This window comes from Thermobia domestica, chromosome 6 (genome assembly GCF_964235325.1).
Source record: "Thermobia domestica chromosome 6, izTheDome1.hap1.1, whole genome shotgun sequence".
Lineage (NCBI taxonomy): Eukaryota > Metazoa > Arthropoda > Insecta > Zygentoma > Lepismatidae > Thermobia > Thermobia domestica.
In genome coordinates this window covers 68,575,219-68,647,307 of record NC_137459.1, presented here as the reverse complement: position 1 = coordinate 68,647,307, position 72,089 = coordinate 68,575,219, and positions in this window count along the sequence as shown.

Genomic DNA, 72,089 nt, shown 5'->3' with positions numbered 1-72,089 from the left:
AACGTAATTAAATGGAAACGCGTTTAGATTAGAGCTCCTTCGTGGCCAAGCGGTTAGCGTACGCGCCTTTGGCGTGGGAGAACCGGGTTCGGTTCCCGGTGGGAGCTCATGTGGTTCGGATTCCACGTTAATCAGTAGGTCCACGTCTCATATAGCCTCGCTGCTGAACGGGACGTTAAACTAAAACTCAACTCAAGCGTCTAGATTACTACTTTTGACTAAAAACTGTACTCTTAGAGATACTTAAAACCTCAAAATGACACCCGAATTCCTGGACATGCTTCTTCGTATCCGGTTCCACCACAACTTCGGAGACTGTTCTCAACGCAAAAATAGTCAAAGAAGTAAATATTTTGTGGTAAAGTAAATCGAAGGGAGCACATGTTTCAATGATGCATGGGAATTAGCGTCCCATATTTATTAAGATTCTGCCCACACATTGCAGGCGTCAGAGTATCGCTTGGCTATACGATAGTACATTTTATCCATCTATGAAAGGTAAAAGGTAATTGGAGTTTCAAAGAAACACAAATTTCACTGACTATTTAAACATATAATTAATCCAAGAAACAACAATACAACACATCAGTACAACTTAGTGTACATACAATTCATGACAAAGTTCAATGGTTGTGAACTCAAAGTCTCCAACCCCTGGGAGTTTTCACTTGACTAATGATACTGCGTCGCTGTGCACTCTTTATCTTCTTTGACTTCTGATCACACTTCAACATATGTGGTTCCTTCAAAGGTCCCAATGCATCCCCAATCATAGATGGCACTGAAATACAAGAAAAACAAATGTCAGAACATTCATCCATAAATTAACGAAAATAAGAACAATAATTATAGTAATGATCCAAAGATAATGCATCAAAAGATTGCGATCTTAGCCAATAATTAGCTTTGGGCCACAAAATGTTTGAACGGCTCCTAAATCGGGTTTTTGTATATATTACTGAATAAGCACATCATATCAAATTAAGTGGTAGCTTAGGTTCTCTTCCACTATATGTAGTTCTCCAGACATAAGGCCTATAAAAACATTTGACTGAAATATATTGAATCGTTTGAGCCAAAAATAATTAAAACACTCACTAGCAAATGTGAGTCGTTAGTATAAAGTGTACTGTCAAGAATATGTACGCAATGACGTCATTATATAAAGGTAGATGGAGAAAGACGTTGAGAAGGGAAATAAATACTGACAAAATACTCACCATCAGCAGGTCGCTTTTTTGCTTGTAGCTGTTTGTTCCGGCATATAAAAGGCTTGAAAGAATTCCTTATGAATGAGATGCCCGTCGAAATTGGGTTGGACCTTTGTTCCCTCTGTCTCCTTATCTCCCTTCTTACTCGTCTCTTCAACTGACGATCAGAATCACACAGCATTGACCAATAGTGGCATACTAACGAGGCTGCCAGCAGCGAACGGTCATCCAGAAACCTGGAAAACAATAACGCCATTAAATTAAGAAAACGCAATCAAGAAAGCAACGAAAATACTTTATATAAAACATATAGCACGAATTATTTTATCGAGAAATCTACTAGCGTTGAATTTTGATCAAATCAAATTAGAACTGATGCTTTATTGTTAAGAATAATAATAAAAGTTACATTCATTCAAAATTTCGAAGCAAACTTCGTATTACTTCAATTCACATCAATCTCAAATTAAAAATAACACAACTCTTATTGAAAGGAAATGACAATGCTTAGAACTTCAAACGCTAAATACGAAAATGTTAAGTTATTTGAGATCTAGATTACAAATTTGAAAATAAGGCGGAAACAAATATTTAAAGATCAAACAAACGTTGCGTACTTACCTCAGTATCATTAGTGATAACTCAGGTGGAAGTCTTCTCAAGAAATTTATCCCATCAACAGCGTAATCACTACCATGCCCGAAAGTGTGAAACAGAGTGTAAAAGTTGTCCATCCTAAGTAATAAAGTGGATGATCTGTATGAAACTTACTAAAGACCACTAGAGAACTACACCAATCTGAGCTCCAAACAAATCTGACGATTAAGTGTTACGTGTGGTAATATATATAGGATAATGTCAATCGCTGATTGGTTCCCGGTCGCGAACCTTTCCCTTTTCGAAAACGAAACTTTTAATTGGGGACCAGGTGTACCTGCACGTGTGAAATTGAAAACTTTTAATTGGCTAGCGAAGTGGAACTTTCACTTTTCAACAAGAAAGTTTAATTATGAGCTGGTGTAGATTTTGTTGTGAATTATGAAACCTTAACATTCTAACTAACTGATTATAAACCTTTATCAACTATTTTAGAAATAAGATCTTTCATTTTATTTAGAAGTTAATCAATTGAAATTGAAATATGTTTACATTTAAGATGACATCGAACTTACATAGTTCTATACAATTGTACGTTTCATATTTTCTACTAGTAAATTTATTTTGCTCATGAAATGATACGGAAGCTTCAGAAGGGTACTTGCATTCTGAATAGTTCTGCCTACAAGACGAGAAATCATAACTTTCGTCTGGCCAAAAAATTTTGTGTTTGATTGCATCGCTCTGTAAATTTATGTCTGAATTTGTGTTAGCGTTGCTCACAAGACGCTAGAAATTTGTCGTGTTCTCTCGGAAACTTGACGATAATTCTCATGTTCCACGTCGCGTCTTGAATTAGAAAATGCACAACTCGCTTCGACTCAGCTTCCAGACAAAACAACAACTGTAACGTCTCATGGGCAACACTACCTCTCATTCTTCCCTGCTACTTGTATATCATTGAACCAAAAAGTACCACCCGATCTCTATTCACTAGTATTGATGGACGGACTATTGTTTCGTGTCCTCTAACGAAGCTAGACTCTATGGGACGTGCATATACAGCTTAACCATGAATCTGAAACACCTAGAAACTTATCCATGATTCTCGCGTTTACTTCAACATTTAGCCACTAGACTTAGTGTACAATGCTATTCAACATACTCCCTCATGTGGTGCGGATTCCACAGTAATCAATAGGTGCACGACTCATATAGCCTTGCTGCTGAAAGAAACGTTAAACTCAAAATCAACTTAATATACTCACTGCAGATTTCTATAGTGATGAAACGTGTCATCTCTTCTGTGGTTCAGAAGGAGTTATTTAGAGTAAAGTAACGATAGAGAATTTCTCGAGATTCATGCTGTGAGCTCAGGGGTAGAGCGCTTATCTTTGGTGTGTGGTGTCCCTGGTTCATTTACAGGCAAGCAAGTTTGTGGTGGACAACATCGTCGGGGCCAACTGAGAAAGAACATATTACTCTTTTCTAATAACGATTATCTGACGCCACATCCTGGAAATGTGAAACGTAATTAAATGGAAACGCGTTTAGATTAGAGCTCCTTCGTGGCCAAGCGGTTAGCGTACGCGCCTTTGGCGTGGGAGACCCGGGTTCGGTTCCCGGTGGGAGCTCATGTGGTTCGGATTCCACGTTAATCAGTAGGTCCACGTCTCATATAGCCTCGCTGCTGAACGGGACGTTAAACTAAAACTCAACTCAATCGTCTAGATTACTACTTTTGACTAAAAACTGTACTCTTAGAGATACTTAAAACCTCAAAATGACACCCGAATTCCTGGACATGCTTCTTCGTATCCGGTTCCACCACAACTTCGGAGACTGTTCTCAACGCAAAAATAGTCAAAGAAGTAAATATTTTGTGGTAAAGTAAATCGAAGGGAGCACATGTTTCAATGATGCATGGGAATTAGCGTCCCATATTTATTAAGATTCTGCCCACACATTGCAGGCGTCAGAGTATCGCTTGGCTATACGATAGTACATTTTATCCATCTATGAAAGGTAAAAGGTAATTGGAGTTTCAAAGAAACACAAATTTCACTGACTATTTAAACATATAATTAATCCAAGAAACAACAATACAACACATCAGTACAACTTAGTGTACATACAATTCATGACAAAGTTCAATGGTTGTGAACTCAAAGTCTCCAACCCCTGGGAGTTTTCACTTGACTAATGATACTGCGTCGCTGTGCACTCTTTATCTTCTTTGACTTCTGATCACACTTCAACATATGTGGTTCCTTCAAAGGTCCCAATGCATCCCCAATCATAGATGGCACTGAAATACAAGAAAAACAAATGTCAGAACATTCATCCATAAATTAACGAAAATAAGAACAATAATTATAGTAATGATCCAAAGATAATGCATCAAAAGATTGCGATCTTAGCCAATAATTAGCTTTGGGCCACAAAATGTTTGAACGGCTCCTAAATCGGGTTTTTGTATATATTACTGAATAAGCACATCATATCAAATTAAGTGGTAGCTTAGGTTCTCTTCCACTATATGTAGTTCTCCAGACATAAGGCCTATAAAAACATTTGACTGAAATATATTGAATCGTTTGAGCCAAAAATAATTAAAACACTCACTAGCAAATGTGAGTCGTTAGTATAAAGTGTACTGTCAAGAATATGTACGCAATGACGTCATTATATAAAGGTAGATGGAGAAAGACGTTGAGAAGGAAAATAAATACTGACAAAATACTCACCATCAGCAGGTCGCTTTTTTGCTTGTAGCTGTTTGTTCCGGCATATAAAAGGCTTGAAAGAATTCCTTATGAATGAGATGCCCGTCGAAATTGGGTTGGACCTTTGTTCCCTCTGTCTCCTTATCTCCCTTCTTACTCGTCTCTTCAACTGACGATCAGAATGACACAGCATTGACCAATAGTGGCATACTAACGAGGCTGCCAGCAGCGAACGGTCATCCAGAAACCTGGAAAACAATAACGCCATTAAATTAAGAAAACGCAATCAAGAAAGCAACGAAAATACTTTATATAAAACATATAGCACGAATTATTTTATCGAGAAATCTACTAGCGTTGAATTTTGATCAAATCAAATTAGAACTGATGCTTTATTGTTAAGAATAATAATAAAAGTTACATTCATTCAAAATTTCGAAGCAAACTTCGTATTACTTCAATTCACATCAATCTCAAATTAAAAATAACACAACTCTTATTGAAAGGAAATGACAATGCTTAGAACTTCAAACGCTAAATACGAAAATGTTAAGTTATTTGAGATCTAGATTACAAATTTGAAAATAAGGCGGAAACAAATATTTAAAGATCAAACAAACGTTGCGTACTTACCTCAGTATCATTAGTGATAACTCAGGTGGAAGTCTTCTCAAGAAATTTATCCCATCAACAGCGTAATCACTACCATGCCCGAAAGTGTGAAACAGAGTGTAAAAGTTGTCCATCCTAAGTAATAAAGTGGATGATCTGTATGAAACTTACTAAAGACCACTAGAGAACTACACCAATCTGAGCTCCAAACAAATCTGACGATTAAGTGTTACGTGTGGTAATATATATAGGATAATGTCAATCGCTGATTGGTTCCCGGTCGCGAACCTTTCCCTTTTCGAAAACGAAACTTTTAATTGGGGACCAGGTGTACCTGCACGTGTGAAATTGAAAACTTTTAATTGGCTAGCGAAGTGGAACTTTCACTTTTCAACAAGAAAGTTTAATTATGAGCTGGTGTAGATTTTGTTGTGAATTATGAAACCTTAACATTCTAACTAACTGATTATAAACCTTTATCAACTATTTTAGAAATAAGATCTTTCATTTTATTTAGAAGTTAATCAATTGAAATTGAAATATGTTTACATTTAAGATGACATCCAACTTACATAGTTCTATACAATTGTACGTTTCATATTTTCTACTAGTAAATTTATTTTGCTCATGAAATGATACGGAAGCTTCAGAAGGGTACTTGCATTCTGAATAGTTCTGCCTACAAGACGAGAAATCATAACTTTCGTCTGGCCAAAAAATTTTGTGTTTGATTGCATCGCTCTGTAAATTTATGTCTGAATTTGTGTTAGCGTTGCTCACAAGACGCTAGAAATTTGTCGTGTTCTCTCGGAAACTTGACGATAATTCTCATGTTCCACGTCGCGTCTTGAATTAGAAAATGCACAACTCGCTTCGACTCAGCTTCCAGACAAAACAACAACTGTAACGTCTCATGGGCAACACTACCTCTCATTCTTCCCTGCTACTTGTATATCATTGAACCAAAAAGTACCACCCGATCTCTATTCACTAGTATTGATGGACGGACTATTGTTTCGTGTCCTCTAACGAAGCTAGACTCTATGGGACGTGCATATACAGCTTAACCATGAATCTGAAACACCTAGAAACTTATCCATGATTCTCGCGTTTACTTCAACATTTAGCCACTAGACTTAGTGTACAATGCTATTCAACATACTCCCTCATGTGGTGCGGATTCCACGTTAATCAATAGGTGCACGACTCATATAGCCTTGCTGCTGAAAGAAACGTTAAACTCAAAATCAACTTAATATACTCACTGCAGATTTCTATAGTGATGAAACGTGTCATCTCTTCTGTGGTTCAGAAGGAGTTATTTATGTAGTAGAGTAAAGTAACGATAGAGAATTTCTCGAGATTCATGCTGTGAGCTCAGGGGTAGAGCGCTTATCTTTGGTGTGTGGTGTCCCTGGTTCATTTCCAGGCAAGCAAGTTTGTGGTGGACAACATCGTCGGGGCCAACTGAGAAAGAACATATTACTCTTTTCTAATAACGATTATCTGACGCCACATCCTGGAAATGTGAAACGTAATTAAATGGAAACGCGTTTAGATTAGAGCTCCTTCGTGGCCAAGCGGTTAGCGTACGCGCCTTTGGCGTGGGAGAACCGGGTTCGGTTCCCGGTGGGAGCTCATGTGGTTCGGATTCCACGTTAATCAGTAGGTCCACGTCTCATATAGCCTCGCTGCTGAACGGGACGTTAAACTAAAACTCAACTCAAGCGTCTAGATTACTACTTTTGACTAAAAACTGTACTCTTAGAGATACTTAAAACCTCAAAATGACACCCGAATTCCTGGACATGCTTCTTCGTATCCGGTTCCACCACAACTTCGGAGACTGTTCTCAACGCAAAAATAGTCAAAGAAGTAAATATTTTGTGGTAAAGTAAATCGAAGGGAGCACATGTTTCAATGATGCATGGGAATTAGCGTCCCATATTTATTAAGATTCTGCCCACACATTGCAGGCGTCAGAGTATCGCTTGGCTATACGATAGTACATTTTATCCATCTATGAAAGGTAAAAGGTAATTGGAGTTTCAAAGAAACACAAATTTCACTGACTATTTAAACATATAATTAATCCAAGAAACAACAATACAACACATCAGTACAACTTAGTGTACATACAATTCATGACAAAGTTCAATGGTTGTGAACTCAAAGTCTCCAACCCCTGGGAGTTTTCACTTGACTAATGATACTGCGTCGCTGTGCACTCTTTATCTTCTTTGACTTCTGATCACACTTCAACATATGTGGTTCCTTCAAAGGTCCCAATGCATCCCCAATCATAGATGGCACTGAAATACAAGAAAAACAAATGTCAGAACATTCATCCATAAATTAACGAAAATAAGAACAATAATTATAGTAATGATCCAAAGATAATGCATCAAAAGATTGCGATCTTAGCCAATAATTAGCTTTGGGCCACAAAATGTTTGAACGGCTCCTAAATCGGGTTTTTGTATATATTACTGAATAAGCACATCATATCAAATTAAGTGGTAGCTTAGGTTCTCTTCCACTATATGTAGTTCTCCAGACATAAGGCCTATAAAAACATTTGACTGAAATATATTGAATCGTTTGAGCCAAAAATAATGAAAACACTCACTAGCAAATGTGAGTCGTTAGTATAAAGTGTACTGTCAAGAATATGTACGCAATGACGTCATTATATAAAGGTAGATGGAGAAAGACGTTGAGAAGGGAAATAAATACTGACAAAATACTCACCATCAGCAGGTCGCTTTTTTGCTTGTAGCTGTTTGTTCCGGCATATAAAAGGCTTGAAAGAATTCCTTATGAATGAGATGCCCGTCGAAATTGGGTTGGACCTTTGTTCCCTCTGTCTCCTTATCTCCCTTCTTACTCGTCTCTTCAACTGACGATCAGAATCACACAGCATTGACCAATAGTGGCATACTAACGAGGCTGCCAGCAGCGAACGGTCATCCAGAAACCTGGAAAACAATAACGCCATTAAATTAAGAAAACGCAATCAAGAAAGCAACGAAAATACTTTATATAAAACATATAGCACGAATTATTTTATCGAGAAATCTACTAGCGTTGAATTTTGATCAAATCAAATTAGAACTGATGCTTTATTGTTAAGAATAATAATAAAAGTTACATTCATTCAAAATTTCGAAGCAAACTTCGTATTACTTCAATTCACATCAATCTCAAATTAAAAATAACACAACTCTTATTGAAAGGAAATGACAATGCTTAGAACTTCAAACGCTAAATACGAAAATGTTAAGTTATTTGAGATCTAGATTACAAATTTGAAAATAAGGCGGAAACAAATATTTAAAGATCAAACAAACGTTGCGTACTTACCTCAGTATCATTAGTGATAACTCAGGTGGAAGTCTTCTCAAGAAATTTATCCCATCAACAGCGTAATCACTACCATGCCCGAAAGTGTGAAACAGAGTGTAAAAGTTGTCCATCCTAAGTAATAAAGTGGATGATCTGTATGAAACTTACTAAAGACCACTAGAGAACTACACCAATCTGAGCTCCAAACAAATCTGACGATTAAGTGTTACGTGTGGTAATATATATAGGATAATGTCAATCGCTGATTGGTTCCCGGTCGCGAACCTTTCCCTTTTCGAAAACGAAACTTTTAATTGGGGACCAGGTGTACCTGCACGTGTGAAATTGAAAACTTTTAATTGGCTAGCGAAGTGGAACTTTCACTTTTCAACAAGAAAGTTTAATTATGAGCTGGTGTAGATTTTGTTGTGAATTATGAAACCTTAACATTCTAACTAACTGATTATAAACCTTTATCAACTATTTTAGAAATAAGATCTTTCATTTTATTTAGAAGTTAATCAATTGAAATTGAAATATGTTTACATTTAAGATGACATCGAACTTACATAGTTCTATACAATTGTACGTTTCATATTTTCTACTAGTAAATTTATTTTGCTCATGAAATGATACGGAAGCTTCAGAAGGGTACTTGCATTCTGAATAGTTCTGCCTACAAGACGAGAAATCATAACTTTCGTCTGGCCAAAAAATTTTGTGTTTGATTGCATCGCTCTGTAAATTTATGTCTGAATTTGTGTTAGCGTTGCTCACAAGACGCTAGAAATTTGTCGTGTTCTCTCGGAAACTTGACGATAATTCTCATGTTCCACGTCGCGTCTTGAATTAGAAAATGCACAACTCGCTTCGACTCAGCTTCCAGACAAAACAACAACTGTAACGTCTCATGGGCAACACTACCTCTCATTCTTCCCTGCTACTTGTATATCATTGAACCAAAAAGTACCACCCGATCTCTATTCACTAGTATTGATGGACGGACTATTGTTTCGTGTCCTCTAACGAAGCTAGACTCTATGGGACGTGCATATACAGCTTAACCATGAATCTGAAACACCTAGAAACTTATCCATGATTCTCGCGTTTACTTCAACATTTAGCCACTAGACTTAGTGTACAATGCTATTCAACATACTCCCTCATGTGGTGCGGATTCCACAGTAATCAATAGGTGCACGACTCATATAGCCTTGCTGCTGAAAGAAACGTTAAACTCAAAATCAACTTAATATACTCACTGCAGATTTCTATAGTGATGAAACGTGTCATCTCTTCTGTGGTTCAGAAGGAGTTATTTAGAGTAAAGTAACGATAGAGAATTTCTCGAGATTCATGCTGTGAGCTCAGGGGTAGAGCGCTTATCTTTGGTGTGTGGTGTCCCTGGTTCATTTACAGGCAAGCAAGTTTGTGGTGGACAACATCGTCGGGGCCAACTGAGAAAGAACATATTACTCTTTTCTAATAACGATTATCTGACGCCACATCCTGGAAATGTGAAACGTAATTAAATGGAAACGCGTTTAGATTAGAGCTCCTTCGTGGCCAAGCGGTTAGCGTACGCGCCTTTGGCGTGGGAGAACCGGGTTCGGTTCCCGGTGGGAGCTCATGTGGTTCGGATTCCACGTTAATCAGTAGGTCCACGTCTCATATAGCCTCGCTGCTGAACGGGACGTTAAACTAAAACTCAACTCAAGCGTCTAGATTACTACTTTTGACTAAAAACTGTACTCTTAGAGATACTTAAAACCTCAAAATGACACCCGAATTCCTGGACATGCTTCTTCGTATCCGGTTCCACCACAACTTCGGAGACTGTTCTCAACGCAAAAATAGTCAAAGAAGTAAATATTTTGTGGTAAAGTAAATCGAAGGGAGCACATGTTTCAATGATGCATGGGAATTAGCGTCCCATATTTATTAAGATTCTGCCCACACATTGCAGGCGTCAGAGTATCGCTTGGCTATACGATAGTACATTTTATCCATCTATGAAAGGTAAAAGGTAATTGGAGTTTCAAAGAAACACAAATTTCACTGACTATTTAAACATATAATTAATCCAAGAAACAACAATACAACACATCAGTACAACTTAGTGTACATACAATTCATGACAAAGTTCAATGGTTGTGAACTCAAAGTCTCCAACCCCTGGGAGTTTTCACTTGACTAATGATACTGCGTCGCTGTGCACTCTTTATCTTCTTTGACTTCTGATCACACTTCAACATATGTGGTTCCTTCAAAGGTCCCAATGCATCCCCAATCATAGATGGCACTGAAATACAAGAAAAACAAATGTCAGAACATTCATCCATAAATTAACGAAAATAAGAACAATAATTATAGTAATGATCCAAAGATAATGCATCAAAAGATTGCGATCTTAGCCAATAATTAGCTTTGGGCCACAAAATGTTTGAACGGCTCCTAAATCGGGTTTTTGTATATATTACTGAATAAGCACATCATATCAAATTAAGTGGTAGCTTAGGTTCTCTTCCACTATATGTAGTTCTCCAGACATAAGGCCTATAAAAACATTTGACTGAAATATATTGAATCGTTTGAGCCAAAAATAATTAAAACACTCACTAGCAAATGTGAGTCGTTAGTATAAAGTGTACTGTCAAGAATATGTACGCAATGACGTCATTATATAAAGGTAGATGGAGAAAGACGTTGAGAAGGAAAATAAATACTGACAAAATACTCACCATCAGCAGGTCGCTTTTTTGCTTGTAGCTGTTTGTTCCGGCATATAAAAGGCTTGAAAGAATTCCTTATGAATGAGATGCCCGTCGAAATTGGGTTGGACCTTTGTTCCCTCTGTCTCCTTATCTCCCTTCTTACTCGTCTCTTCAACTGACGATCAGAATGACACAGCATTGACCAATAGTGGCATACTAACGAGGCTGCCAGCAGCGAACGGTCATCCAGAAACCTGGAAAACAATAACGCCATTAAATTAAGAAAACGCAATCAAGAAAGCAACGAAAATACTTTATATAAAACATATAGCACGAATTATTTTATCGAGAAATCTACTAGCGTTGAATTTTGATCAAATCAAATTAGAACTGATGCTTTATTATTAAGAATAATAATAAAAGTTACATTCATTCAAAATTTGGAAGCAAACTTCGTATTACTTCAATTCACATCAATCTCAAATTAAAAATAACACAACTCTTATTGAAAGGAAATGACAATGCTTAGAACTTCAAACGCTAAATACGAAAATGTTAAGTTATTTGAGATCTAGATTACAAATTTGAAAATAAGGCGGAAACAAATATTTAAAGATCAAACAAACGTTGCGTACTTACCTCAGTATCATTAGTGATAACTCAGGTGGAAGTCTTCTCAAGAAATTTATCCCATCAACAGCGTAATCACTACCATGCCCGAAAGTGTGAAACAGAGTGTAAAAGTTGTCCATCCTAAGTAATAAAGTGGATGATCTGTATGAAACTTACTAAAGACCACTAGAGAACTACACCAATCTGAGCTCCAAACAAATCTGACGATTAAGTGTTACGTGTGGTAATATATATAGGATAATGTCAATCGCTGATTGGTTCCCGGTCGCGAACCTTTCCCTTTTCGAAAACGAAACTTTTAATTGGGGACCAGGTGTACCTGCACGTGTGAAATTGAAAACTTTTAATTGGCTAGCGAAGTGGAACTTTCACTTTTCAACAAGAAAGTTTAATTATGAGCTGGTGTAGATTTTGTTGTGAATTATGAAACCTTAACATTCTAACTAACTGATTATAAACCTTTATCAACTATTTTAGAAATAAGATCTTTCATTTTATTTAGAAGTTAATCAATTGAAATTGAAATATGTTTACATTTAAGATGACATCCAACTTACATAGTTCTATACAATTGTACGTTTCATATTTTCTACTAGTAAATTTATTTTGCTCATGAAATGATACGGAAGCTTCAGAAGGGTACTTGCATTCTGAATAGTTCTGCCTACAAGACGAGAAATCATAACTTTCGTCTGGCCAAAAAATTTTGTGTTTGATTGCATCGCTCTGTAAATTTATGTCTGAATTTGTGTTAGCGTTGCTCACAAGACGCTAGAAATTTGTCGTGTTCTCTCGGAAACTTGACGATAATTCTCATGTTCCACGTCGCGTCTTGAATTAGAAAATGCACAACTCGCTTCGACTCAGCTTCCAGACAAAACAACAACTGTAACGTCTCATGGGCAACACTACCTCTCATTCTTCCCTGCTACTTGTATATCATTGAACCAAAAAGTACCACCCGATCTCTATTCACTAGTATTGATGGACGGACTATTGTTTCGTGTCCTCTAACGAAGCTAGACTCTATGGGACGTGCATATACAGCTTAACCATGAATCTGAAACACCTAGAAACTTATCCATGATTCTCGCGTTTACTTCAACATTTAGCCACTAGACTTAGTGTACAATGCTATTCAACATACTCCCTCATGTGGTGCGGATTCCACGTTAATCAATAGGTGCACGACTCATATAGCCTTGCTGCTGAAAGAAACGTTAAACTCAAAATCAACTTAATATACTCACTGCAGATTTCTATAGTGATGAAACGTGTCATCTCTTCTGTGGTTCAGAAGGAGTTATTTATGTAGTAGAGTAAAGTAACGATAGAGAATTTCTCGAGATTCATGCTGTGAGCTCAGGGGTAGAGCGCTTATCTTTGGTGTGTGGTGTCCCTGGTTCATTTCCAGGCAAGCAAGTTTGTGGTGGACAACATCGTCGGGGCCAACTGAGAAAGAACATATTACTCTTTTCTAATAACGATTATCTGACGCCACATCCTGGAAATGTGAAACGTAATTAAATGGAAACGCGTTTAGATTAGAGCTCCTTCGTGGCCAAGCGGTTAGCGTACGCGCCTTTGGCGTGGGAGAACCGGGTTCGGTTCCCGGTGGGAGCTCATGTGGTTCGGATTCCACGTTAATCAGTAGGTCCACGTCTCATATAGCCTCGCTGCTGAACGGGACGTTAAACTAAAACTCAACTCAAGCGTCTAGATTACTACTTTTGACTAAAAACTGTACTCTTAGAGATACTTAAAACCTCAAAATGACACCCGAATTCCTGGACATGCTTCTTCGTATCCGGTTCCACCACAACTTCGGAGACTGTTCTCAACGCAAAAATAGTCAAAGAAGTAAATATTTTGTGGTAAAGTAAATCGAAGGGAGCACATGTTTCAATGATGCATGGGAATTAGCGTCCCATATTTATTAAGATTCTGCCCACACATTGCAGGCGTCAGAGTATCGCTTGGCTATACGATAGTACATTTTATCCATCTATGAAAGGTAAAAGGTAATTGGAGTTTCAAAGAAACACAAATTTCACTGACTATTTAAACATATAATTAATCCAAGAAACAACAATACAACACATCAGTACAACTTAGTGTACATACAATTCATGACAAAGTTCAATGGTTGTGAACTCAAAGTCTCCAACCCCTGGGAGTTTTCACTTGACTAATGATACTGCGTCGCTGTGCACTCTTTATCTTCTTTGACTTCTGATCACACTTCAACATATGTGGTTCCTTCAAAGGTCCCAATGCATCCCCAATCATAGATGGCACTGAAATACAAGAAAAACAAATGTCAGAACATTCATCCATAAATTAACGAAAATAAGAACAATAATTATAGTAATGATCCAAAGATAATGCATCAAAAGATTGCGATCTTAGCCAATAATTAGCTTTGGGCCACAAAATGTTTGAACGGCTCCTAAATCGGGTTTTTGTATATATTACTGAATAAGCACATCATATCAAATTAAGTGGTAGCTTAGGTTCTCTTCCACTATATGTAGTTCTCCAGACATAAGGCCTATAAAAACATTTGACTGAAATATATTGAATCGTTTGAGCCAAAAATAATTAAAACACTCACTAGCAAATGTGAGTCGTTAGTATAAAGTGTACTGTCAAGAATATGTACGCAATGACGTCATTATATAAAGGTAGATGGAGAAAGACGTTGAGAAGGAAAATAAATACTGACAAAATACTCACCATCAGCAGGTCGCTTTTTTGCTTGTAGCTGTTTGTTCCGGCATATAAAAGGCTTGAAAGAATTCCTTATGAATGAGATGCCCGTCGAAATTGGGTTGGACCTTTGTTCCCTCTGTCTCCTTATCTCCCTTCTTACTCGTCTCTTCAACTGACGATCAGAATGACACAGCATTGACCAATAGTGGCATACTAACGAGGCTGCCAGCAGCGAACGGTCATCCAGAAACCTGGAAAACAATAACGCCATTAAATTAAGAAAACGCAATCAAGAAAGCAACGAAAATACTTTATATAAAACATATAGCACGAATTATTTTATCGAGAAATCTACTAGCGTTGAATTTTGATCAAATCAAATTAGAACTGATGCTTTATTGTTAAGAATAATAATAAAAGTTACATTCATTCAAAATTTCGAAGCAAACTTCGTATTACTTCAATTCACATCAATCTCAAATTAAAAATAACACAACTCTTATTGAAAGGAAATGACAATGCTTAGAACTTCAAACGCTAAATACGAAAATGTTAAGTTATTTGAGATCTAGATTACAAATTTGAAAATAAGGCGGAAACAAATATTTAAAGATCAAACAAACGTTGCGTACTTACCTCAGTATCATTAGTGATAACTCAGGTGGAAGTCTTCTCAAGAAATTTATCCCATCAACAGCGTAATCACTACCATGCCCGAAAGTGTGAAACAGAGTGTAAAAGTTGTCCATCCTAAGTAATAAAGTGGATGATCTGTATGAAACTTACTAAAGACCACTAGAGAACTACACCAATCTGAGCTCCAAACAAATCTGACGATTAAGTGTTACGTGTGGTAATATATATAGGATAATGTCAATCGCTGATTGGTTCCCGGTCGCGAACCTTTCCCTTTTCGAAAACGAAACTTTTAATTGGGGACCAGGTGTACCTGCACGTGTGAAATTGAAAACTTTTAATTGGCTAGCGAAGTGGAACTTTCACTTTTCAACAAGAAAGTTTAATTATGAGCTGGTGTAGATTTTGTTGTGAATTATGAAACCTTAACATTCTAACTAACTGATTATAAACCTTTATCAACTATTTTAGAAATAAGATCTTTCATTTTATTTAGAAGTTAATCAATTGAAATTGAAATATGTTTACATTTAAGATGACATCCAACTTACATAGTTCTATACAATTGTACGTTTCATATTTTCTACTAGTAAATTTATTTTGCTCATGAAATGATACGGAAGCTTCAGAAGGGTACTTGCATTCTGAATAGTTCTGCCTACAAGACGAGAAATCATAACTTTCGTCTGGCCAAAAAATTTTGTGTTTGATTGCATCGCTCTGTAAATTTATGTCTGAATTTGTGTTAGCGTTGCTCACAAGACGCTAGAAATTTGTCGTGTTCTCTCGGAAACTTGACGATAATTCTCATGTTCCACGTCGCGTCTTGAATTAGAAAATGCACAACTCGCTTCGACTCAGCTTCCAGACAAAACAACAACTGTAACGTCTCATGGGCAACACTACCTCTCATTCTTCCCTGCTACTTGTATATCATTGAACCAAAAAGTACCACCCGATCTCTATTCACTAGTATTGATGGACGGACTATTGTTTCGTGTCCTCTAACGAAGCTAGACTCTATGGGACGTGCATATACAGCTTAACCATGAATCTGAAACACCTAGAAACTTATCCATGATTCTCGCGTTTACTTCAACATTTAGCCACTAGACTTAGTGTACAATGCTATTCAACATACTCCCTCATGTGGTGCGGATTCCACGTTAATCAATAGGTGCACGACTCATATAGCCTTGCTGCTGAAAGAAACGTTAAACTCAAAATCAACTTAATATACTCACTGCAGATTTCTATAGTGATGAAACGTGTCATCTCTTCTGTGGTTCAGAAGGAGTTATTTATGTAGTAGAGTAAAGTAACGATAGAGAATTTCTCGAGATTCATGCTGTGAGCTCAGGGGTAGAGCGCTTATCTTTGGTGTGTGGTGTCCCTGGTTCATTTCCAGGCAAGCAAGTTTGTGGTGGACAACATCGTCGGGGCCAACTGAGAAAGAACATATTACTCTTTTCTAATAACGATTATCTGACGCCACATCCTGGAAATGTGAAACGTAATTAAATGGAAACGCGTTTAGATTAGAGCTCCTTCGTGGCCAAGCGGTTAGCGTACGCGCCTTTGGCGTGGGAGAACCGGGTTCGGTTCCCGGTGGGAGCTCATGTGGTTCGGATTCCACGTTAATCAGTAGGTCCACGTCTCATATAGCCTCGCTGCTGAACGGGACGTTAAACTAAAACTCAACTCAAGCGTCTAGATTACTACTTTTGACTAAAAACTGTACTCTTAGAGATACTTAAAACCTCAAAATGACACCCGAATTCCTGGACATGCTTCTTCGTATCCGGTTCCACCACAACTTCGGAGACTGTTCTCAACGCAAAAATAGTCAAAGAAGTAAATATTTTGTGGTAAAGTAAATCGAAGGGAGCACATGTTTCAATGATGCATGGGAATTAGCGTCCCATATTTATTAAGATTCTGCCCACACATTGCAGGCGTCAGAGTATCGCTTGGCTATACGATAGTACATTTTATCCATCTATGAAAGGTAAAAGGTAATTGGAGTTTCAAAGAAACACAAATTTCACTGACTATTTAAACATATAATTAATCCAAGAAACAACAATACAACACATCAGTACAACTTAGTGTACATACAATTCATGACAAAGTTCAATGGTTGTGAACTCAAAGTCTCCAACCCCTGGGAGTTTTCACTTGACTAATGATACTGCGTCGCTGTGCACTCTTTATCTTCTTTGACTTCTGATCACACTTCAACATATGTGGTTCCTTCAAAGGTCCCAATGCATCCCCAATCATAGATGGCACTGAAATACAAGAAAAACAAATGTCAGAACATTCATCCATAAATTAACGAAAATAAGAACAATAATTATAGTAATGATCCAAAGATAATGCATCAAAAGATTGCGATCTTAGCCAATAATTAGCTTTGGGCCACAAAATGTTTGAACGGCTCCTAAATCGGGTTTTTGTATATATTACTGAATAAGCACATCATATCAAATTAAGTGGTAGCTTAGGTTCTCTTCCACTATATGTAGTTCTCCAGACATAAGGCCTATAAAAACATTTGACTGAAATATATTGAATCGTTTGAGCCAAAAATAATTAAAACACTCACTAGCAAATGTGAGTCGTTAGTATAAAGTGTACTGTCAAGAATATGTACGCAATGACGTCATTATATAAAGGTAGATGGAGAAAGACGTTGAGAAGGAAAATAAATACTGACAAAATACTCACCATCAGCAGGTCGCTTTTTTGCTTGTAGCTGTTTGTTCCGGCATATAAAAGGCTTGAAAGAATTCCTTATGAATGAGATGCCCGTCGAAATTGGGTTGGACCTTTGTTCCCTCTGTCTCCTTATCTCCCTTCTTACTCGTCTCTTCAACTGACGATCAGAATGACACAGCATTGACCAATAGTGGCATACTAACGAGGCTGCCAGCAGCGAACGGTCATCCAGAAACCTGGAAAACAATAACGCCATTAAATTAAGAAAACGCAATCAAGAAAGCAACGAAAATACTTTATATAAAACATATAGCACGAATTATTTTATCGAGAAATCTACTAGCGTTGAATTTTGATCAAATCAAATTAGAACTGATGCTTTATTGTTAAGAATAATAATAAAAGTTACATTCATTCAAAATTTCGAAGCAAACTTCGTATTACTTCAATTCACATCAATCTCAAATTAAAAATAACACAACTCTTATTGAAAGGAAATGACAATGCTTAGAACTTCAAACGCTAAATACGAAAATGTTAAGTTATTTGAGATCTAGATTACAAATTTGAAAATAAGGCGGAAACAAATATTTAAAGATCAAACAAACGTTGCGTACTTACCTCAGTATCATTAGTGATAACTCAGGTGGAAGTCTTCTCAAGAAATTTATCCCATCAACAGCGTAATCACTACCATGCCCGAAAGTGTGAAACAGAGTGTAAAAGTTGTCCATCCTAAGTAATAAAGTGGATGATCTGTATGAAACTTACTAAAGACCACTAGAGAACTACACCAATCTGAGCTCCAAACAAATCTGACGATTAAGTGTTACGTGTGGTAATATATATAGGATAATGTCAATCGCTGATTGGTTCCCGGTCGCGAACCTTTCCCTTTTCGAAAACGAAACTTTTAATTGGGGACCAGGTGTACCTGCACGTGTGAAATTGAAAACTTTTAATTGGCTAGCGAAGTGGAACTTTCACTTTTCAACAAGAAAGTTTAATTATGAGCTGGTGTAGATTTTGTTGTGAATTATGAAACCTTAACATTCTAACTAACTGATTATAAACCTTTATCAACTATTTTAGAAATAAGATCTTTCATTTTATTTAGAAGTTAATCAATTGAAATTGAAATATGTTTACATTTAAGATGACATCCAACTTACATAGTTCTATACAATTGTACGTTTCATATTTTCTACTAGTAACTTTATTTTGCTCATGAAATGATACGGAAGCTTCAGAAGGGTACTTGCATTCTGAATAGTTCTGCCTACAAGACGAGAAATCATAACTTTCGTCTGGCCAAAAAATTTTGTGTTTGATTGCATCGCTCTGTAAATTTATGTCTGAATTTGTGTTAGCGTTGCTCACAAGACGCTAGAAATTTGTCGTGTTCTCTCGGAAACTTGACGATAATTCTCATGTTCCACGTCGCGTCTTGAATTAGAAAATGCACAACTCGCTTCGACTCAGCTTCCAGACAAAACAAGAACTGTAACGTCTCATGGGCAACACTACCTCTCATTCTTCCCTGCTACTTGTATATCATTGAACCAAAAAGTACCACCCGATTTCTATTCACTAGTATTGATGGACGGACTATTGTTTCGTGTCCTCTAACGAAGCTAGACTCTATGGGACGTGCATATACAGCTTAACCATGAATTTGAAACACCTAGAAACTTATCCATGATTCTCGCGTTTACTTCAACATTTAGCCACTAGACTTAGTGTACAATGCTATTCAACATACTCCCTCATGTGCTGCGGATTCCACGTTAATCAATAGGTGCACGACTCATATAGCCTTGCTGCTGAAAGAAACGTTAAACTCAAAATCAACTTAATATACTCACTGCAGATTTCTATAGTGATGAAACGTGTCATCTCTTCTGTGGTTCAGAAGGAGTTATTTATGTAGTAGAGTAAAGTAACGATAGAGAATTTCTCGAGATTCATGCTGTGAGCTCAGGGGTAGAGCGCTTATCTTTGGTGTGTGGTGTCCCTGGTTCATTTCCAGGCAAGCAAGTTTGTGGTGGACAACATCGTCGGGGCCAACTGAGAAAGAACATATTACTCTTTTCTAATAACGATTATCTGACGCCACATCCTGGAAATGTGAAACGTAATTAAATGGAAACGCGTTTAGATTAGAGCTCCTTCGTGGCCAAGCGGTTAGCGTACGCGCCTTTGGCGTGGGAGACCCGGGTTCGGTTCCCGGTGGGAGCTCATGTGGTTCGGATTCCACGTTAATCAGTAGGTCCACGTCTCATATAGCCTCGCTGCTGAACGGGACGTTAAACTAAAACTCAACTCAAGCGTCTAGATTACTACTTTTGACTAAAAACTGTACTCTTAGAGATACTTAAAACCTCAAAATGACACCCGAATTCCTGGACATGCTTCTTCGTATCCGGTTCCACCACAACTTCGGAGACTGTTCTCAACGCAAAAATAGTCAAAGAAGTAAATATTTTGTGGTAAAGTAAATCGAAGGGAGCACATGTTTCAATGATGCATGGGAATTAGCGTCCCATATTTATTAAGATTCTGCCCACACATTGCAGGCGTCAGAGTATCGCTTGGCTATACGATAGTACATTTTATCCATCTATGAAAGGTAAAAGGTAATTGGAGTTTCAAAGAAACACAAATTTCACTGACTATTTAAACATATAATTAATCCAAGAAACAACAATACAACACATCAGTACAACTTAGTGTACATACAATTCATGACAAAGTTCAATGGTTGTGAACTCAAAGTCTCCAACCCCTGGGAGTTTTCACTTGACTAATGATACTGCGTCGCTGTGCACTCTTTATCTTCTTTGACTTCTGATCACACTTCAACATATGTGGTTCCTTCAAAGGTCCCAATGCATCCCCAATCATAGATGGCACTTAAATACAAGAAAAACAAATGTCAGAACATTCATCCATAAATTAACGAAAATAAGAACAATAATTATAGTAATGATCCAAAGATAATGCATCAAAAGATTGCGATCTTAGCCAATAATTAGCTTTGGGCCACAAAATGTTTGAACGGCTCCTAAATCGGGTTTTTGTATATATTACTGAATAAGCACATCATATCAAATTAAGTGGTAGCTTAGGTTCTCTTCCACTATATGTAGTTCTCCAGACATAAGGCCTATAAAAACATTTGACTGAAATATATTGAATCGTTTGAGCCAAAAATAATTAAAACACTCACTAGCAAATGTGAGTCGTTAGTATAAAGTGTACTGTCAAGAATATGTACGCAATGACGTCATTATATAAAGGTAGATGGAGAAAGACGTTGAGAAGGAAAATAAATACTGACAAAATACTCACCATCAGCAGGTCGCTTTTTTGCTTGTAGCTGTTTGTTCCGGCATATAAAAGGCTTGAAAGAATTCCTTATGAATGAGATGCCCGTCGAAATTGGGTTGGACCTTTGTTCCCTCTGTCTCCTTATCTCCCTTCTTACTCGTCTCTTCAACTGACGATCAGAATCACACAGCATTGACCAATAGTGGCATACTAACGAGGCTGCCAGCAGCGAACGGTCATCCAGAAACCTGGAAAACAATAACGCCATTAAATTAAGAAAACGCAATCAAGAAAGCAACGAAAATACTTTATATAAAACATATAGCACGAATTATTTTATCGAGAAATCTACTAGCGTTGAATTTTGATCAAATCAAATTAGAACTGATGCTTTATTGTTAAGAATAATAATAAAAGTTACATTCATTCAAAATTTCGAAGCAAACTTCGTATTACTTCAATTCACATCAATCTCAAATTAAAAATAACACAACTCTTATTGAAAGGAAATGACAATGCTTAGAACTTCAAACGCTAAATACGAAAATGTTAAGTTATTTGAGATCTAGATTACAAATTTGAAAATAAGGCGGAAACAAATATTTAAAGATCAAACAAACGTTGCGTACTTACCTCAGTATCATTAGTGATAACTCAGGTGGAAGTCTTCTCAAGAAATTTATCCCATCAACAGCGTAATCACTACCATGCCCGAAAGTGTGAAACAGAGTGTAAAAGTTGTCCATCCTAAGTAATAAAGTGGATGATCTGTATGAAACTTACTAAAGACCACTAGAGAACTACACCAATCTGAGCTCCAAACAAATCTGACGATTAAGTGTTACGTGTGGTAATATATATAGGATAATGTCAATCGCTGATTGGTTCCCGGTCGCGAACCTTTCCCTTTTCGAAAACGAAACTTTTAATTGGGGACCAGGTGTACCTGCACGTGTGAAATTGAAAACTTTTAATTGGCTAGCGAAGTGGAACTTTCACTTTTCAACAAGAAAGTTTAATTATGAGCTGGTGTAGATTTTGTTGTGAATTATGAAACCTTAACATTCTAACTAACTGATTATAAACCTTTATCAACTATTTTAGAAATAAGATCTTTCATTTTATTTAGAAGTTAATCAATTGAAATTGAAATATGTTTACATTTAAGATGACATCCAACTTACATAGTTCTATACAATTGTACGTTTCATATTTTCTACTAGTAACTTTATTTTGCTCATGAAATGATACGGAAGCTTCAGAAGGGTACTTGCATTCTGAATAGTTCTGCCTACAAGACGAGAAATCATAACTTTCGTCTGGCCAAAAAATTTTGTGTTTGATTGCATCGCTCTGTAAATTTATGTCTGAATTTGTGTTAGCGTTGCTCACAAGACGCTAGAAATTTGTCGTGTTCTCTCGGAAACTTGACGATAATTCTCATGTTCCACGTCGCGTCTTGAATTAGAAAATGCACAACTCGCTTCGACTCAGCTTCCAGACAAAACAAGAACTGTAACGTCTCATGGGCAACACTACCTCTCATTCTTCCCTGCTACTTGTATATCATTGAACCAAAAAGTACCACCCGATTTCTATTCACTAGTATTGATGGACGGACTATTGTTTCGTGTCCTCTAACGAAGCTAGACTCTATGGGACGTGCATATACAGCTTAACCATGAATTTGAAACACCTAGAAACTTATCCATGATTCTCGCGTTTACTTCAACATTTAGCCACTAGACTTAGTGTACAATGCTATTCAACATACTCCCTCATGTGCTGCGGATTCCACGTTAATCAATAGGTGCACGACTCATATAGCCTTGCTGCTGAAAGAAACGTTAAACTCAAAATCAACTTAATATACTCACTGCAGATTTCTATAGTGATGAAACGTGTCATCTCTTCTGTGGTTCAGAAGGAGTTATTTATGTAGTAGAGTAAAGTAACGATAGAGAATTTCTCGAGATTCATGCTGTGAGCTCAGGGGTAGAGCGCTTATCTTTGGTGTGTGGTGTCCCTGGTTCATTTCCAGGCAAGCAAGTTTGTGGTGGACAACATCGTCGGGGCCAACTGAGAAAGAACATATTACTCTTTTCTAATAACGATTATCTGACGCCACATCCTGGAAATGTGAAACGTAATTAAATGGAAACGCGTTTAGATTAGAGCTCCTTCGTGGCCAAGCGGTTAGCTTACGCGCCTTTGGCGTGGGAGACCCGGGTTCGGTTCCCGGTGGGAGCTCATGTGGTTCGGATTCCACGTTAATCAGTAGGTCCACGTCTCATATAGCCTCGCTGCTGAACGGGACGTTAAACTAAAACTCAACTCAAGCGTCTAGATTACTACTTTTGACTAAAAACTGTACTCTTAGAGATACTTAAAACCTCAAAATGACACCCGAATTCCTGGACATGCTTCTTCGTATCCGGTTCCACCACAACTTCGGAGACTGTTCTCAACGCAAAAATAGTCAAAGAAGTAAATATTTTGTGGTAAAGTAAATCGAAGGGAGCACATGTTTCAATGATGCATGGGAATTAGCGTCCCATATTTATTAAGATTCTGCCCACACATTGCAGGCGTCAGAGTATCGCTTGGCTATACGATAGTACATTTTATCCATCTATGAAAGGTAAAAGGTAATTGGAGTTTCAAAGAAACACAAATTTCACTGACTATTTAAACATATAATTAATCCAAGAAACAACAATACAACACATCAGTACAACTTAGTGTACATACAATTCATGACAAAGTTCAATGGTTGTGAACTCAAAGTCTCCAACCCCTGGGAGTTTTCACTTGACTAATGATACTGCGTCGCTGTGCACTCTTTATCTTCTTTGACTTCTGATCACACTTCAACATATGTGGTTCCTTCAAAGGTCCCAATGCATCCCCAATCATAGATGGCACTTAAATACAAGAAAAACAAATGTCAGAACATTCATCCATAAATTAACGAAAATAAGAACAATAATTATAGTAATGATCCAAAGATAATGCATCAAAAGATTGCGATCTTAGCCAATAATTAGCTTTGGGCCACAAAATGTTTGAACGGCTCCTAAATCGGGTTTTTGTATATATTACTGAATAAGCACATCATATCAAATTAAGTGGTAGCTTAGGTTCTCTTCCACTATATGTAGTTCTCCAGACATAAGGCCTATAAAAACATTTGACTGAAATATATTGAATCGTTTGAGCCAAAAATAATTAAAACACTCACTAGCAAATGTGAGTCGTTAGTATAAAGTGTACTGTCAAGAATATGTACGCAATGACGTCATTATATAAAGGTAGATGGAGAAAGACGTTGAGAAGGAAAATAAATACTGACAAAATACTCACCATCAGCAGGTCGCTTTTTTGCTTGTAGCTGTTTGTTCCGGCATATAAAAGGCTTGAAAGAATTCCTTATGAATGAGATGCCCGTCGAAATTGGGTTGGACCTTTGTTCCCTCTGTCTCCTTATCTCCCTTCTTACTCGTCTCTTCAACTGACGATCAGAATCACACAGCATTGACCAATAGTGGCATACTAACGAGGCTGCCAGCAGCGAACGGTCATCCAGAAACCTGGAAAACAATAACGCCATTAAATTAAGAAAACGCAATCAAGAAAGCAACGAAAATACTTTATATAAAACATATAGCACGAATTATTTTATCGAGAAATCTACTAGCGTTGAATTTTGATCAAATCAAATTAGAACTGATGCTTTATTGTTAAGAATAATAATAAAAGTTACATTCATTCAAAATTTCGAAGCAAACTTCGTATTACTTCAATTCACATCAATCTCAAATTAAAAATAACACAACTCTTATTGAAAGGAAATGACAATGCTTAGAACTTCAAACGCTAAATACGAAAATGTTAAGTTATTTGAGATCTAGATTACAAATTTGAAAATAAGGCGGAAACAAATATTTAAAGATCAAACAAACGTTGCGTACTTACCTCAGTATCATTAGTGATAACTCAGGTGGAAGTCTTCTCAAGAAATTTATCCCATCAACAGCGTAATCACTACCATGCCCGAAAGTGTGAAACAGAGTGTAAAAGTTGTCCATCCTAAGTAATAAAGTGGATGATCTGTATGAAACTTACTAAAGACCACTAGAGAACTACACCAATCTGAGCTCCAAACAAATCTGACGATTAAGTGTTACGTGTGGTAATATATATAGGATAATGTCAATCGCTGATTGGTTCCCGGTCGCGAACCTTTCCCTTTTCGAAAACGAAACTTTTAATTGGGGACCAGGTGTACCTGCACGTGTGAAATTGAAAACTTTTAATTGGCTAGCGAAGTGGAACTTTCACTTTTCAACAAGAAAGTTTAATTATGAGCTGGTGTAGATTTTGTTGTGAATTATGAAACCTTAACATTCTAACTAACTGATTATAAACCTTTATCAACTATTTTAGAAATAAGATCTTTCATTTTATTTAGAAGTTAATCAATTGAAATTGAAATATGTTTACATTTAAGATGACATCCAACTTACATAGTTCTATACAATTGTACGTTTCATATTTTCTACTAGTAAATTTATTTTGCTCATGAAATGATACGGAAGCTTCAGAAGGGTACTTGCATTCTGAATAGTTCTGCCTACAAGACGAGAAATCATAACTTTCGTCTGGCCAAAAAATTTTGTGTTTGATTGCATCGCTCTGTAAATTTATGTCTGAATTTGTGTTAGCGTTGCTCACAAGACGCTAGAAATTTGTCGTGTTCTCTCGGAAACTTGACGATAATTCTCATGTTCCACGTCGCGTCTTGAATTAGAAAATGCACAACTCGCTTCGACTCAGCTTCCAGACAAAACAAGAACTGTAACGTCTCATGGGCAACACTACCTCTCATTCTTCCCTGCTACTTGTATATCATTGAACCAAAAAGTACCACCCGATTTCTATTCACTAGTATTGATGGACGGACTATTGTTTCGTGTCCTCTAACGAAGCTAGACTCTATGGGACGTGCATATACAGCTTAACCATGAATTTGAAACACCTAGAAACTTATCCATGATTCTCGCGTTTACTTCAACATTTAGCCACTAGACTTAGTGTACAATGCTATTCAACATACTCCCTCATGTGCTGCGGATTCCACGTTAATCAATAGGTGCACGACTCATATAGCCTTGCTGCTGAAAGAAACGTTAAACTCAAAATCAACTTAATATACTCACTGCAGATTTCTATAGTGATGAAACGTGTCATCTCTTCTGTGGTTCAGAAGGAGTTATTTATGTAGTAGAGTAAAGTAACGATAGAGAATTTCTCGAGATTCATGCTGTGAGCTCAGGGGTAGAGCGCTTATCTTTGGTGTGTGGTGTCCCTGGTTCATTTCCAGGCAAGCAAGTTTGTGGTGGACAACATCGTCGGGGCCAACTGAGAAAGAACATATTACCCTTTTCTAATAACGATTATCTGACGCCACATCCTGGAAATGTGAAACGTAATTAAATGGAAACGCGTTTAGATTAGAGCTCCTTCGTGGCCAAGCGGTTAGCGTACGCGCCTTTGGCGTGGGAGACCCGGGTTCGGTTCCCGGTGGGAGCTCATGTGGTTCGGATTCCACGTTAATCAGTAGGTCCACGTCTCATATAGCCTCGCTGCTGAACGGGACGTTAAACTAAAACTCAACTCAAGCGTCTAGATTACTACTTTTGACTAAAAACTGTACTCTTAGAGATACTTAAAACCTCAAAATGACACCCGAATTCCTGGACATGCTTCTTCGTATCCGGTTCCACCACAACTTCGGAGACTGTTCTCAACGCAAAAATAGTCAAAGAAGTAAATATTTTGTGGTAAAGTAAATCGAAGGGAGCACATGTTTCAATGATGCATGGGAATTAGCGTCCCATATTTATTAAGATTCTGCCCACACATTGCAGGCGTCAGAGTATCGCTTGGCTATACGATAGTACATTTTATCCATCTATGAAAGGTAAAAGGTAATTGGAGTTTCAAAGAAACACAAATTTCACTGACTATTTAAACATATAATTAATCCAAGAAACAACAATACAACTTAGTGTACATACAATTCATGACAAAGTTCAATGGTTGTGAACTCAAAGTCTCCAACCCCTGGGAGTTTTCACTTGACTAATGATACTGCGTCGCTGTGCACTCTTTATCTTCTTTGACTTCTGATCACACTTCAACATATGTGGTTCCTTCAAAGGTCCCAATGCATCCCCAATCATAGATGGCACTGAAATACAAGAAAAACAAATGTCAGAACATTCATCCATAAATTAACGAAAATAAGAACAATAATTATAGTAATGATCCAAAGATAATGCATCAAAAGATTGCGATCTTAGCCAATAATTAGCTTTGGGCCACAAAATGTTTGAACGGCTCCTAAATCGGGTTTTTGTATATATTACTGAATAAGCACATCATATCAAATTAAGTGGTAGCTTAGGTTCTCTTCCACTATATGTAGTTCTCCAGACATAAGGCCTATAAAAACATTTGACTGAAATATATTGAATCGTTTGAGCCAAAAATAATTAAAACACTCACTAGCAAATGTGAGTCGTTAGTATAAAGTGTACTGTCAAGAATATGTACGCAATGACGTCATTATATAAAGGTAGATGGAGAAAGACGTTGAGAAGGAAAATAAATACTGACAAAATACTCACCATCAGCAGGTCGCTTTTTTGCTTGTAGCTGTTTGTTCCGGCATATAAAAGGCTTGAAAGAATTCCTTATGAATGAGATGCCCGTCGAAATTGGGTTGGACCTTTGTTCCCTCTGTCTCCTTATCTCCCTTCTTACTCGTCTCTTCAACTGACGATCAGAATCACACAGCATTGACCAACAGTGGCATACTAACGAGGCTGCCAGCAGCGAACGGTCATCCAGAAACCTGGAAAACAATAACGCCATTAAATTAAGAAAACGCAATCAAGAAAGCAACGAAAATACTTTATATAAAACATATAGCACGAATTATTTTATCGAGAAATCTACTAGCGTTGAATTTTGATCAAATCAAATTAGAACTGATGCTTTATTATTAAGAATAATAATAAAAGTTACATTCATTCAAAATTTCGAAGCAAACTTCGTATTACTTCAATTCACATCAATCTCAAATTAAAAATAACACAACTCTTATTGAAAGGAAATGACAATGCTTAGAACTTCAAACGCTAAATACGAAAATGTTAAGTTATTTGAGATCTAGATTACAAATTTGAAAATAAGGCGGAAACAAATATTTAAAGATCAAACAAACGTTGCGTACTTACCTCAGTATCATTAGTGATAACTCAGGGGGAAGTCTTCTCAAGAAATTTATCCCATCAACAGCGTAATCACTACCATGCCCGAAAGTGTGAAACAGAGTGTAAAAGTTGTCCATCCTAAGTAATAAAGTGGATGATCTGTATGAAACTTACTAAAGACCACTAGAGAACTACACCAATCTGAGCTCCAAACAAATCTGACGATTAAGTGTTACGTGTGGTAATATATATAGGATAATGTCAATCGCTGATTGGTTCCCGGTCGCGAACCTTTCCCTTTTCGAAAACGAAACTTTTAATTGGGGACCAGGTGTACCTGCACGTGTGAAATTGAAAACTTTTAATTGGCTAGCGAAGTGGAACTTTCACTTTTCAACAAGAAAGTTTAATTATGAGCTGGTGTAGATTTTGTTGTGAATTATGAAACCTTAACATTCTAACTAACTGATTATAAACCTTTATCAACTATTTTAGAAATAAGATCTTTCATTTTATTTAGAAGTTAATCAATTGAAATTGAAATATGTTTACATTTAAGATGACATCCAACTTACATAGTTCTATACAATTGTACGTTTCATATTTTCTACTAGTAAATTTATTTTGCTCATGAAATGATACGGAAGCTTCAGAAGGGTACTTGCATTCTGAATAGTTCTGCCTACAAGACGAGAAATCATAACTTTCGTCTGGCCAAAAAATTTTGTGTTTGATTGCATCGCTCTGTAAATTTATGTCTGAATTTGTGTTAGCGTTGCTCACAAGACGCTAGAAATTTGTCGTGTTCTCTCGGAAACTTGATAATTCTCATGTTCCACGTCGCGTCTTGAATTAGAAAATGCACAACTCGCTTCGACTCAGCTTCCAGACAAAACAACAACTGTAACGTCTCATGGGCAACACTACCTCTCATTCTTCCCTGCTACTTGTATATCATTGAACCAAAAAGTACCACCCGATCTCTATTCACTAGTATTGATGGACGGACTATTGTTTCGTGTCCTCTAACGAAGCTAGACTCTATGGGACGTGCATATACAGCTTAACCATGAATCTGAAACACCTAGAAACTTATCCATGATTCTCGCGTTTACTTCAACATTTAGCCACTAGACTTAGTGTACAATGCTATTCAACATACTCCCTCATGTGGTGCGGATTCCACGTTAATCAATAGGTGCACGACTCATATAGCCTTGCTGCTGAAAGAAACGTTAAACTCAAAATCAACTTAATATACTCACTGCAGATTTCTATAGTGATGAAACGTGTCATCTCTTCTGTGGTTCAGAAGGAGTTATTTATGTAGTAGAGTAAAGTAACGATAGAGAATTTCTCGAGATTCATGCTGTGAGCTCAGGGGTAGAGCGCTTATCTTTGGTGTGTGGTGTCCCTGGTTCATTTCCAGGCAAGCAAGTTTGTGGTGGACAACATCGTCGGGGCCAACTGAGAAAGAACATATTACTCTTTTCTAATAACGATTATCTGACGCCACATCCTGGAAATGTGAAACGTAATTAAATGGAAACGCGTTTAGATTAGAGCTCCTTCGTGGCCAAGCGGTTAGCGTACGCGCCTTTGGCGTGGGAGAACCGGGTTCGGTTCCCGGTGGGAGCTCATGTGGTTCGGATTCCACGTTAATCAGTAGGTCGACGTCTCATATAGCCTCGCTGCTGAACGGGACGTTAAACTAAAACTCAACTCAAGCGTCTAGATTACTACTTTTGACTAAAAACTGTACTCTTAGAGATACTTAAAACCTCAAAATGACACCCGAATTCCTGGACATGCTTCTTCGTATCCGGTTCCACCACAACTTCGGAGACTGTTCTCAACGCAAAAATAGTCAAAGAAGTAAATATTTTGTGGTAAAGTAAATCGAAGGGAGCACATGTTTCAATGATGCATGGGAATTAGCGTCCCATATTTATTAAGATTCTGCCCACACATTGCAGGCGTCAGAGTATCGCTTGGCTATACGATAGTACATTTTATCCATCTATGAAAGGTAAAAGGTAATTGGAGTTTCAAAGAAACACAAATTTCACTGACTATTTAAACATATAATTAATCCAAGAAACAACAATACAACACATCAGTACAACTTAGTGTACATACAATTCATGACAAAGTTCAATGGTTGTGAACTCAAAGTCTCCAACCCCTGGGAGTTTTCACTTGACTAATGATACTGCGTCGCTGTGCACTCTTTATCTTCTTTGACTTCTGATCACACTTCAACATATGTGGTTCCTTCAAAGGTCCCAATGCATCCCCAATCATAGATGGCACTGAAATACAAGAAAAACAAATGTCAGAACATTCATCCATAAATTAACGAAAATAAGAACAATAATTATAGTAATGATCCAAAGATAATGCATCAAAAGATTGCGATCTTAGCCAATAATTAGCTTTGGGCCACAAAATGTTTGAACGGCTCCTAAATCGGGTTTTTGTATATATTACTGAATAAGCACATCATATCAAATTAAGTGGTAGCTTAGGTTCTCTTCCACTATATGTAGTTCTCCAGACATAAGGCCTATAAAAACATTTGACTGAAATATATTGAATCGTTTGAGCCAAAAATAATTAAAACACTCACTAGCAAATGTGAGTCGTTAGTATAAAGTGTACTGTCAAGAATATGTACGCAATGACGTCATTATATAAAGGTAGATGGAGAAAGACGTTGAGAAGGAAAATAAATACTGACAAAATACTCACCATCAGCAGGTCGCTTTTTTGCTTGTAGCTGTTTGTTCCGGCATATAAAAGGCTTGAAAGAATTCCTTATGAATGAGATGCCCGTCGAAATTGGGTTGGACCTTTGTTCCCTCTGTCTCCTTATCTCCCTTCTTACTCGTCTCTTCAACTGACGATCAGAATGACACAGCATTGACCAATAGTGGCATACTAACGAGGCTGCCAGCAGCGAACGGTCATCCAGAAACCTGGAAAACAATAACGCCATTAAATTAAGAAAACGCAATCAAGAAAGCAACGAAAATACTTTATATAAAACATATAGCACGAATTATTTTATCGAGAAATCTACTAGCGTTGAATTTTGATCAAATCAAATTAGAACTGATGCTTTATTGTTAAGAATAATAATAAAAGTTCCATTCATTCAAAATTTCGAAGCAAACTTGTATTACTTCAATTCACATCAATCTCAAATTAAAAATAACACAACTCTTATTGAAAGGAAATGACAATGCTTAGAACTTCAAACGCTAAATACGAAAATGTTAAGTTATTTGAGATCTAGATTACAAATTTGAAAATAAGGCGGAAACAAATATTTAAAGATCAAACAAACGTTGCGTACTTACCTCAGTATCATTAGTGATAACTCAGGTGGAAGTCTTCTCAAGAAATTTATCCCATCAACAGCGTAATCACTACCATGCCCGAAAGTGTGAAACAGAGTGTAAAAGTTGTCCATCCTAAGTAATAAAGTGGATGATCTGTATGAAACTTACTAAAGACCACTAGAGAACTACACCAATCTGAGCTCCAAACAAATCTGACGATTAAGTGTTACGTGTGGTAATATATATAGGATAATGTCAATCGCTGATTGGTTCCCGGTCGCGAACCTTTCCCTTTTCGAAAACGAAACTTTTAATTGGGGACCAGGTGTACCTGCACGTGTGAAATTGAAAACTTTTAATTGGCTAGCGAAGTGGAACTTTCACTTTTCAACAAGAAAGTTTAATTATGAGCTGGTGTAGATTTTGTTGTGAATTATGAAACCTTAACATTCTAACTAACTGATTATAAACCTTTATCAACTATTTTAGAAATAAGATCTTTCATTTTATTTAGAAGTTAATCAATTGAAATTGAAATATGTTTACATTTAAGATGACATCCAACTTACATAGTTCTATACAATTGTACGTTTCATATTTTCTACTAGTAAATTTATTTTGCTCATGAAATGATACGGAAGCTTCAGAAGGGTACTTGCATTCTGAATAGTTCTGCCTACAAGACGAGAAATCATAACTTTCGTCTGGCCAAAAAATTTTGTGTTTGATTGCATCCCTCTGTAAATTTATGTCTGAATTTGTGTTAGCGTTGCTCACAAGACGCTAGAAATTTGTCGTGTTCTCTCGGAAACTTGACGATAATTCTCATGTTCCACGTCGCGTCTTGAATTAGAAAATGCACAACTCGCTTCGACTCAGCTTCCAGACAAAACAAGAACTGTAACGTCTCATGGGCAACACTACCTCTCATTCTTCCCTGCTACTTGTATATCATTGAACCAAAAAGTACCACCCGATTTCTATTCACTAGTATTGATGGACGGACTATTGTTTCGTGTCCTCTAACGAAGCTAGACTCTATGGGACGTGCATATACAGCTTAACCATGAATTTGAAACACCTAGAAACTTATCCATGATTCTCGCGTTTACTTCAACATTTAGCCACTAGACTTAGTGTACAATGCTATTCAACATACTCCCTCATGTGCTGCGGATTCCACGTTAATCAATAGGTGCACGACTCATATAGCCTTGCTGCTGAAAGAAACGTTAAACTCAAAATCAACTTAATATACTCACTGCAGATTTCTATAGTGATGAAACGTGTCATCTCTTCTGTGGTTCAGAAGGAGTTATTTATGTAGTAGAGTAAAGTAACGATAGAGAATTTCTCGAGATTCATGCTGTGAGCTCAGGGGTAGAGCGCTTATCTTTGGTGTGTGGTGTCCCTGGTTCATTTCCAGGCAAGCAAGTTTGTGGTGGACAACATCGTCGAGGCCAACTGAGAAAGAACATATTACTCTTTTCTAATAACGATTATCTGACGCCACATCCTGGAAATGTGAAACGTAATTAAATGGAAACGCGTTTAGATTAGAGCTCCTTCGTGGCCAAGCGGTTAGCGTACGCGCCTTTGGCGTGGGAGAACCGGGTTCGGTTCCCGGTGGGAGCTCATGTGGTTCGGATTCCACGTTAATCAGTAGGTCCACGTCTCATATAGCCTCGCTGCTGAACGGGACGTTAAACTAAAACTCAACTCAAGCGTCTAGATTACTACTTTTGACTAAAAACTGTACTCTTAGAGATACTTAAAACCTCAAAATGACACCCGAATTCCTGGACATGCTTCTTCGTATCCGGTTCCACCACAACTTCGGAGACTGTTCTCAACGCAAAAATAGTCAAAGAAGTAAATATTTTGTGGTAAAGTAAATCGAAGGGAGCACATGTTTCAATGATGCATGGGAATTAGCGTCCCATATTTATTAAGATTCTGCCCACACATTGCAGGCGTCAGAGTATCGCTTGGCTATACGATAGTACATTTTATCCATCTATGAAAGGTAAAAGGTAATTGGAGTTTCAAAGAAACACAAATTTCACTGACTATTTAAACATATAATTAATCCAAGAAACAACAATACAACACATCAGTACAACTTAGTGTACATACAATTCATGACAAAGTTCAATGGTTGTGAACTCAAAGTCTCCAACCCCTGGGAGTTTTCACTTGACTAATGATACTGCGTCGCTGTGCACTCTTTATCTTCTTTGACTTCTGATCACACTTCAACATATGTGGTTCCTTCAAAGGTCCCAATGCATCCCCAATCATAGATGGCACTGAAATACAAGAAAAACAAATGTCAGAACATTCATCCATAAATTAACGAAAATAAGAACAATAATTATAGTAATGATCCAAAGATAATGCATCAAAAGATTGCGATCTTAGCCAATAATTAGCTTTGGGCCACAAAATGTTTGAACGGCTCCTAAATCGGGTTTTTGTATATATTACTGAATAAGCACATCATATCAAATTAAGTGGTAGCTTAGGTTCTCTTCCACTATATGTAGTTCTCCAGACATAAGGCCTATAAAAACATTTGACTGAAATATATTGAATCGTTTGAGCCAAAAATAATTAAAACACTCACTAGCAAATGTGAGTCGTTAGTATAAAGTGTACTGTCAAGAATATGTACGCAATGACGTCATTATATAAAGGTAGATGGAGAAAGACGTTGAGAAGGAAAATAAATACTGACAAAATACTCACCATCAGCAGGTCGCTTTTTTGCTTGTAGCTGTTTGTTCCGGCATATAAAAGGCTTGAAAGAATTCCTTATGAATGAGATGCCCGTCGAAATTGGGTTGGACCTTTGTTCCCTCTGTCTCCTTATCTCCCTTCTTACTCGTCTCTTCAACTGACGATCAGAATGACACAGCATTGACCAATAGTGGCATACTAACGAGGCTGCCAGCAGCGAACGGTCATCCAGAAACCTGGAAAACAATAACGCCATTAAATTAAGAAAACGCAATCAAGAAAGCAACGAAAATACTTTATATAAAACATATAGCACGAATTATTTTATCGAGAAATCTACTAGCGTTGAATTTTGATCAAATCAAATTAGAACTGATGCTTTATTGTTAAGAATAATAATAAAAGTTACATTCATTCAAAATTTCGAAGCAAACTTCGTATTACTTCAATTCACATCAATCTCAAATTAAAAATAACACAACTCTTATTGAAAGGAAATGACAATGCTTAGAACTTCAAACGCTAAATACGAAAATGTTAAGTTATTTGAGATCTAGATTACAAATTTGAAAATAAGGCGGAAACAAATATTTAAAGATCAAACAAACGTTGCGTACTTACCTCAGTATCATTAGTGATAACTCAGGTGGAAGTCTTCTCAAGAAATTTATCCCATCAACAGCGTAATCACTACCATGCCCGAAAGTGTGAAACAGAGTGTAAAAGTTGTCCATCCTAAGTAATAAAGTGGATGATCTGTATGAAACTTACTAAAGACCACTAGAGAACTACACCAATCTGAGCTCCAAACAAATCTGACGATTAAGTGTTACGTGTGGTAATATATATAGGATAATGTCAATCGCTGATTGGTTCCCGGTCGCGAACCTTTCCCTTTTCGAAAACGAAACTTTTAATTGGGGACCAGGTGTACCTGCACGTGTGAAATTGAAAACTTTTAATTGGCTAGCGAAGTGGAACTTTCACTTTTCAACAAGAAAGTTTAATTATGAGCTGGTGTAGATTTTGTTGTGAATTATGAAACCTTAACATTCTAACTAACTGATTATAAACCTTTATCAACTATTTTAGAAATAAGATCTTTCATTTTATTTAGAAGTTAATCAATTGAAATTGAAATATGTTTACATTTAAGATGACATCCAACTTACATAGTTCTATACAATTGTACGTTTCATATTTTCTACTAGTAAATTTATTTTGCTCATGAAATGATACGGAAGCTTCAGAAGGGTACTTGCATTCTGAATAGTTCTGCCTACAAGACGAGAAATCATAACTTTCGTCTGGCCAAAAAATTTTGTGTTTGATTGCATCGCTCTGTAAATTTATGTCTGAATTTGTGTTAGCGTTGCTCACAAGACGCTAGAAATTTGTCGTGTTCTCTCGGAAACTTGACGATAATTCTCATGTTCCACGTCGCGTCTTGAATTAGAAAATGCACAACTCGCTTCGACTCAGCTTCCAGACAAAACAAGAACTGTAACGTCTCATGGGCAACACTACCTCTCATTCTTCCCTGCTACTTGTATATCATTGAACCAAAAAGTACCACCCGATTTCTATTCACTAGTATTGATGGACGGACTATTGTTTCGTGTCCTCTAACGAAGCTAGACTCTATGGGACGTGCATATACAGCTTAACCATGAATTTGAAACACCTAGAAACTTATCCATGATTCTCGCGTTTACTTCAACATTTAGCCACTAGACTTAGTGTACAATGCTATTCAACATACTCCCTCATGTGCTGCGGATTCCACGTTAATCAATAGGTGCACGACTCATATAGCCTTGCTGCTGAAAGAAACGTTAAACTCAAAATCAACTTAATATACTCACTGCAGATTTCTATAGTGATGAAACGTGTCATCTCTTCTGTGGTTCAGAAGGAGTTATTTATGTAGTAGAGTAAAGTAACGATAGAGAATTTCTCGAGATTCATGCTGTGAGCTCAGGGGTAGAGCGCTTATCTTTGGTGTGTGGTGTCCCTGGTTCATTTCCAGGCAAGCAAGTTTGTGGTGGACAACATCGTCGAGGCCAACTGAGAAAGAACATATTACTCTTTTCTAATAACGATTATCTGACGCCACATCCTGGAAATGTGAAACGTAATTAAATGGAAACGCGTTTAGATTAGAGCTCCTTCGTGGCCAAGCGGTTAGCGTACGCGCCTTTGGCGTGGGAGACCCGGGTTCGGTTCCCGGTGGGAGCTCATGTGGTTCGGATTCCACGTTAATCAGTAGGTCCACGTCTCATATAGCCTCGCTGCTGAACGGGACGTTAAACTAAAACTCAACTCAAGCGTCTAGATTACTACTTTTGACTAAAAACTGTACTCTTAGAGATACTTAAAACCTCAAAATGACACCCGAATTCCTGGACATGCTTCTTCGTATCCGGTTCCACCACAACTTCGGAGACTGTTCTCAACGCAAAAATAGTCAAAGAAGTAAATATTTTGTGGTAAAGTAAATCGAAGGGAGCACATGTTTCAATGATGCATGGGAATTAGCGTCCCATATTTATTAAGATTCTGCCCACACATTGCAGGCGTCAGAGTATCGCTTGGCTATACGATAGTACATTTTATCCATCTATGAAAGGTAAAAGGTAATTGGAGTTTCAAAGAAACACAAATTTCACTGACTATTTAAACATATAATTAATCCAAGAAACAACAATACAACTTAGTGTACATACAATTCATGACAAAGTTCAATGGTTGTGAACTCAAAGTCTCCAACCCCTGGGAGTTTTCACTTGACTAATGATACTGCGTCGCTGTGCACTCTTTATCTTCTTTGACTTCTGATCACACTTCAACATATGTGGTTCCTTCAAAGGTCCCAATGCATCCCCAATCATAGATGGCACTGAAATACAAGAAAAACAAATGTCAGAACATTCATCCATAAATTAACGAAAATAAGAACAATAATTATAGTAATGATCCAAAGATAATGCATCAAAAGATTGCGATCTTAGCCAATAATTAGCTTTGGGCCACAAAATGTTTGAACGGCTCCTAAATCGGGTTTTTGTATATATTACTGAATAAGCACATCATACCAAATTAAGTGGTAGCTTAGGTTCTCTTCCACTATATGTAGTTCTCCAGACATAAGGCCTATAAAAACATTTGACTGAAATATATTGAATCGTTTGAGCCAAAAATAATTAAAACACTCACTAGCAAATGTGAGTCGTTAGTATAAAGTGTACTGTCAAGAATATGTACGCAATGACGTCATTATATAAAGGTAGATGGAGAAAGACGTTGAGAAGGAAAATAAATACTGACAAAATACTCACCATCAGCAGGTCGCTTTTTTGCTTGTAGCTGTTTGTTCCGGCATATAAAAGGCTTGAAAGAATTCCTTATGAATGAGATGCCCGTCGAAATTGGGTTGGACCTTTGTTCCCTCTGTCTCCTTATCTCCCTTCTTACTCGTCTCTTCAACTGACGATCAGAATCACACAGCATTGACCAATAGTGGCATACTAACGAGGCTGCCAGCAGCGAACGGTCATCCAGAAACCTGGAAAACAATAACGCCATTAAATTAAGAAAACGCAATCAAGAAAGCAACGAAAATACTTTATATAAAACATATAGCACGAATTATTTTATCGAGAAATCTACTAGCGTTGAATTTTGATCAAATCAAATTAGAACTGATGCTTTATTATTAAGAATAATAATAAAAGTTACATTCATTCAAAATTTGGAAGCAAACTTCGTATTACTTCAATTCACATCAATCTCAAATTAAAAATAACACAACTCTTATTGAAAGGAAATGACAATGCTTAGAACTTCAAACGCTAAATACGAAAATGTTAAGTTATTTGAGATCTAGATTACAAATTTGAAAATAAGGCGGAAACAAATATTTAAAGATCAAACAAACGTTGCGTACTTACCTCAGTATCATTAGTGATAACTCAGGTGGAAGTCTTCTCAAGAAATTTATCCCATCAACAGCGTAATCACTACCATGCCCGAAAGTGTGAAACAGAGTGTAAAAGTTGTCCATCCTAAGTAATAAAGTGGATGATCTGTATGAAACTTACTAAAGACCACTAGAGAACTACACCAATCTGAGCTCCAAACAAATCTGACGATTAAGTGTTACGTGTGGTAATATATATAGGATAATGTCAATCGCTGATTGGTTCCCGGTCGCGAACCTTTCCCTTTTCGAAAACGAAACTTTTAATTGGGGACCAGGTGTACCTGCACGTGTGAAATTGAAAACTTTTAATTGGCTAGCGAAGTGGAACTTTCACTTTTCAACAAGAAAGTTTAATTATGAGCTGGTGTAGATTTTGTTGTGAATTATGAAACCTTAATATTCTAACTAACTGATTATAAACCTTTATCAACTATTTTAGAAATAAGATCCTTCATTTTATTTAGATGTTAATCAATTGAAATTGAAATATGTTTACATTTAAGATGACATCCAACTTACATAGTTCTATACAATTGTACGTTTCATATTTTCTACTAGTAAATTTATTTTGCTCATGAAATGATACGGAAGCTTCAGAAGGGTACTTCCATTCTGAATAGTTCTGCCTACAAGACGAGAAATCATAACTTTCGTCTGGCCAAAAAATTTTGTGTTTGATTGCATCGCTCTGTAAATTTATGTCTGAATTTGTGTTAGCGTTGCTCACAAGACGCTAGAAATTTGTCGTGTTCTCTCGGAAACTTGACGATAATTCTCATGTTCCACGTTTCGTCTCGAATTAGAAAATGCACAACTCGCTTCGACTCAGCTTCCAGACAAAACAAGAACTGTAACGTCTCATGGGCAACACTACCTCTCATTCTTCCCTGCTACTTGTATATCATTGAACCAAAAAGTACCACCCGATTTCTATTCACTAGTATTGATGGACGGACTATTGTTTCGTGTCCTCTAACGAAGCTAGACTCTATGGGACGTGCATATACAGCTTAACCATGAATCTGAAACACCTAGAAACTTACCCATGATTCTCGCTTTTACTTGAACATATAGCCACTAGACTTAGTGTACAATGCTATTCAATATACTCCCTCATGTGCTGCGGATTCCACGTTAATCAATAGGTGCACGACTCATATAGCCTTGCTGCTGAAAGAAACGTTAAACCCAAAATCAACTTAATATACTCACTTCCGATTTCTATAGTGATGAAACGTGTCATCTCTTCTGTGGTTCAGAAAGAGTTATTTATGTAGTAGAGTAAAGTAACGATAGAGAATTTCTCGAGATTCATGCTGTGAGCTCAAAGGAAGAGCGCTTATCTTTGGTGTGTGGTGTCCCTGGTTCATTTCCAGGCCAAGCAAGTTTGTGGTGGACAACATCGTCGGGGCCAACTGAGAAAGAACATATTACTCTTTTCTAATAACGATTATCTGACGCCACATCCTGGAAATGTGAAACGCAATTAAATGGAAACGCGTTTAGATTAGAGCTCCTTCGTGGTTAAGCGGTTAGCGTACGCGCCTTTGGCGTGGGAGACCCGTGTTCGGTTCCCGGTGGGAGCTCATGTGGTTCGGATTCCACGTTAATCAGTAGGTCCACGTCTCATATAGCCTCGCTGCTGAACGAGACGTTAAACTGAAACTCAACTCAATCGTTTAGGTTACTACTTTTGACTAAAAACTGTACTCTTAGAGATATTTAAAACCTCAAAATGACACCCAAATTCCTGGACATGCTTCTTCGTATCCGGTTCCACCACAACTTCGGAGACTGTTCTCCACGCAAAAATAGTCAAAGAAGTAAATATTTTGTGGCAAAGTAAATCGAAGGGAGCACATGTTTCAATGATGCATGGGAATTAGCGTCCCATATTTATTAAGATTCTGCCCACACATTGCAGGCGTCAGAGTATTGCCTGGCTATACGATAGTACATTTTATCAAACTATGAAAGGTAAAAGGTAATTGGAGTTTCAAAGAAACACAAATTTCACTGACTATTTAAACATATAATTAATCCAAGAAACAACAATACAACACATCAGTACAACTTAGTGTACATACAATTCATGACAAAGTTCAATGGTTGTGAACTCAAAGTTCTAACCCCTGGGAGTTTTCACTTGACTAATGATACTGCGTCGCTGTTCACTCTTTATCTTCTTTGACTTCTGATCACACTTCAACATATGTGGTTCCTTCAAAGGTCTCAATGCATCCCCAATCATAGATGGCACTGAAATACAAGAAAAACAAATGTCAGAACATTCATCCATAAATTAACGAAAATAAGAACTATAATTATAGTAATGATCCAAAGATAATGCATCAAAAGATTGCGATCTTAGCCAATAATTAGCTTTGGGCCACAAAATGTTTGAACGGCTCCTAAATCGGGTTTTTGTATATATTACTGAATAAGCACATCATATCAAATTAAGTGGTAGCTTAGGTTCTCTTCCACTATATGTAGTTCTCCAGACATAAGGCCTATAAAAACATTTGACTGAAATATATTGAATCGTTTGAGCCAAAAATAATTAAAACACTCACTAGCAAATGTGAGTCGTTAGTATAAAGTGTACTGTCAAGAATATATACGCAATGACGTCATTATATAAAGGTAGATGGAGAAAGACGTTGAGAAGGAAAATAAATACTGACAAAATACTCACCATCAGCAGGTCGCTTTTTTGCTTGTAGCTGTTTGTTCCGGCATATAAAAAGCTTGAAAGAGTTCCTTATGAATGAGATGCCCGTCGAAATTGGGTTGGACTTTTGTTCCCTCTAACTCCTTATCTCCCTTTTACTCGTCTCTTCAACTGACGATCAGAATGACACAGCATTGACCAATAGTGGCATACTAACGAGGCTGCCAGCAGCGAACGGTTATCCAGAAACCTGGAGAACAATAACGCCATTAAATTAAGAAAACGCAATCAAGAAAGCAACGAAAATACTTTATATAAAACATATAGCACGAATTATTTTATCGAGAAATCTACTAGCGTTGAATTTTGATCAAATCAAATTAGAACTGATGCTTTATTATTAAGAATAATAATAAAAGTTACATTCATTCAAAATTTGGAAGCAAACTTCGTATTACTTCAATTCACATCAATCTCAAATTAAAAATAACACAACTCTTATTGAAAGGAAATGATAATGCTTAGAACTTCAAACGCTAAATACGAAAATGTTAAGTTATTTGAGATCTAGATTACAAATTTGAAAATAAGGCGGAAACAAATATTTAAAGATCAAACAAACGTGGCGTACTTACCTCAGTATCATTAGTGATAACTCAGGTGGAAGTCTTCTCAAGAAATCTATCCCATCAACAGCGTAATCACTGCCATGCCCGAAAGTGTGAAACAGAGTGTAAAAGTTGTCCATCCTAAGTAATAAAGTGGATGATCTGTATGAAACTTACTAAAGACCACTAGAGAACTACACCAATCTGAGCTCCAAACAAATCTGACGATTAAGTGTTACGTGTGGTAATATATATAGGATAATGTCAATCGCTGATTGGTTCCCGGTCGCGAACCTTTCCCTTTTCGAAAACGAAACTTTTAATTGGGGACCAGGTGTACCTGCACGTGTGAAATTGAAAACTTTTAATTGGCTAGCGAAGTGGAACTTTCACTTTTCAACAAGAAAGTTTAATTATGAGCTGGTGTAGATTTTGTTGTGAATTATGAAACCTTAACATTCTAACTAACTGATTATAAACCTTTATCAACTATTTTAGAAATAAGATCTTTCATTTTATTTAGAAGTTAATCAATTGAAATTGAAATATGTTTACATTTAAGATGACATCCAACTTACATAGTTCTATACAATTGTACGTTTCATATTTTCTACTAGTAAATTTATTTTGCTCATGAAATGATACGGAAGCTTCAGAAGGGTACTTCCATTCTGAATAGTTCTGCCTACAAGACGAGAAATCATAACTTTCGTCTGGCCAAAAAATTTTGTGTTTTCTTGCATCGCTCTATAAATTTATGTCTGAATTTGTGTTAGCGTTGCTCACAAGACGCTAGAAATTTGTCGTGTTCTCTCGGAAACTTGACGATAATTCTCATGTTCCACGTCTCGTCTTGAATTAGAAAATGCACAACTCGCTTCGACTCAGCTTCCAGACAAAACAAGAACTGTAACGTCTCATGGGCAACACTACCTCTCATTCTTCCCTGCTACTTGTATATCATTGAACCAAAAAGTACCACCCGATTTCTATTCACTAGTATTGATGGACGGACTATTGTTTCGTGTCCTCTAACGAAGCTAGACTCTATGGGACGTGCATATACAGCTTAACCATGAATCTGAAACACCTAGAAACTTATCCATGATTCTCGCGTTTACTTCAACATTTAGCCACTAGACTTAGTGTACAATGCTATTCAACATACTCCCTCATGTGGTGCGGATTCCACGTTAATCAATAGGTGCACGACTCATATAGCCTTGCTGCTGAAAGAAACGTTAAACTCAAAATCAACTTAATATACTCACTGCAGATTTCTATAGTGATGAAACGTGTCATCTCTTCTGTGGTTCAGAAGGAGTTATTTATGTAGTAGAGTAAAGTAACGATATATAATTTCTCGAGATTCATGCTGTGAGCTCAGGGTTAGAGCGCTTATCTTTGGTGTGTGGTGTCCCTGGTTCATTTACAGGCAAGCAAGTTTGTGGTGGACAACATCGTCGGGGCCAACTGAGAAAGAACATATTACTCTTTTCTAATAACGATTATCTGACGCCACATCCTGGAAATGTGAAACGCAATTAAATGGAAACGCGTTTAGATTAGAGCTCCTTCGTGGCCAAGCGGTTAGCGTACGCGCCTTTGGCGTTGGAGACCCGGGTTCGGTTCCCGGTGGGAGCTCATGTGGTTCGGATTCCACGTTAATCAGTAGGTCCACGTCTCATATAGCCTCGCTGCTGAACGGGACGTTAAACTAAAACTCAACTCAAGCGTCTAGATTACTACTTTTGACTAAAAACTGTACTCTTAGAGATACTTAAAACCTCAAAATGACACCCGAATTCCTGGACATGCTTCTTCGTATCCGGTTCCACCACAACTTCGGAGACTGTTCTCAACGCAAAAATAGTCAAAGAAGTAAATATTTTGTGGTAAAGTAAATCGAAGGGAGCACATGTTTCAATGATGCATGGGAATCAGCGTCCCATATTTATTAAGATTCTGCCCACACATTGCAGGCGTCAGAGTATCGCTTGGCTATACGATAGTACATTTTATCCATCTATGAAAGGTAAAAGGTAATTGGAGTTTCAAAGAAACACAAATTTCACTGACTATTTAAACATATAATTAATCCAAGAAACAACAATACAACACATCAGTACAACTTAGTGTACATACAATTCATGACAAAGTTCAATGGTTGTGAACTCAAAGTCTCCAACCCCTGGGAGTTTTCACTTGACTAATGATACTGCGTCGCTGTGCACTCTTTATCTTCTTTGACTTCTGATCACACTTCAACATATGTGGTTCCTTCAAAGGTCCCAATGCATCCCCAATCATAGATGGCACTGAAATACAAGAAAAACAAATGTCAGAACATTCATCCATAAATTAACGAAAATAAGAACAATAATTATAGTAATGATCCAAAGATAATGCATCAAAAGATTGCGATCTTAGCCAATAATTAGCTTTGGGCCACAAAATGTTTGAACGGCTCCTAAATCGGGTTTTTGTATATATTACTGAATAAGCACATCATATCAAATTAAGTGGTAGCTTAGGTTCTCTTCCACTATATGTAGTTCTCCAGACATAAGGCCTATAAAAACATTTGACTGAAATATATTGAATCGTTTGAGCCAAAAATAATTAAAACACTCACTAGCAAATGTGAGTCGTTAGTATAAAGTGTACTGTCAAGAATATGTACGCAATGACGTCATTATATAAAGGTAGATGGAGAAAGACGTTGAGAAGGAAAATAAATACTGACAAAATACTCACCATCAGCAGGTCGCTTTTTTGCTTGTAGCTGTTTGTTCCGGCATATAAAAGGCTTGAAAGAATTCATTATGAATGAGATTCCCGTCGAAATTGGGTTGGACCTTTGTTCCCTCTGTCTCCTTATCTCCCTTCTTACTCGTCTCTTCAACTGACGATCAGAATGACACAGCATTGACCAATAGTGGCATACTAACGAGGCTGCCAGCAGCGAACGGTCATCCAGAAACCTGGAAAACAATAACGCCATTAAATTAAGAAAACGCAATCAAGAAAGCAACGAAAATACTTTATATAAAACACATAGCACGAATTATTTTATCGAGAAATCTACTAGCGTTGAATTTTGATCAAATCAAATTAGAACTGATGCTTTATTATTAAGAATAATAATAAAAGTTACATTCATTCAAAATTTGGAAGCAAACTTCGTATTACTTCAATTCACATCAATCTCAAATTAAAAATAACACAACTCTTATTGAAAGGAAATGACAATGCTTAGAACTTCAAACGCTAAATACGAAAATGTTAAGTTATTTGAGATCTAGATTACAAATTTGAAAATAAGGCGGAAACAAATATTTAAAGATCAAACAAACGTTGCGTACTTACCTCAGTATCATTAGTGATAACTCAGGTGGAAGTCTTCTCAAGAAATCTATCCCATCAACAGCGTAATCACTACCATGCCCGAAAGTGTGAAACAGAGTGTAAAAGTTGTCCATCCTAAGTAATAAAGTGGATGATCTGTATGAAACTTACTAAAGACCACTAGAGAACTACACCAATCTGAGCTCCAAACAAATCTGACGATTAAGTGTTACGTGTGGTAATATATATAGGATAATGTCAATCGCTGATTGGTTCCCGGTCGCGAACCTTTCCCTTTTCGAAAACGAAACTTTTAATTGGGGACCAGGTGTACCTGCACGTGTGAAATTGAAAACTTTTAATTGGCTAGCGAAGTGGAACTTTCACTTTTCAACAAGAAAGTTTAATTATGAGCTGGTGTAGATTTTGTTGTGAATTATGAAACCTTAACATTCTAACTAACTGATTATAAACCTTTATCAACTATTTTAGAAATAAGATCTTTCATTTTATTTAGAAGTTAATCAATTGAAATTGAAATATGTTTACATTTAAGATGACATCCAACTTACATAGTTCTATACAATTGTACGTTTCATATTTTCTACTAGTAAATTTATTTTGCTCATGAAATGATACGGAAGCTTCAGAAGGGTACTTGCATTCTGAATAGTTCTGCCTACAAGACGAGAAATCATAACTTTCGTCTGGCCAAAAAATTTTGTGTTTGATTGCATCGCTCTGTAAATTTATGTCTGAATGTGTTTTAGCGTTGCTCACAAGACGCTAGAAATTTGTCGTGTTCTCTCGGAAACTTGACGATAATTCTCATGTTCCACGTCGCGTCTTGAATTAGAAAATGCACAACTCGCTTCGACTCAGCTTCCAGACAAAACAAGAACTGTAACGTCTCATGGGCAACACTACCTCTCATTCTTCCCTGCTACTTGTATATCATTGAACCAAAAAGTACCACCCGATTTCTATTCACTAGTATTGATGGACGGACTATTGTTTCGTGTCCTCTAACGAAGCTAGACTCTATGGGACGTGCATATACAGCTTAACCATGAATTTGAAACACCTAGAAACTTATCCATGATTCTCGCGTTTACTTCAACATTTAGCCACTAGACTTAGTGTACAATGCTATTCAACATACTCCCTCATGTGGTGCGGATTCCACGTTAATCAATAGGTGCACGACTCATATAGCCTTGCTGCTGAAAGAAACGTTAAACTCAAAATCAACTTAATATACTCACTGCAGATTTCTATAGTGATGAAACGTGTCATCTCTTCTGTGGTTCAGAAGGAGTTATTTATGTAGTAGAGTAAAGTAACGATAGATAATTTCTCGAGATTCATGCTGTGAGCTCAGGGGTAGAGCGCTTATCTTTGGTGTGTGGTGTCCCTGGTTCATTTCCAGGCAAGCAAGTTTGTGGTGGACAACATCGTCGGGGCCAACTGAGAAAGAACATATTACTCTTTTCTAATAACGATTATCTGACGCCACATCCTGGAAATGTGAAACGCAATTAAATGGAAACGCGTTTAGATTAGAGCTCCTTCGTGGCCAAGCGGTTAGCGTACGCGCCTTTGGCGTGGGAGACCCGTGTTCGGTTCCCGGTGGGAGCTCATGTGGTTCGGATTCCACGTTAATCAGTAGGTCCACGTCTCATATAGCCTCGCTGCTGAACGAGACGTTAAACTGAAACTCAACTCAAGCGTTTAGGTTACTACTTTTGACTAAAAACTGTACTCTTAGAGATATTTAAAACCTCAAAATGACACCCAAATTCCTGGACATGCTTCTTCGTATCCGGTTCCACCACAACTTCGTTGACTGTTCTCCACGCAAAAATAGTCAAAGAAGTAAATATTTTGTGGCAAAGTAAATCGAAGGGAGCACATGTTTCAATGATGCATGGGAATTAGCGTCCCATATTTATTAAGATTCTGCCCACACATTGCAGGCGTCAGAGTATTGCCTGGCTATACGATAGTACATTTTATCAAACTATGAAAGGTAAAAGGTAATTGGAGTTTCAAAGAAACACAAATTTCACTGACTATTTAAACATATAATTAATCCAAGAAACAACAATACAACACATCAGTACAACTTAGTGTACATACAATTCATGACAAAGTTCAATGGTTGTGAACTCAAAGTTCTAACCCCTGGGAGTTTTCACTTGACTAATGATACTGCGTCGCTGTGCACTCTTTATCTTCTTTGACTTCTGATCACACTTCAACATATGTGGTTCCTTCAAAGGTCTCAATGCATCCCCAATCATAGATGGCACTGAAATACAAGAAAAACAAATGTCAGAACATTCATCCATAAATTAACGAAAATAAGAACTATAATTATAGTAATGATCCAAAGATAATGCATCAAAAAATTGCGATCTTAGCCAATAATTAGCTTTGGGCCACAAAATGTTTGAACGGCTCCTAAATCGGGTTTTTGTATATATTACTGAATAAGCACATCATATCAAATTAAGTGGTAGCTTAGGTTCTCTTCCACTATATGTAGTTCTCCAGACATAAGGCCTATAAAAACATTTGACTGAAATATATTGAATCGTTTGAGCCAAAAATAATTAAAACACTCACTAGCAAATGTGAGTCGTTAGTATAAAGTGTACTGTCAAGAATATATACGCAATGACGTCATTATATAAAGGTAGATGGAGAAAGACGTTGAGAAGGAAAATAAATACTGACAAAATACTCACCATCAGCAGGTCGCTTTTTTGCTTGTAGCTGTTTGTTCCGGCATATAAAAAGCTTGAAAGAGTTCCTTGTGAATGAGATGCCCGTCGAAATTGGGTTGGACTTTTGTTCCCTCTAACTCCTTATCTCCCTTTTACTCGTCTCTTCAACTGACGATCAGAATGACACAGCATTGACCAATAGTGGCATACTAACGAGGCTGCCAGCAGCGAACGGTCATCCAGAAACCTGGAGAACAATAACGCCATTAAATTAAGAAAACGCAATCAAGAAAGCAACGAAAATACTTTATATAAAACATATAGCACGAATTATTTTATCGAGAAATCTACTAGCGTTGAATTTTGATCAAATCAAATTAGAACTGATGCTTTATTATTAAGAATAATAATAAAAGTTACATTCATTCAAAATTTGGAAGCAAACTTCGTATTACTTCAATTCACATCAATCTCAAATTAAAAATAACACAACTCTTATTGAAAGGAAATGATAATGCTTAGAACTTCAAACGCTAAATACGAAAATGTTAAGTTATTTGAGATCTAGATTACAAATTTGAAAATAAGGCGGAAACAAATATTTAAAGATCAAACAAACGTGGCGTACTTACCTCAGTATCATTAGTGATAACTCAGGTGGAAGTCTTCTCAAGAAATCTATCCCATCAACAGCGTAATCACTGCCATGCCCGAAAGTGTGAAACAGAGTGTAAAAGTTGTCCATCCTAAGTAATAAAGTGGATGATCTGTATGAAACTTACTAAAGACCACTAGAGAACTACACCAATCTGAGCTCCAAACAAATCTGACGATTAAGTGTTACGTGTGGTAATATATATAGGATAATGTCAATCGCTGATTGGTTCCCGGTCGCGAACCTTTCCCTTTTCGAAAACGAAACTTTTAATTGGGGACCAGGTGTACCTGCACGTGTGAAATTGAAAACTTTTAATTGGCTAGCGAAGTGGAACTTTCACTTTTCAACAAGAAAGTTTAATTATGAGCTGGTGTAGATTTTGTTGTGAATTATGAAACCTTAACATTCTAACTAACTGATTATAAACCTTTATCAACTATTTTAGAAATAAGATCTTTCATTTTATTTAGAAGTTAATCAATTGAAATTGAAATATGTTTACATTTAAGATGACATCCAACTTACATAGTTCTATACAATTGTACGTTTCATATTTTCTACTAGTAAATTTATTTTGCTCATGAAATGATACTGAAGCTTCAGAAGGGTACTTGCATTCTGAATAGTTCTGCCTACAAGACGAGAAATCATAACTTTCGTCTGGCCAAAAAATTTTGTGTTTGATTGCATCGCTCTGTAAATTTATGTCTGAATTTGTGTTAGCGTTGCTCACAAGACGCTAGAAATTTGTCGTGTTCTCTCGGAAACTTGACGATAATTCTCATGTTCCACGTCTCGTCTTGAATTAGAAAATGCACAACTCGCTTCGACTCAGCTTCCAGACAAAACAAGAACTGTAACGTCTCATGGGCAACACTACCTCTCATTCTTCCCTGCTACTTGTATATCATTGAACCAAAAAGTACCACCCGATTTCTATTCACTAGTATTGATGGACGGACTATTGTTTCGTGTCCTCTAACGAAGCTAGACTCTATGGGACGTGTATATACAGCTTAACCATGAATCTGAAACACCTAGAAACTTATCCATGATTCTCGCGTTTACTTCAACATTTAGCCACTAGACTTAGTGTACAATGCTATTCAACATACTCCCTCATGTGGTGCGGATTCCACGTTAATCAATAGGTGCACGACTCATATAGCCTTGCTGCTGAAAGAAACGTTAAACTCAAAATCAACTTAATATACTCACTGCAGATTTCTATAGTGATGAAACGTGTCATCTCTTCTGTGGTTCAGAAGGAGTTATTTATGTAGTAGAGTAAAGTAACGATAGATAATTTCTCGAGATTCATGCTGTGAGCTCAGGGTTAGAGCGCTTATCTTTGGTGTGTGGTGTCCCTGGTTCATTTACAGGCAAGCAAGTTTGTGGTGGACAACATCGTCGGGGCCAACTGAGAAAGAACATATTACTCTTTTCTAATAACGATTATCTGACGCCACATCCTGGAAATGTGAAACGCAATTAAATGGAAACGCGTTTAGATTAGAGCTCCTTCGTGGCCAAGCGGTTAGCGTACGCGCCTTTGGCGTGGGAGACCCGGGTTCGGTTCCCGGTGGGAGCTCATGTGGTTCGGATTCCACGTTAATCAGTAGGTCCACGTGTCATATAGCCTCGCTGCTGAACGGGACGTTAAACTAAAACTCAACTCAAGCGTCTAGATTACTACTTTTGACTAAAAACTGTACTCTTAGAGATACTTAAAACCTCAAAATGACACCCGAATTCCTGGACATGCTTCTTCGTATCCGGTTCCACCACAACTTCGGAGACTGTTCTCAACGCAAAAATAGTCAAAGAAGTAAATATTTTGTGGTAAAGTAAATCGAAGGGAGCACATGTTTCAATGATGCATGGGAATTAGCGTCCCATATTTATTAAGATTCTGCCCACACATTGCAGGCGTCAGAGTATCGCTTGGCTATACGATAGTACATTTTATCCATCTATGAAAGGTAAAAGGTAATTGGAGTTTCAAAGAAACACAAATTTCACTGACTATTTAAACATATAATTAATCCAAGAAACAACAATACAACTTAGTGTACATACAATTCATGACAAAGTTCAATGGTTGTGAACTCAAAGTCTCCAACCCCTGGGAGTTTTCACTTGACTAATGATACTGCGTCGCTGTGCACTCTTTATCTTCTTTGACTTCTGATCACACTTCAACATATGTGGTTCCTTCAAAGGTCCCAATGCATCCCCAATCATAGATGGCACTGAAATACAAGAAAAACAAATGTCAGAACATTCATCCATAAATTAACGAAAATAAGAACAATAATTATAGTAATGATCCAAAGATAATGCATCAAAAGATTGCGATCTTAGCCAATAATTAGCTTTGGGCCACAAAATGTTTGAACGGCTCCTAAATCGGGTTTTTGTATATATTACTGAATAAGCACATCATATCAAATTAAGTGGTAGCTTAGGTTCTCTTCCACTATATGTAGTTCTCCAGACATAAGGCCTATAAAAACATTTGACTGAAATATATTGAATCGTTTGAGCCAAAAATAATTAAAACACTCACTAGCAAATGTGAGTCGTTAGTATAAAGTGTACTGTCAAGAATATGTACGCAATGACGTCATTATATAAAGGTAGATGGAGAAAGACGTTGAGAAGGAAAATAAATACTGACAAAATACTCACCATCAGCAGGTCGCTTTTTTGCTTGTAGCTGTTTGTTCCGGCATATAAAAGGCTTGAAAGAATTCCTTATGAATGAGATGCCCGTCGAAATTGGGTTGGAGCTTTGTTCCCTCTGTCTCCTTATCTCCCTTCTTACTCGTCTCTTCAACTGACGATCAGAATCACACAGCATTGACCAATAGTGGCATACTAACGAGGCTGCCAGCAGCGAACGGTCATCCAGAAACCTGGAAAACAATAACGCCATTAAATTAAGAAAACGCAATCAAGAAAGCAACGAAAATACTTTATATAAAACACATAGCACGAATTATTTTATCGAGAAATCTACTAGCGTTGAATTTTGATCAAATCAAATTAGAACTGATGCTTTATTATTAAGAATAATAATAAAAGTTACATTCATTCAAAATTTGGAAGCAAACTTCGTATTACTTCAATTCACATCAATCTCAAATTAAAAATAACACAACTCTTATTGAAAGGAAATGACAATGCTTAGAACTTCAAACGCTAAATACGAAAATGTTAAGTTATTTGAGATCTAGATTACAAATTTGAAAATAAGGCGGAAACAAATATTTAAAGATCAAACAAACGTTGCGTACTTACCTCAGTATCATTAGTGATAACTCAGGTGGAAGTCTTCTCAAGAAATCTATCCCATCAACAGCGTAATCACTACCATGCCCGAAAGTGTGAAACAGAGTGTAAAAGTTGTCCATCCTAAGTAATAAAGTGGATGATCTGTATGAAACTTACTAAAGACCACTAGAGAACTACACCAATCTGAGCTCCAAACAAATCTGACGATTAAGTGTTACGTGTGGTAATATATATAGGATAATGTCAATCGCTGATTGGTTCCCGGTCGCGAACCTTTCCCTTTTCGAAAACGAAACTTTTAATTGGGGACCAGGTGTACCTGCACGTGTGAAATTGAAAACTTTTAATTGGCTAGCGAAGTGGAACTTTCACTTTTCAACAAGAAAGTTTAATTATGAGCTGGTGTAGATTTTGTTGTGAATTATGAAACCTTAACATTCTAACTAACTGATTATAAACCTTTATCAACTATTTTAGAAATAAGATCTTTCATTTTATTTAGAAGTTAATCAATTGAAATTGAAATATGTTTACATTTAAGATGACATCCAACTTACATAGTTCTATACAATTGTACGTTTCATATTTTCTACTAGTAAATTTATTTTGCTCATGAAATGATACGGAAGCTTCAGAAGGGTACTTGCATTCTGAATAGTTCTGCCTACAAGACGAGAAATCATAACTTTCGTCTGGCCAAAAAATTTTGTGTTTGATTGCATCGCTCTGTAAATTTATGTCTGAATGTGTTTTAGCGTTGCTCACAAGACGCTAGAAATTTGTCGTGTTCTCTCGGAAACTTGACGATAATTCTCATGTTCCACGTCGCGTCTTGAATTAGAAAATGCACAACTCGCTTCGACTCAGCTTCCAGACAAAACAAGAACTGTAACGTCTCATGGGCAACACTACCTCTCATTCTTCCCTGCTACTTGTATATCATTGAACCAAAAAGTACCACCCGATTTCTATTCACTAGTATTGATGGACGGACTATTGTTTCGTGTCCTCTAACGAAGCTAGACTCTATGGGACGTGCATATACAGCTTAACCATGAATTTGAAACACCTAGAAACTTATCCATGATTCTCGCGTTTACTTCAACATTTAGCCACTAGACTTAGTGTACAATGCTATTCAACATACTCCCTCATGTGCTGCGGATTCCACGTTAATCAATAGGTGCACGACTCATATAGCCTTGCTGCTGAAAGAAACGTTAAACTCAAAATCAACTTAATATACTCACTGCAGATTTCTATAGTGATGAAACGTGTCATCTCTTCTGTGGTTCAGAAGGAGTTATTTATGTAGTAGAGTAAAGTAACGATAGATAATTTCTCGAGATTCATGCTGTGAGCTCAGGGGTAGAGCGCTTATCTTTGGTGTGTGGTGTCCCTGGTTCATTTCCAGGCAAGCAAGTTTGTGGTGGACAACATCGTCGAGGCCAACTGAGAAAGAACATATTACTCTTTTCTAATAACGATTATCTGACGCCACATCCTGGAAATGTGAAACGCAATTAAATGGAAACGCGTTTAGATTAGAGCTCCTTCGTGGCCAAGCGGTTAGCGTACGCGCCTTTGGCGTGGGAGACCCGGGTTCGGTTCCCGGTGGGAGCTCATGTGGTTCGGATTCCACGTTAATCAGTAGGTCCACGTCTCATATAGCCTCGCTGCTGAACGGGACGTTAAACTAAAACTCAACTCAAGCGTCTAGATTACTACTTTTGACTAAAAACTGTACTCTTAGAGATACTTAAAACCTCAAAATGACACCCGAATTCCTGGACATGCTTCTTCGTATCCGGTTCCACCACAACTTCGGAGACTGTTCTCAACGCAAAAATAGTCAAAGAAGTAAATATTTTGTGGTAAAGTAAATCGAAGGGAGCACATGTTTCAATGATGCATGGGAATCAGCGTCCCATATTTATTAAGATTCTGCCCACACATTGCAGGCGTCAGAGTATCGCTTGGCTATACGATAGTACATTTTATCCATCTATGAAAGGTAAAAGGTAATTGGAGTTTCAAAGAAACACAAATTTCACTGACTATTTAAACATATAATTAATCCAAGAAACAACAATACAACACATCAGTACAACTTAGTGTACATACAATTCATGACAAAGTTCAATGGTTGTGAACTCAAAGTCTCCAACCCCTGGGAGTTTTCACTTGACTAATGATACTGCGTCGCTGTGCACTCTTTATCTTCTTTGACTTCTGATCACACTTCAACATATGTGGTTCCTTCAAAGGTCCCAATGCATCCCCAATCATAGATGGCACTGAAATACAAGAAAAACAAATGTCAGAACATTCATCCATAAATTAACGAAAATAAGAACAATAATTATAGTAATGATCCAAAGATAATGCATCAAAAGATTGCGATCTTAGCCAATAATTAGCTTTGGGCCACAAAATGTTTGAACGGCTCCAAAATCGGGTTTTTGTATATATTACTGAATAAGCACATCATATCAAATTAAGTGGTAGCTTAGGTTCTCTTCCACTATATGTAGTTCTCCAGACATAAGGCCTATAAAAACATTTGACTGAAATATATTGAATCGTTTGAGCCAAAAATATTTAAAACACTCACTAGCAAATGTGAGTCGTTAGTATAAAGTGTACTGTCAAGAATATGTACGCAATGACGTCATTATATAAAGGTAGATGGAGAAAGACGTTGAGAAGGAAAATAAATACTGACAAAATACTCACCATCAGCAGGTCGCTTTTTTGCTTGTAGCTGTTTGTTCCGGCATGTAAAAGGCTTGAAAGAGTTCCTTATGAATGAGATGCCCGTCGAAATTGGGTTGGACCTTTGTTCCCTCTGTCTCCTTATCTCCCTTCTTACTCGTCTCTTCAACTGACGATCAGAATGACACAGCATTGACCAATAGTGGCATACTAACGAGGCTGCCAGCAGCGAACGGTCATCCAGAAACCTGGAAAACAATAACGCCATTAAATTAAGAAAACGCAATCAAGAAAGCAACGAAAATACTTTATATAAAACATATAGCACGAATTATTTTATCGAGAAATCTACTAGCGTTGAATTTTGATCAAATCAAATTAGAACTGATGCTTTATTATTAAGAATAATAATAAAAGTTACATTCATTCAAAATTTGGAAGCAAACTTCGTATTACTTCAATTCACATCAATCTCAAATTAAAAATAACACAACTCTTATTGAAAGGAAATGACAATGCTTAGAACTTCAAACGCTAAATACGAAAATGTTAAGTTATTTGAGATCTAGATTACAAATTTGAAAATAAGGCGGAAACAAATATTTAAAGATCAAACAAACGTTGCGTACTTACCTCAGTATCATTAGTGATAACTCAGGTGGAAGTCTTCTCAAGAAATCTATCCCATCAACAGCGTAATCACTACCATGCCCGAAAGTGTGAAACAGAGTGTAAAAGTTGTCCATCCTAAGTAATAAAGTGGATGATCTGTATGAAACTTACTAAAGACCACTAGAGAACTACACCAATCTGAGCTCCAAACAAATCTGACGATTAAGTGTTACGTGTGGTAATATATATAGGATAATGTCAATCGCTGATTGGTTCCCGGTCGCGAACCTTTCCCTTTTCGAAAACGAAACTTTTAATTGGGGACCAGGTGTACCTGCACGTGTGAAATTGAAAACTTTTAATTGGCTAGCGAAGTGGAACTTTCACTTCTCAACAAGAAAGTTTAATTATGAGCTGGTGTAGATTTTGTTGTGAATTATGAAACCTTAACATTCTAACTAACTGATTATAAACCTTTATCAACTATTTTAGAAATAAGATCTTTCATTTTATTTAGAAGTTAATCAATTGAAATTGAAATATGTTTACATTTAAGATGACATCCAACTTACATAGTTCTATACAATTGTACGTTTCATATTTTCTACTAGTAAATTTATTTTGCTCATGAAATGATGCGGAAGCTTCAGAAGGGTACTTGCATTCTGAATAGTTCTGCCTACAAGACGAGAAATCATAATTTTCCTCTGGCCAAAAAATTTTGTGTTTGATTGCATCGCTCTGTAAATTTATGTCTGAATTTGTGTTAGCGTTGCTCACAAGACGCTAGAAATTTGTCGTGTTCTCTCGGAAACTTGACGATAATTCTCATGTTCCACGTCTCGTCTTGAATTAGAAAATGCACAACTCGCTTCGACTCAGCTTCCAGACAAAACAACAACTGTAACGTCTCATGGGCAACACTACCTCTCATTCTTCCCTGCTACTTGTATATCATTGAACCAAAAAGTACCACCCGATCTCTATTCACTAGTATTGATGGACGGACTATTGTTTCGTGTCCTCTAACGAAGCTAGACTCTATGGGACGTGCATATACAGCTTAACCATGAATCTGAAACACCTAGAAACTTACCCATGATTCTCGCGTTTACTTGAACATATAGCCACTAGACTTAGTGTACAATGCTATTCAATATACTCCCTCATGTGCTGCGGATTCCACGTTAATCAATAGGTGCACGACTCATATAGCCTTGCTGCTGAAAGAAACGTTAAACCCAAAATCAACTTAATATACTCACTGCCGATTTCTATAGTGATGAAACGTGTCATCTCTTCTGTGGTTCAGAAAGAGTTATTTATGTAGTAGAGTAAAGTAACGATAGAGAATTTCTCGAGATTCATGCTGTGAGCTCAAAGGAAGAGCGCTTATCTTTGGTGTGTGGTGTCCCTGGTTCATTTCCAGGCCAAGCAAGTTTGTGGTGGACAACATCGTCGGGGCCAACTGAGAAAGAACATATTACTCTTTTCTAATAACGATTATCTGACGCCACATCCTGGAAATGTGAAACGCAATTAAATGGAAACGCGTTTAGATTAGAGCTCCTTCGTGGTTAAGCGGTTAGCGTACGCGCCTTTGGCGTGGGAGACCCGTGTTCGGTTCCCGGTGGGAGCTCATGTGGTTCGGATTCCACGTTAATCAGTAGGTCCACGTCTCATATAGCCTCGCTGCTGAACGAGACGTTAAACTGAAACTCAACTCAAGCGTTTAGGTTACTACTTTTGACTAAAAACTGTACTCTTAGAGATATTTAAAACCTCAAAATGACACCCAAATTCCTGGACATGCTTCTTCGTATCCGGTTCCACCACAACTTCGGAGACTGTTCTCCACGCAAAAATAGTCAAAGAAGTAAATATTTTGTGGCAAAGTAAATCGAAGGGAGCACATGTTTCAATGATGCATGGGAATTAGCGTCCCATATTTATTAAGATTCTGCCCACACATTGCAGGCGTCAGAGTATTGCCTGGCTATACGATAGTACATTTTATCAAACTATGAAAGGTAAAAGGTAATTGGAGTTTCAAAGAAACACAAATTTCACTGACTATTTAAACATATAATTAATCCAAGAAACAACAATACAACACATCAGTACAACTTAGTGTACATACAATTCATGACAAAGTTCAATGGTTGTGAACTCAAAGTTCTAACCCCTGGGAGTTTTCACTTGACTAATGATACTGCGTCGCTGTTCACTCTTTATCTTCTTTGACTTCTGATCACACTTCAACATATGTGGTTCCTTCAAAGGTCTCAATGCATCCCCAATCATAGATGGCACTGAAATACAAGAAAAACAAATGTCAGAACATTCATCCATAAATTAACGAAAATAAGAACTATAATTATAGTAATGATCCAAAGATAATGCATCAAAAGATTGCGATCTTAGCCAATAATTAGCTTTGGGCCACAAAATGTTTGAACGGCTCCTAAATCGGGTTTTTGTATATATTACTGAATAAGCACATCATATCAAATTAAGTGGTAGCTTAGGTTCTCTTCCACTATATGTAGTTCTCCAGACATAAGGCCTATAAAAACATTTGACTGAAATATATTGAATCGTTTGAGCCAAAAATAATTAAAACACTCACTAGCAAATGTGAGTCGTTAGTATAAAGTGTACTGTCAAGAATATATACGCAATGACGTCATTATATAAAGGTAGATGGAGAAAGACGTTGAGAAGGAAAATAAATACTGACAAAATACTCACCATCAGCAGGTCGCTTTTTTGCTTGTAGCTGTTTGTTCCGGCATATAAAAAGCTTGAAAGAGTTCCTTATGAATGAGATGCCCGTCGAAATTGGGTTGGACTTTTGTTCCCTCTAACTCCTTATCTCCCTTTTACTCGTCTCTTCAACTGACGATCAGAATGACACAGCATTGACCAATAGTGGCATACTAACGAGGCTGCCAGCAGCGAACGGTCATCCAGAAACCTGGAGAACAATAACGCCATTAAATTAAGAAAACGCAATCAAGAAAGCAACGAAAATACTTTATATAAAACATATAGCACGAATTATTTTATCGAGAAATCTACTAGCGTTGAATTTTGATCAAATCAAATTAGAACTGATGCTTTATTATTAAGAATAATAATAAAAGTTACATTCATTCAAAATTTGGAAGCAAACTTCGTATTACTTCAATTCACATCAATCTCAAATTAAAAATAACACAACTCTTATTGAAAGGAAATGATAATGCTTAGAACTTCAAACGCTAAATACGAAAATGTTAAGTTATTTGAGATCTAGATTACAAATTTGAAAATAAGGCGGAAACAAATATTTAAAGATCAAACAAACGTGGCGTACTTACCTCAGTATCATTAGTGATAACTCAGGTGGAAGTCTTCTCAAGAAATCTATCCCATCAACAGCGTAATCACTGCCATGCCCGAAAGTGTGAAACAGAGTGTAAAAGTTGTCCATCCTAAGTAATAAAGTGGATGATCTGTATGAAACTTACTAAAGACCACTAGAGAACTACACCAATCTGAGCTCCAAACAAATCTGACGATTAAGTGTTACGTGTGGTAATATATATAGGATAATGTCAATCGCTGATTGGTTCCCGGTCGCGAACCTTTCCCTTTTCGAAAACGAAACTTTTAATTGGGGACCAGGTGTACCTGCACGTGTGAAATTGAAAACTTTTAATTGGCTAGCGAAGTGGAACTTTCACTTTTCAACAAGAAAGTTTAATTATGAGCTGGTGTAGATTTTGTTGTGAATTATGAAACCTTAACATTCTAACTAACTGATTATAAACCTTTATCAACTATTTTAGAAATAAGATCTTTCATTTTATTTAGAAGTTAATCAATTGAAATTGAAATATGTTTACATTTAAGATGACATCCAACTTACATAGTTCTATACAATTGTACGTTTCATATTTTCTACTAGTAAATTTATTTTGCTCATGAAATGATACGGAAGCTTCAGAAGGGTACTTCCATTCTGAATAGTTCTGCCTACAAGACGAGAAATCATAACTTTCGTCTGGCCAAAAAATTTTGTGTTTTCTTGCATCGCTCTATAAATTTATGTCTGAATTTGTGTTAGCGTTGCTCACAAGACGCTAGAAATTTGTCGTGTTCTCTCGGAAACTTGACGATAATTCTCATGTTCCACGTCTCGTCTTGAATTAGAAAATGCACAACTCGCTTCGACTCAGCTTCCAGACAAAACAAGAACTGTAACGTCTCATGGGCAACACTACCTCTCATTCTTCCCTGCTACTTGTATATCATTGAACCAAAAAGTACCACCCGATTTCTATTCACTAGTATTGATGGACGGACTATTGTTTCGTGTCCTCTAACGAAGCTAGACTCTATGGGACGTGCATATACAGCTTAACCATGAATCTGAAACACCTAGAAACTTATCCATGATTCTCGCGTTTACTTCAACATTTAGCCACTAGACTTAGTGTACAATGCTATTCAACATACTCCCTCATGTGGTGCGGATTCCACGTTAATCAATAGGTGCACGACTCATATAGCCTTGCTGCTGAAAGAAACGTTAAACTCAAAATCAACTTAATATACTCACTGCAGATTTCTATAGTGATGAAACGTGTCATCTCTTCTGTGGTTCAGAAGGAGTTATTTATGTAGTAGAGTAAAGTAACGATAGATAATTTCTCGAGATTCATGCTGTGAGCTCAGGGTTAGAGCGCTTATCTTTGGTGTGTGGTGTCCCTGGTTCATTTACAGGCAAGCAAGTTTGTGGTGGACAACATCGTCGGGGCCAACTGAGAAAGAACATATTACTCTTTTCTAATAACGATTATCTGACGCCACATCCTGGAAATGTGAAACGCAATTAAATGGAAACGCGTTTAGATTAGAGCTCCTTCGTGGCCAAGCGGTTAGCGTACGCGCCTTTGGCGTTGGAGACCCGGGTTCGGTTCCCGGTGGGAGCTCATGTGGTTCGGATTCCACGTTAATCAGTAGGTCCACGTCTCATATAGCCTCGCTGCTGAACGGGACGTTAAACTAAAACTCAACTCAAGCGTCTAGATTACTACTTTTGACTAAAAACTGTACTCTTAGAGATACTTAAAACCTCAAAATGACACCCGAATTCCTGGACATGCTTCTTCGTATCCGGTTCCACCACAACTTCGGAGACTGTTCTCAACGCAAAAATAGTCAAAGAAGTAAATATTTTGTGGTAAAGTAAATCGAAGGGAGCACATGTTTCAATGATGCATGGGAATCAGCGTCCCATATTTATTAAGATTCTGCCCACACATTGCAGGCGTCAGAGTATCGCTTGGCTATACGATAGTACATTTTATCCATCTATGAAAGGTAAAAGGTAATTGGAGTTTCAAAGAAACACAAATTTCACTGACTATTTAAACATATAATTAATCCAAGAAACAACAATACAACACATCAGTACAACTTAGTGTACATACAATTCATGACAAAGTTCAATGGTTGTGAACTCAAAGTCTCCAACCCCTGGGAGTTTTCACTTGACTAATGATACTGCGTCGCTGTGCACTCTTTATCTTCTTTGACTTCTGATCACACTTCAACATATGTGGTTCCTTCAAAGGTCCCAATGCATCCCCAATCGTAGATGGCACTGAAATACAAGAAAAACAAATGTCAGAACATTCATCCATAAATTAACGAAAATAAGAACAATAATTATAGTAATGATCCAAAGATAATGCATCAAAAGATTGCGATCTTAGCCAATAATTAGCTTTGGGCCACAAAATGTTTGAACGGCTCCTAAATCGGGTTTTTGTATATATTACTGAATAAGCACATCATATCAAATTAAGTGGTAGCTTAGGTTCTCTTCCACTATATGTAGTTCTCCAGACATAAGGCCTATAAAAACATTTGACTGAAATATATTGAATCGTTTGAGCCAAAAATAATTAAAACACTCACTAGCAAATGTGAGTCGTTAGTATAAAGTGTACTGTCAAGAATATATACGCAATGACGTCATTATATAAAGGTAGATGGAGAAAGACGTTGAGAAGGAAAATAAATACTGACAAAATACTCACCATCAGCAGGTCGCTTTTTTGCTTGTAGCTGTTTGTTCCGGCATATAAAAAGCTTGAAAGAGTTCCTTATGAATGAGATGCCCGTCGAAATTGGGTTGGACTTTTGTTCCCTCTAACTCCTTATCTCCCTTTTACTCGTCTCTTCAACTGACGATCAGAATGACACAGCATTGACCAATAGTGGCATACTAACGAGGCTGCCAGCAGCGAACGGTCATCCAGAAACCTGGAGAACAATAACGCCATTAAATTAAGAAAACGCAATCAAGAAAGCAACGAAAATACTTTATATAAAACATATAGCACGAATTATTTTATCGAGAAATCTACTAGCGTTGAATTTTGATCAAATCAAATTAGAACTGATGCTTTATTATTAAGAATAATAATAAAAGTTACATTCATTCAAAATTTGGAAGCAAACTTCGTATTACTTCAATTCACATCAATCTCAAATTAAAAATAACACAACTCTTATTGAAAGGAAATGATAATGCTTAGAACTTCAAACGCTAAATACGAAAATGTTAAGTTATTTGAGATCTAGATTACAAATTTGAAAATAAGGCGGAAACAAATATTTAAAGATCAAACAAACGTGGCGTACTTACCTCAGTATCATTAGTGATAACTCAGGTGGAAGTCTTCTCAAGAAATCTATCCCATCAACAGCGTAATCACTGCCATGCCCGAAAGTGTGAAACAGAGTGTAAAAGTTGTCCATCCTAAGTAATAAAGTGGATGATCTGTATGAAACTTACTAAAGACCACTAGAGAACTACACCAATCTGAGCTCCAAACAAATCTGACGATTAAGTGTTACGTGTGGTAATATATATAGGATAATGTCAATCGCTGATTGGTTCCCGGTCGCGAACCTTTCCCTTTTCGAAAACGAAACTTTTAATTGGGGACCAGGTGTACCTGCACGTGTGAAATTGAAAACTTTTAATTGGCTAGCGAAGTGGAACTTTCACTTTTCAACAAGAAAGTTTAATTATGAGCTGGTGTAGATTTTGTTGTGAATTATGAAACCTTAACATTCTAACTAACTGATTATAAACCTTTATCAACTATTTTAGAAATAAGATCTTTCATTTTATTTAGAAGTTAATCAATTGAAATTGAAATATGTTTACATTTAAGATGACATCCAACTTACATAGTTCTATACAATTGTACGTTTCATATTTTCTACTAGTAAATTTATTTTGCTCATGAAATGATACTGAAGCTTCAGAAGGGTACTTGCATTCTGAATAGTTCTGCCTACAAGACGAGAAATCATAACTTTCGTCTGGCCAAAAAATTTTGTGTTTGATTGCATCGCTCTGTAAATTTATGTCTGAATTTGTGTTAGCGTTGCTCACAAGACGCTAGAAATTTGTCGTGTTCTCTCGGAAACTTGACGATAATTCTCATGTTCCACGTCTCGTCTTGAATTAGAAAATGCACAACTCGCTTCGACTCAGCTTCCAGACAAAACAAGAACTGTAACGTCTCATGGGCAACACTACCTCTCATTCTTCCCTGCTACTTGTATATCATTGAACCAAAAAGTACCACCCGATTTCTATTCACTAGTATTGATGGACGGACTATTGTTTCGTGTCCTCTAACGAAGCTAGACTCTATGGGACGTGTATATACAGCTTAACCATGAATCTGAAACACCTAGAAACTTATCCATGATTCTCGCGTTTACTTCAACATTTAGCCACTAGACTTAGTGTACAATGCTATTCAACATACTCCCTCATGTGGTGCGGATTCCACGTTAATCAATAGGTGCACGACTCATATAGCCTTGCTGCTGAAAGAAACGTTAAACTCAAAATCAACTTAATATACTCACTGCAGATTTCTATAGTGATGAAACGTGTCATCTCTTCTGTGGTTCAGAAGGAGTTATTTATGTAGTAGAGTAAAGTAACGATAGATAATTTCTCGAGATTCATGCTGTGAGCTCAGGGTTAGAGCGCTTATCTTTGGTGTGTGGTGTCCCTGGTTCATTTACAGGCAAGCAAGTTTGTGGTGGACAACATCGTCGGGGCCAACTGAGAAAGAACATATTACTCTTTTCTAATAACGATTATCTGACGCCACATCCTGGAAATGTGAAACGCAATTAAATGGAAACGCGTTTAGATTAGAGCTCCTTCGTGGCCAAGCGGTTAGCGTACGCGCCTTTGGCGTGGGAGACCCGGGTTCGGTTCCCGGTGGGAGCTCATGTGGTTCGGATTCCACGTTAATCAGTAGGTCCACGTCTCATATAGCCTCGCTGCTGAACGGGACGTTAAACTAAAACTCAACTCAAGCGTCTAGATTACTACTTTTGACTAAAAACTGTACTCTTAGAGATACTTAAAACCTCAAAATGACACCCGAATTCCTGGACATGCTACTTCGTATCCGGTTCCACCACAACTTCGGAGACTGTTCTCAACGCAAAAATAGTCAAAGAAGTAAATATTTTGTGGTAAAGTAAATCGAAGGGAGCACATGTTTCAATGATGCATGGGAATCAGCGTCCCATATTTATTAAGATTCTGCCCACACATTGCAGGCGTCAGAGTATCGCTTGGCTATACGATAGTACATTTTATCCATCTATGAAAGGTAAAAGGTAATTGGAGTTTCAAAGAAACACAAATTTCACTGACTATTTAAACATATAATTAATCCAAGAAACAACAATACAACACATCAGTACAACTTAGTGTACATACAATTCATGACAAAGTTCAATGGTTGTGAACTCAAAGTCTCCAACCCCTGGGAGTTTTCACTTGACTAATGATACTGCGTCGCTGTGCACTCTTTATCTTCTTTGACTTCTGATCACACTTCAACATATGTGGTTCCTTCAAAGGTCCCAATGCATCCCCAATCATAGATGGCACTGAAATACAAGAAAAACAAATGTCAGAACATTCATCCATAAATTAACGAAAATAAGAACAATAATTATAGTAATGATCCAAAGATAATGCATCAAAAGATTGCGATCTTAGCCAATAATTAGCTTTGGGCCACAAAATGTTTGAACGGCTCCTAAATCGGGTTTTTGTATATATTACTGAATAAGCACATCATATCAAATTAAGTGGTAGCTTAGGTTCTCTTCCACTATATGTAGTTCTCCAGACATAAGGCCTATAAAAACATTTGACTGAAATATATTGAATCGTTTGAGCCAAAAATAATTAAAACACTCACTAGCAAATGTGAGTCGTTAGTATAAAGTGTACTGTCAAGAATATGTACGCAATGACGTCATTATATAAAGGTAGATGGAGAAAGACGTTGAGAAGGAAAATAAATACTGACAAAATACTCACCATCAGCAGGTCGCTTTTTTGCTTGTAGCTGTTTGTTCCGGCATATAAAAGGCTTGAAAGAATTCCTTATGAATGAGATGCCCGTCGAAATTGGGTTGGAGCTTTGTTCCCTCTGTCTCCTTATCTCCCTTCTTACTCGTCTCTTCAACTGACGATCAGAATGACACAGCATTGACCAATAGTGGCATACTAACGAGGCTGCCAGCAGCGAACGGTCATCCAGAAACCTGGAAAACAATAACGCCATTAAATTAAGAAAACGCAATCAAGAAAGCAACGAAAATACTTTATATAAAACACATAGCACGAATTATTTTATCGAGAAATCTACTAGCGTTGAATTTTGATCAAATCAAATTAGAACTGATGCTTTATTATTAAGAATAATAATAAAAGTTACATTCATTCAAAATTTGGAAGCAAACTTCGTATTACTTCAATTCACATCAATCTCAAATTAAAAATAACACAACTCTTATTGAAAGGAAATGACAATGCTTAGAACTTCAAACGCTAAATACGAAAATGTTAAGTTATTTGAGATCTAGATTACAAATTTGAAAATAAGGCGGAAACAAATATTTAAAGATCAAACAAACGTTGCGTACTTACCTCAGTATCATTAGTGATAACTCAGGTGGAAGTCTTCTCAAGAAATCTATCCCATCAACAGCGTAATCACTACCATGCCCGAAAGTGTGAAACAGAGTGTAAAAGTTGTCCATCCTAAGTAATAAAGTGGATGATCTGTATGAAACTTACTAAAGACCACTAGAGAACTACACCAATCTGAGCTCCAAACAAATCTGACGATTAAGTGTTACGTGTGGTAATATATATAGGATAATGTCAATCGCTGATTGGTTCCCGGTCGCGAACCTTTCCCTTTTCGAAAACGAAACTTTTAATTGGGGACCAGGTGTACCTGCACGTGTGAAATTGAAAACTTTTAATTGGCTAGCGAAGTGGAACTTTCACTTTTCAACAAGAAAGTTTAATTATGAGCTGGTGTAGATTTTGTTGTGAATTATGAAACCTTAACATTCTAACTAACTGATTATAAACCTTTATCAACTATTTTAGAAATAAGATCTTTCATTTTATTTAGAAGTTAATCAATTGAAATTGAAATATGTTTACATTTAAGATGACATCCAACTTACATAGTTCTATACAATTGTACGTTTCATATTTTCTACTAGTAAATTTATTTTGCTCATGAAATGATACGGAAGCTTCAGAAGGGTACTTGCATTCTGAATAGTTCTGCCTACAAGACGAGAAATCATAACTTTCGTCTGGCCAAAAAATTTTGTGTTTGATTGCATCGCTCTGTAAATTTATGTCTGAATGTGTTTTAGCGTTGCTCACAAGACGCTAGAAATTTGTCGTGTTCTCTCGGAAACTTGACGATAATTCTCATGTTCCACGTCGCGTCTTGAATTAGAAAATGCACAACTCGCTTCGACTCAGCTTCCAGACAAAACAAGAACTGTAACGTCTCATGGGCAACACTACCTCTCATTCTTCCCTGCTACTTGTATATCATTGAACCAAAAAGTACCACCCGATTTCTATTCACTAGTATTGATGGACGGACTATTGTTTCGTGTCCTCTAACGAAGCTAGACTCTATGGGACGTGCATATACAGCTTAACCATGAATTTGAAACACCTAGAAACTTATCCATGATTCTCGCGTTTACTTCAACATTTAGCCACTAGACTTAGTGTACAATGCTATTCAACATACTCCCTCATGTGCTGCGGATTCCACGTTAATCAATAGGTGCACGACTCATATAGCCTTGCTGCTGAAAGAAACGTTAAACTCAAAATCAACTTAATATACTCACTGCAGATTTCTATAGTGATGAAACGTGTCATCTCTTCTGTGGTTCAGAAGGAGTTATTTATGTAGTAGAGTAAAGTAACGATAGATAATTTCTCGAGATTCATGCTGTGAGCTCAGGGGTAGAGCGCTTATCTTTGGTGTGTGGTGTCCCTGGTTCATTTCCAGGCAAGCAAGTTTGTGGTGGACAACATCGTCGGGGCCAACTGAGAAAGAACATATTACTCTTTTCTAATAACGATTATCTGACGCCACATCCTGGAAATGTGAAACGCAATTAAATGGAAACGCGTTTAGATTAGAGCTCCTTCGTGGCCAAGCGGTTAGCGTACGCGCCTTTGGCGTGGGAGACCCGGGTTCGGTTCCCGGTGGGAGCTCATGTGGTTCGGATTCCACGTTAATCAGTAGGTCCACGTCTCATATAGCCTCGCTGCTGAACGGGACGTTAAACTAAAACTCAACTCAAGCGTCTAGATTACTACTTTTGACTAAAAACTGTACTCTTAGAGATACTTAAAACCTCAAAATGACACCCGAATTCCTGGACATGCTTCTTCGTATCCGGTTCCACCACAACTTCGGAGACTGTTCTCAACGCAAAAATAGTCAAAGAAGTAAATATTTTGTGGTAAAGTAAATCGAAGGGAGCACATGTTTCAATGATGCATGGGAATCAGCGTCCCATATTTATTAAGATTCTGCCCACACATTGCAGGCGTCAGAGTATCGCTTGGCTATACGATAGTACATTTTATCCATCTATGAAAGGTAAAAGGTAATTGGAGTTTCAAAGAAACACAAATTTCACTGACTATTTAAACATATAATTAATCCAAGAAACAACAATACAACACATCAGTACAACTTAGTGTACATACAATTCATGACAAAGTTCAATGGTTGTGAACTCAAAGTCTCCAACCCCTGGGAGTTTTCACTTGACTAATGATACTGCGTCGCTGTGCACTCTTTATCTTCTTTGACTTCTGATCACACTTCAACATATGTGGTTCCTTCAAAGGTCCCAATGCATCCCCAATCATAGATGGCACTGAAATACAAGAAAAACAAATGTCAGAACATTCATCCATAAATTAACGAAAATAAGAACAATAATTATAGTAATGATCCAAAGATAATGCATCAAAAGATTGCGATCTTAGCCAATAATTAGCTTTGGGCCACAAAATGTTTGAACGGCTCCAAAATCGGGTTTTTGTATATATTACTGAATAAGCACATCATATCAAATTAAGTGGTAGCTTAGGTTCTCTTCCACTATATGTAGTTCTCCAGACATAAGGCCTATAAAAACATTTGACTGAAATATATTGAATCGTTTGAGCCAAAAATATTTAAAACACTCACTAGCAAATGTGAGTCGTTAGTATAAAGTGTACTGTCAAGAATATGTACGCAATGACGTCATTATATAAAGGTAGATGGAGAAAGACGTTGAGAAGGAAAATAAATACTGACAAAATACTCACCATCAGCAGGTCGCTTTTTTGCTTGTAGCTGTTTGTTCCGGCATATAAAAGGCTTGAAAGAGTTCCTTATGAATGAGATGCCCGTCGAAATTGGGTTGGACCTTTGTTCCCTCTGTCTCCTTATCTCCCTTCTTACTCGTCTCTTCAACTGACGATCAGAATGACACAGCATTGACCAATAGTGGCATACTAACGAGGCTGCCAGCAGCGAACGGTCATCCAGAAACCTGGAAAACAATAACGCCATTAAATTAAGAAAACGCAATCAAGAAAGCAACGAAAATACTTTATATAAAACATATAGCACGAATTATTTTATCGAGAAATCTACTAGCGTTGAATTTTGATCAAATCAAATTAGAACTGATGCTTTATTATTAAGAATAATAATAAAAGTTACATTCATTCAAAATTTGGAAGCAAACTTCGTATTACTTCAATTCACATCAATCTCAAATTAAAAATAACACAACTCTTATTGAAAGGAAATGACAATGCTTAGAACTTCAAACGCTAAATACGAAAATGTTAAGTTATTTGAGATCTAGATTACAAATTTGAAAATAAGGCGGAAACAAATATTTAAAGATCAAACAAACGTTGCGTACTTACCTCAGTATCATTAGTGATAACTCAGGTGGAAGTCTTCTCAAGAAATCTATCCCATCAACAGCGTAATCACTACCATGCCCGAAAGTGTGAAACAGAGTGTAAAAGTTGTCCATCCTAAGTAATAAAGTGGATGATCTGTATGAAACTTACTAAAGACCACTAGAGAACTACACCAATCTGAGCTCCAAACAAATCTGACGATTAAGTGTTACGTGTGGTAATATATATAGGATAATGTCAATCGCTGATTGGTTCCCGGTCGCGAACCTTTCCCTTTTCGAAAACGAAACTTTTAATTGGGGACCAGGTGTACCTGCACGTGTGAAATTGAAAACTTTTAATTGGCTAGCGAAGTGGAACTTTCACTTCTCAACAAGAAAGTTTAATTATGAGCTGGTGTAGATTTTGTTGTGAATTATGAAACCTTAACATTCTAACTAACTGATTATAAACCTTTATCAACTATTTTAGAAATAAGATCTTTCATTTTATTTAGAAGTTAATCAATTGAAATTGAAATATGTTTACATTTAAGATGACATCCAACTTACATAGTTCTATACAATTGTACGTTTCATATTTTCTACTAGTAAATTTATTTTGCTCATGAAATGATGCGGAAGCTTCAGAAGGGTACTTGCATTCTGAATAGTTCTGCCTACAAGACGAGAAATCATAATTTTCCTCTGGCCAAAAAATTTTGTGTTTGATTGCATCGCTCTGTAAATTTATGTCTGAATTTGTGTTAGCGTTGCTCACAAGACGCTAGAAATTTGTCGTGTTCTCTCGGAAACTTGACGATAATTCTCATGTTCCACGTCTCGTCTTGAATTAGAAAATGCACAACTCGCTTCGACTCAGCTTCCAGACAAAACAACAACTGTAACGTCTCATGGGCAACACTACCTCTCATTCTTCCCTGCTACTTGTATATCATTGAACCAAAAAGTACCACCCGATCTCTATTCACTAGTATTGATGGACGGACTATTGTTTCGTGTCCTCTAACGAAGCTAGACTCTATGGGACGTGCATATACAGCTTAACCATGAATCTGAAACACCTAGAAACTTATCGATGATTCTCGCGTTTACTTCAACATTTAGCCACTAGACTTAGTGTACAATGCTATTCAACATACTCCCTCATGTGGTGCGGATTCCACGTTAATCAATAGGTGCACGACTCATATAGCCTTGCTGCTGAAAGAAACGTTAAACTCAAAATCAACTTAATATACTCACTGCAGATTTCTATAGTGATGAAACGTGTCATCTCTTCTGTGGTTCAGAAGGAGTTATTTATGTAGTAGAGTAAAGTAACGATAGATAATTTCTCGAGATTCATGCTGTGAGCTCAGGGGTAGAGCGCTTATCTTTGGTGTGTGGTGTCCCTGGTTCATTTCCAGGCAAGCAAGTTTGTGGTGGACAACATCGTCGGGGCCAACTGAGAAAGAACATATTACTCTTTTCTAATAACGATTATCTGACGCCACATCCTGGAAATGTGAAACGCAATTAAATGGAAACGCGTTTAGATTAGAGCTCCTTCGTGGCCAAGCGGTTAGCGTACGCGCCTTTGGCGTGGGAGACCCGGGTTCGGTTCCCGGTGGGAGCTCATGTGGTTCGGATTCCACGTTAATCAGTAGGTCCACGTCTCATATAGCCTCGCTGCTGAACGGGACGTTAAACTAAAACTCAACTCAAGCGTCTAGATTACTACTTTTGACTAAAAACTGTACTCTTAGAGATACTTAAAACCTCAAAATGACACCCGAATTCCTGGACATGCTTCTTCGTATCCGGTTCCACCACAACTTCGGAGACTGTTCTCAACGCAAAAATAGTCAAAGAAGTAAATATTTTGTGGTAAAGTAAATCGAAGGGAGCACATGTTTCAATGATGCATGGGAATCAGCGTCCCATATTTATTAAGATTCTGCCCACACATTGCAGGCGTCAGAGTATCGCTTGGCTATACGATAGTACATTTTATCCATCTATGAAAGGTAAAAGGTAATTGGAGTTTCAAAGAAACACAAATTTCACTGACTATTTAAACATATAATTAATCCAAGAAACAACAATACAACACATCAGTACAACTTAGTGTACATACAATTCATGACAAAGTTCAATGGTTGTGAACTCAAAGTCTCCAACCCCTGGGAGTTTTCACTTGACTAATGATACTGCGTCGCTGTGCACTCTTTATCTTCTTTGACTTCTGATCACACTTCAACATATGTGGTTCCTTCAAAGGTCTCAATGTATCCCCAATCATAGATGGCACTGAAATACAAGAAAAACAAATGTCAGAACATTCATCCATAAATTAACGAAAATAAGAACAATAATTATAGTAATGATCCAAAGATAATGCATCAAAAGATTGCGATCTTAGCCAATAATTAGCTTTGGGCCACAAAATGTTTGAACGGCTCCAAAATCGGGTTTTTGTATATATTACTGAATAAGCACATCATATCAAATTAAGTGGTAGCTTAGGTTCTCTTCCACTATATGTAGTTCTCCAGACATAAGGCCTATAAAAACATTTGACTGAAATATATTGAATCGTTTGAGCCAAAAATATTTAAAACACTCACTAGCAAATGTGAGTCGTTAGTATAAAGTGTACTGTCAAGAATATGTACGCAATGACGTCATTATATAAAGGTAGATGGAGAAAGACGTTGAGAAGGAAAATAAATACTGACAAAATACTCACCATCAGCAGGTCGCTTTTTTGCTTGTAGCTGTTTGTTCCGGCATATAAAAGGCTTGAAAGAGTTCCTTATGAATGAGATGCCCGTCGAAGTTGGGTCGGACCTTTGTTCCCTCTGTCTCCTTATCTCCCTTCTTACTCGTCTCTTCAACTGACGATCAGAATGACACAGCATTGACCAATAGTGGCATACTAACGAGGCTGCCAGCAGCGAACGGTCATCCAGAAACCTGGAAAACAATAACGCCATTAAATTAAGAAAACGCAATCAAGAAAGCAACGAAAATACTTTATATAAAACATATAGCACGAATTATTTTATCGAGAAATCTACTAGCGTTGAATTTTGATCAAATCAAATTAGAACTGATGCTTTATTATTAAGAATAATAATAAAAGTTACATTCATTCAAAATTTGGAAGCAAACTTCGTATTACTTCAATTCACATCAATCTCAAATTAAAAATAACACAACTCTTATTGAAAGGAAATGACAATGCTTAGAACTTCAAACGCTAAATACGAAAATGTTAAGTTATTTGAGATCTAGATTACAAATTTGAAAATAAGGCGGAAACAAATATTTAAAGATCAAACAAACGTTGCGTACTTACCTCAGTATCATTAGTGATAACTCAGGTGGAAGTCTTCTCAAGAAATTTATCCCATCAACAGCGTAATCACTACCATGCCCGAAAGTGTGAAACAGAGTGTAAAAGTTGTCCATCCTAAGTAATAAAGTGGATGATCT